Source organism: Cupressus sempervirens, chromosome 9 (genome assembly GCF_028749045.1).
Source record: "Cupressus sempervirens isolate cs-2001-9-10 chromosome 9, ASM2874904v1, whole genome shotgun sequence".
Taxonomy (NCBI): Eukaryota; Viridiplantae; Streptophyta; class Pinopsida; order Cupressales; family Cupressaceae; genus Cupressus; species Cupressus sempervirens.
Window position 1 is genome coordinate 126,631,410 of NC_143126.1, and position 72,089 is coordinate 126,703,498.

The window sequence follows — 72,089 nt, forward strand, 5'->3', positions numbered from 1 at the left end:
TCCAATACTAATATGTAAAATGACATCTTACAACAAGATGATCAACTGACTCATACTCTTCATCATATAAAACACATTTGAAAGGAGGAGCAATACTTAACCTATCCAACTGATCACTTGTTAGAATCCTATGTTTAATTGTTAGCCATGCAAAACAACTAGCCTTAGGTAACACTACCTTGTTCCAACAGAACATGTAGGCTTGAGAAGGGGATTTTTCCAAATCAACTTGTTGAAGAAGATTCTATCCTTCCTTAATTGAATAATTACCATTCTTAGCTAGAATCCACAATAGTCGATCCTTATTCTTCAATACAAAGCTTGTCTTTATGAAAGAATAGATTGAAGCCGTTATGTACACTAAATATCTAAAGGAAGATGATCTGGATCTTTCCATAATACTTTCCTTGAAAAAATACATACTGCATCCATAAAATGAATAACAAGATTACCCCACTCTGCTTCTGTAACTGACACAATTTTTTGAATATTTGGCATTGCAATTAAAGGATGTTGCCCATTCCAAGAATCTCCCCAAAAATTGATCTTGTCACCACAGTTTAATTCCTAGGAAATGTATTTAAGGACAATGTCTCTAGATACAATCATAAAATCCCAAATAACGAAACCCTTGGGAGGATCGAACATGGAGAATACTCTGTGTGGGTCGTTACTATCTAAATATTTTTGTTGCATTATTTGACACCATGCTGATTGTGTTTTAGTGTACATTTGCCAAACCAATTTACCCCCAAGCGCTTTATTCCTTGTTGTCAAATCATGAATTCCAACTCCTCCTAAAGTAGGAATATGTGCCATGTCTTGGAGGGAAATAAGTGGAAGTTTATTTTCATTTGTCAAATTTCTAACCCATAGAAAGCCCCTAATAAGTTTTTGAATTTTTGAAATGACTAATGACGGAGCTTACATGACAGCCAAGTAGTAGTTTAGGATTGCAGAAAGAACTAACTTAGTAAGCAAGATTCTGCCTGATAGGAACAACCATCTTACTTTCCAGAAAACAATTTTGCTCTTAATTCTTTGGAAGATGCCATCCCAAAAGCTTGTCTTATTGGATCCCATAAAAAAAGGAATCCCAAGATTGGTGGAAGGTAAGAAGTCCTTAGAAAACCCCAAAATATGCACTATCTCGTCTGATATAACTTTATTTGTATTAAATAAGAATTTATTTTTATTTTTGGGGGTTTATTTTTTGCCCTAAAACTTCTAAATATTACTTTACAATTTTCTTTATCTACTTGGCCTTTGAAACTTGTAAAGTACCAAATAGTAGTGTGTCATCAACAAATAAAGAACGCGTGATGGAAATTGATGTGCCCTCAATTTTCGCTCCTTTCCACTTGTCAGATAAATGATGGTGCTTAATAATCCTACTAAGAGCTTCAACCATGATGATAAGTAAAGCTGAAGAAAGTGGATCACCTTGTCGAACACCCTACGTGGAAGAGAAGAAACTTGATGCTGATCCATTAATAATAATTGAAAACCAAGCCCCCAAAATGGATGCTTTAATCCACTTACACCAATGTTTAAGAAGCCCATTTTTTGGAGAACTTGGAAAATAAATTTCCAACAGAATCTGTCATATGCCTTTTGCATGTCTAACTTGATTACAAAATTGGAGGACTGATTACTATTAATGGAGTGAAGGACTTTGTGAGCTACCATTGCACCCTCCATTGTTTCTCTACCAGGAACAAAGCCACCTTGTTCAAGAGAAATTATGAATGGAAGAATTTTTGAAGGTGCAAATAGATAGCTTTAGTGATGATCTTGTATGTCAAATTACAAAGTGAGATTGGGTGGAAGCCTGCAAAAGTTTTGGGCTCCTTAGTTTTTGGAATGATTACATTGTTTGTAGAATTAAAGTACTTTAGCATAGATTTGAATTTTCTAGATTCCTCAATGACTACTAAAAAATCCCAACCAATAAAATCCCAACAACTTTGAAAGAAGAGAGTAGTGAAACCATCTAGCCTTAGAGCTTCATCTAAGGGAAAGGAGAAGATTACCTCTCAGACTTCTTGAATAGTGAATGGGGCCATAAGCTTATTATTCTCAATGGGGGATACCACTGTAGGTATATGTTGAATGAAGTCCTCTACTTGTGATGGCAAGGGTGATGGGTGTTCTGCTGGTGCAAGAAGGTTCTTAAAGAATTTGACACCTTCATCTCTAATTTACTGAGCATTAGTTAAAATAGTACCTGATTGTGAGTCGACAATTTGACAAATTGATTTAGTTGCCTGCTTTTGTTGGGCTGAGGCATGAATTTTTTTTGTGTTTTTATCTCCTTGTTGTAGCCATACTTCCCTAGACTTTTGTCTCCAATATTCTTCCTCCCTACTACATAGTTCCTCCCATTCGTGTTAAAGATTATTTTGCTTAACGTAAGTGTCATTATCCATCCCATGCTAAATTATGGAGCTATAAATTTCATCCAATTGCAATTTGACAGCCTATTTCTGCTTAAATACATTCTTAAAAAGTTGTTGGTTCCAAATTTTGATTTTCTCTTTAAAATGTTTCAATTTCTTGGTAAATTGATGCATTTTAGACCCAAGAACAAAAGGAGCACCGATCCACCATTGTTTTAAAAGTGGAAGAAAGTGTGGATGATGTAGCCACATACTTTCAAATTTAAAGGATGACTTGTGTTGAATATGATCTAGAGACACAAATTGGTTAATATTTAGGGAAACTGGAAAATGATCAGAGTCTGGCAATGACAAGATCTCTGATTGAATGCAAAAATTATCTAGTTTCCATTCATGTGAGAGGAGGAACTTGTCCAACCTCACTGCAATTTGTGTTACAATACAACTCATCAAGTATATCTCGTGGAAATCTTTCCATGTCGCACATCCATCTAGATACTGCTAAGTGCAACATTACATAATAAAATAAAACAATACAATATAACAATATTATGCAATGTGTGCAACACCCATTATCTCAAAATAAACATCTTTTTATTTTCCACACATTCTCACTTATTCAATCTTCAACTTGACCTTATACTTATATCATATACATTGTCAAGTCAGCCTGAATACAACTTATAATAATAAATTTTCATCTCTTTAGTCGGCTAGAACCAACAAACAAATCCATTAGACTCAATATGCCAAAATAAGAAAATCCTTTGTTAGTCGATCCAGCTCAGTAAACACTAACATTGAAATGATTTTCCCATGTTAACCAAGTGAACTCGGTTAACACTGTATCTTCACAAGCTTCCTTTGGTAACTGAATGAGCTTGGATAACATTGGTTCCATCTAACTTTTCCTTTGTTAACCGAGTGAGCTTGGCTAACATTGAACTTTTGTGAACTTCTCTTAGGTGCCTAAGTGAACTCAATAGACATTTTCTTCTAAACTTGGTAAACACTAGAATGCTCAACAGACACAGGAAACTGTCTTCATCACTTGAGTGAGCTCGTCATACATTGACTGTAAAAGATATGACATTTTGTGTAACATCAAAGATAATATATAATTGATCAATTGTTTTTAACAATAAAAACTCTTTTTTTCATTCCCACTTTCGTTGCAACCTTCCATGTTCGATTGATCAACTCTTCACACTTTGGTGTTTATGCCATTTGTATCTTTGAGTTCAGTTGTTTACGTTGTTTTCCTCATCATTCAAGTAGTGTCTTCTAAGAGACCTCATGTAGATTGTAGTCTTCTCTACCTAGTTAGGTTCTATTCTAGTGGAAATTTTTCATATCAATAGTTACTTTTGACAGAGCTTTGCAACTTTTATATGCTTAAGTGGTGTTCTACATGATCATCTTTTGTTCCTATCTTTTGGGACATTCCATAGTTTGGAGGCTTCTTCCATCCTTTACTAGTTCTTTTCAACATTTTTTCCATCTTTTTTTGGAGTAGGGTTTTTCCCATGTGGTTTTCTCTATTTCTTCTATTTGTAGATATTTGGTTGTGCTCGGGTACCTCATTAGGTTTTGTTGCTGGGACTCAAATTTACTTTTAGTAGTAGCTTCTAGTTTTTTAGCTACTTCCAAAGTCTATCTTAAGGGGAGTGTAAGAGTAATAAAATTTTTTCTTATTAATTAAACCATATTGATTTGATTATTAAGTCACTTATTATCTATAGTTTACTTAAGGTAAACTTTGGGCATATAATAATTAATTCTTTTATTAATTATTACAATGCAAGCTAGGTTAGTTACATGTTAGGGTTTTGATCTCCTTTATAAGGATGATCTCTCTTTATAATTAAACATTTGATTCACTTTTGATAATATCAATCTCTTTTTTGCTCATCGAGAATGTTTCATCCATGGATCTAGGAATTCTAGCCTCCATAGCTTTTGCTTATCTTTTTTTGTGATAGGTGTTTGCATGTAGGTAATTCTTGGGAGTTGTGGGGTTGAGCTTTCATCAACTTCAACAATTAATAATGTACATATCTATAATTTGTAATCGATTAACTCTATATTGTTATGGAACTCTTAAATGATGAATCAATCAATAGATTAAAATGAGTTCCATAGTCACAATCACATGAAATTATTGAGCAACACATCTTTAAGTCTACAATATATTGAAATCAAGAATATTTTCCTTTTCCTTTTTCTTTTTCAATGGCCAAGTGACTTTTAAAGGGTTCTAACGATTTTGACGATTTAATTTAACTTGTTATGGTTATATGAATCTACAATGACCTTATTTGCATTTTCCCATTCCCTTATATTTATTTTCAAATTTGGACATGATTTAATATTTAGACAATAAACTCATTTTAATAACGAAGGAGAAAATGGTTCATTTTTACTTGTAGTAATATCTTTTGGCTCATTATCAATGTGCATGCTTGCTTCTTATCGTTATATGCATCACATTTCTTCTCATCAATGAATGGACTTGTTGGAAACTACAATTGAAACAATTGTTAAGTTGTCATTGATGTTAAACCTACTAGTGAGACATTGTCAAACCTACTAGAGAGACATTTACTAATAGTGTAGATGCCATATTAGTTGATTGATGAAGATGATTTAAAAAGAGGAGATAACAAGGTGAGCTAGTCAAGTTGTTGAGTGATGAGAAGTTGAGTATCATGCAATCATAATGGTGACTTGATAAGTTAGTCATTGTAAAGATAACGTGTTGTTTAATTACTACATGAAGTAAAGAAGACAAGTGAATTGACGTATGAAAGAGATAATAAGAAGTTGAGTAAAACTCTAAGCTTGACTGAGTGCCAGTGTTGGTCGGTCAACAAAGGAGTTGGAATAGAAGAAGCCGAACAAACAAGTGTTGGCTAAGTGCTAATCATTACCAACCAAGTTGGAAAAGTAAGTTGTAGTAGTGACTGAGTGATACTAATGACTGAGTGAGTTAGTAGATGTTGAGTGAGATAGAATAGTGTATGTCAAGCTATATAACGATGACCGAGCATAAGAACTTGTTGATTGCCGAGTGACAACAAAGGTTACAGTTTGTGAAAGAATCAAGTTTGAGGCCAAAATAATTGAATTTTTGTATTAGTCAAAACACGTGGATGAATTTTTTTTTTAAAGAGGGGTAAACGCTTTTGACTTGGAGCTATGAACCAGTGAGGCCACAAATGGGGGACCTCATCACCATTAGTTTTGAACCTTGATGGCAAGGATAACAACTCAACAACTTAACCATCATAACATGCCAGTATTGGCAAAACACGTGGATGATAAGGATTGATGAGCTGGCATATTAAATGCAAGAAGAGAGTTTTTTGTGTGATCAAATGCAAGGATTTGATCAGAAGTTTACAGAAGTTTCAATAAAGGAGAAGGAGAACAAAGTGATGGAAGGATTCGAGGAATATGACCTAACTCTAAGATCCACAGTGGTGTTTAACTGGAAAAAGATCATAATTACCTATTTAAGGAGGCATAAGAGATATTTTCTAAGGTTTGTTGTTGATTGCCGATCTTAAGGAGAACTTGTGAAGAACAGAGTAACAGAGGTGAAGTGAAGATATTAGTGAAGTGTGATTGCTTGAAGGGATGCCAAACACAACAATGATAGAGATGATAATGGAGTCTAGTCAATGAACCAACATATGAGAGAGCATAGATCTGAATTTGCAAAGTGAGTTGTGTTTTACATATCAATCCTAGCTGTTACATTCTAACCATTGTGGCAGTAAAATCCTTTAATCAAGGTTGACCTAACATTGTTTTTGTAAATCCTTTAATCAAAGTGACATTTTAATGGAATAATCCAAAGTCCTCTAACAAGGCCACTCCTAATAGGGTGATTAAATCCTCTAACCGGGTCACATTTAATAGTGTGTTTTGTAACCTTTAACAGGGTTGACACGTAACCGAGCTCACTTTAGGAGAGTGAAAAAGCGGTAGCATGTTACCTGGTGGGTTTTCCCAAATTGGATTTCCATGTTAAATCCTAGTGTTATTTACTTATGTGAATGTTACTTTATGCATGCTAGTTTTGCAGTTGTTTATTTTACTGTTAGTCGACACACATACACATAACATAGAGTTAAACAATGTTAAATCAGTGATATATTGCTATATGGACCGAGCTGTTTAATGAGATTGTTTGAAGTTGTTAAAAGTTGAATCGATACATCTCGACTTGAAGATAACCGATTCACCCTCCTCTCAGTTATTCTAATCATTCTAAAAAAACTCACATATAAAGACGGGTATTACAAACATTTGGATCAAAGTGATAATCACCGATGTACCACAACATAAAATCTAGTAGACTTCAATAATCATCTTCCAAACGAGATTAAAATAGGAGGTCTCAATACACAAAATTTATATTTCATAAATAATTTTGTACAATGAAATTATTGGAGCTATCTATTGGTCTACATATGCTATATAATTATGAATAAATAGATATGGTATAAATCTTTTCCCATGCCTTGAATTTACACAACTATGTAAAATGAGTAATACTAGCATATAGTCATGGATACTCAAAAAGAACATTAGCCACAAGTCCATCATCAACTACATAAAAATGATTCAAAAATACATCATCAAAAGACTAAATATGTTTACAATTATTAAAATGCGTATCATACTCTTAACTAATAAAAACACTATGCATTAACATTCTCAACATTATCAAATCCTCTAATAGTAAAAGCTGAATTTATTATAACTTTTTACATAGAGATTTAGTGACCTTGATAATTGATATATGAAAAAAATTAAACAATATGAGGTACAATAACCTTGGGTTGAAGAATTTAATTGTAGAAATCTTTTGACGTACGGAATGTCGTAAAATAGAAAGGGCTGATGGACTGCTCTTAGGGTTCCTTTCGCAGTCTTAAAAATAACAATAACAATAATAATAATAATAACAAATAAAAATTACAAGATAAATTATTCTTCTTTCAACATATTATCTGCCCAAATATAAAACATGTATAAATACCGAAGGCTCGAGGTCAGACAGAGGAAGTGTGAATTATACATATTCTCTGCATATTGCGGAATATAAATACTCTGTATATCTTCTTCCACAGCAGAATCAGAAGGATGACAGATGACGACGAGGAGATAAATTTTAACATCTTTAGATAAAACAGTCCAGTAAGTTTACACATGGCCATTTGCATTTCCATTGGAAAGAAAAATCGGAAGAAAACATTGAATAGCTTGTCAGATTAAGCTTCATCTCGAAACACAATCGATTTGACGAGATTCTACCTGGAATTGCAAGAATTAGGGTTTTAGTCGTGTAAGACTTTGATTTTCTTGGTTTTAAAGAATTTCTGCGAATGTGTAATTTGTCAGATTAAGTGTCAACGAGGTAGTTTTAAACATTTTGGTAAATTGAATTTTTGCAGAATAGATTCTAAGTTATATTTCCAAAATAGGACCTCTTGGTATTTTCCTATTTCTGCCGTTACGAAATAAGCTGAAAACTAGGCACAGCTTCTTAGATAAAATTCCATTGTAGAGCCTGAGGAATGGGCTCTTCTCAAAGGGGAAATAATAACCGTGAAGGTGACTGCCCGTACTAGGTTTTTGAATTAGTGGGCGGTTGTTCTGTATCGAGGTGTGGTTTTATGACGGCAATAAAGGAGGCTGCCGAGGAGGCTGCTGCGGCTTCGTCATCGTTTGGGATGGGAGGTTTAATGGATCAGTCGTTTATGGGGCAGGTTCGTATCGAGAAGAGCGTTGCCAGAGGCGGGGAAAACAATGCGGAGGAGCCACGGGAAGGGGGGCAAGAATCAGTGGTAGTGGAACGTAGGGGTGAGCATGCGGCCATTTGTCGCTGGAGCATTGCGCAGTTTGGGAAGGTTAAGGCCAGGGCCCTGTGGAGCCGTTATTTTGAGGTAGGTGGCTACGATTGCCGGTTGCTGGTTTATCCTAAGGGGGATTCACAGGCTCTTCCAGGATATCTTTCAATATATTTACAGGTCATGGACCCTAGAGGGTCTTCGTCTTCAAAATGGGATTGCTTTGCAAGTTACAGGCTGTGTGTTGTTAACCAGAGGGATGAAGCAAAGTCTATACAGAGAGATTCCTGGCATAGATTCACTGGAAAGAAGAAGTCTCACGGTTGGTGTGATTTTACGCCAAGTTCAACAATTTTAGATCCTAAATCAGGGTTTCTCACTAGTGATACGGTGCTTATTGCAGCAGAGATTTTGGTGCTGCATGAATCGGTATCATTTTCGAGGGATAATGAATTGCAACCGATGGTTGTTGCACCACTGCCTGATGTTCTGAGTGGAAAGTTTACTTGGAAAGTGCACAATTTGTCTCTGTTTAAAGAGATGATCAAGACACAGAAGATAATGAGTCCCGTGTTCCCTGCAGGTAAGAGGAAATTTAATGGAAGCGTACATGGTTTTTGAAGTTTATAAAGTAGGGATAGATTTTAAGAATCCATGTACTTTCAGAGGTTCTAAAATTACAGTTTATTGAGATTTTCTGCGGTCAAAACTTTAGTGTCTGAGGATAAAATTTCATAAACATCACTCAGAGCTCTTTAGGTTAACTACATAAATCTTCAGCATTCTTATCCGCTTGTTAGAAAAAATTGTCAGAAAATTTGGGAAACATGAAATGCAGCACTTACTCATTGCCTGAAAAGAAATAAAGAGGGGATTGTTAAGACTTACTGAGAACATCAGATAAAGTATTTGAGATGTCTGCAATGCTTGATTTTTCAAGTTTTTTGGATAAAATGTTGCAGATAGAACTGGGTCAGGATTAGGAGATATATTGATGCAGCTGTGTTGAGAAGTTGTATATAAAATTAAAAAACTTATTAATCAATGTTTTCTCTATATCAAACTCAGTGATTGTATGTTTTTGGCAACAAGTTGTCTAGACTCTAGATAAATCTTCTTTATTGTTTGAAGAAATTGAGACATAAGAAACCCAACTAATTTGGATATATAGATATCAATTTGAGGGAACCATGAAATTTAATCTCTTTTTGCAATATAGAAACCAGCAACCTTTAACATTTGACAAGCAAAAATCTAGATGAGTCTTTTTGATTGGAACTTGGAAGACTCACACCCACACAACTCAGCATTCACAGACATGTATGGATATTAAATATGAAGAACCCATACATTTGTTAGAAGTTTAGAAATTAAGGACACAAGATATCTGCTGTGCATAGTTGTTTCGTAAAAGCTTCTGGATGGAACCGGGTGAGTGTTTTATTAATAATATTGACACATTAAAATGTTTGATACAAGTTAGTGTTGTGAAAGAATTGCGAATCAGCTAAGCATTTTTAAAATAGTACACAAGTGGTAGAAACTAATCTTTGTTTATGTTTGTAAAAAAATTGGGAGCTAAGAAACTCTTTGTTTAATGCATAGGAAAGGAACAGCAATATGAATTCTTTATTGTCAGAAACCATTGAAAATATGACCCAACAATTTTTTTTCTGTTAAAATAGTACAGGGTCCTTCATTACCATTGGAAACAAGTGAAAAAATGAAAATGATTTTCTGTATGTCAAAATAACTGCAGGTAGATCATTTAATATTTAGAAAATAACTGTGTAAAAGGAACTTGGTAATCTTATTGTTTCTTGATGCGATTTTTTTTTTCTATTAGCCACTAAAATTTTCGCTACTCTTGATACAGGGGAATGCAATTTACGGCTTAGTGTTTACCAATCGTCAGTCAATAGCACTGATTACCTATCTATGTGCTTGGAGAGCAAGGACACAGAGAAGTCCATGCTGCCAGACCGGAGCTGCTGGTGCCTTTTTCGGATGTCTGTTTTGAATCAACGTCCTGGCATGAATCACATGCACAGGGATTCCTATGGCCGATTTGCAGCTGACAACAAAAATGGCGACAATACAAGTCTTGGATGGAATGACTACATGAAAATGTCTGACTTTGTGGCACCTGAAACTGGTTATCTCGTGGATGATACAGCAGTTTTCAGTGCATCCTTCCATGTGATTAAGGAGTCCAGCAGTTTTACTAAGAACTTGGGTGGACTTATTGGAGGAAGAGCAAATGCCAGGAAATCAGATGGGTATTTGGGGAAGTTCACATGGAGAATAGAGAATTTTACAAGGTTGAAAGACCTCTTAAAGAAGAGAAAGATTACAGGGTTATGTGTCAAGAGTAGGCGATTTCAGGTTGGAAACCGAGACTGCCGCCTCATTGTCTATCCGAGGGGTAGGTTATCTTCAAACCAGTGTTATCTTTTCTCAATTGCAAGATTAAGTAATGTAGAAACGATATTTTTAATTATGTTAATGTTTTCTGTTAACCAATGTAACTCAGTGAGACTCAATTATACAATAACTTGTTAGCTTGAAAACTAAATCAATGATAGTATGAAGAAGTGCTTGGATATATTGAATTGTTGCTTATTGTTTCTAATTGATTGTGAGAATTTGCCATAAAAGACGTTATCTCTAGTTCTTTTTTCTTGCTGCAGTTTTATTTAACACTATTGAAGGTTTTGTGTGCTTATTTTTATATCAATTGTCACTCTTGTATTAGCACTCAATTTATATGCCCATGTTTAGGAATTCAATTATTATTTCATCAACAGAGAGGAACTCATCAAAAACTAACTCATTAAGCTTTGGACTGCAGAAGCCTTGACGGTCCATTACCATAATATTAATACACATTTGCTATAAAACTATTATTGATATGGGGCTTGTCATTTAGAGATGCTACAACTCCTTTGATTTTGGCTAGGTGTTCACTAGCTATTCCTGGTTTTCAGTATTCATTGAATCTATGGATGCCAATATGAAGTTGAACACATTCTTGGTTTTAGTGTTTCTAATTAAATGCTTGAACTTTACCATGATGGATTCAAGCATGATTGGCAAATCTATGGACATCATTATGAACATAATGTTTGGTTATTTTTTATATTTTTGATTGGTAAATTTCTTTTCATGGTTTCCCTCAACTTAGATGCCAGTACTCAGGGGTATCGCTTTTGTTAAACTTACTCCAGATTGGAATCTGGACTTGTCTTTTGGGGTTATGCCACACCAAGAATTCTATGTGTTGATTTACTTAATTCTACATTCCGTATGTTGTACGTTTAATCATCTGACATGTCTTGTATAGATTTAAACATAGCTGTCTTTCATGAAAGCTCTGACAATTATCACTTCGCTCAACTTATTTGACAAATGTTTGGTTCTATTGTTGGCAATCAGCTGTGTGATTATGCTTTGTTTTTAATTTAAATTTGGTTGTTTTATGATTTATCCACATTTCTAGTTTTTTGTTTTTTCTCTTGACATATAACTTGATACTTTTTGCATTGAGTTTCGAGAGTTTGTATCTATGATTGTAATTGGTGTTTAATATAGATTTTTTTTTTATAGAATCATTTTTTTTTTCTTCCCCAAGGGTGTCTTTTTGCCTATTTCTGCAATGGTCTAGGTTTATCAGTAAGTGTAGGTTTGTTGCCAAGCTTTGTAACAAGGACAAAACTGAAAGAGGCATAAATTTGAAATAATTTATACTTTAGGTGAAATGCAAAACCCATTTTTCCTATCATGGATACTTATATACCAAGATGGTGTGCTATATTTAAATTAACTGTGTTATAAGCAAGTTAAGTTTTTTGAATAATTTGCAGTTTTTACACTGACAGACAAGCCACTGATCAAATTAGAATAAAGTGATGCTTATAGTGAAGAGCACTGGCAGCAAATTTTTTGTTTTGATTCTTACTACAGCTGGCCACAGAAATTTATAAACTAAGACAATTAACCAAAATATCTGGATGTATATTGAGCAGACACAGAGACTTCAAAAACTTATTACTTTACTGATAGACAGGTCAAATTTAAACTTATCATGGACAATGATGCTTATAGTCAACAGAGAATCAAATTAAAGAAGCTGAGAAATTCCCAGCCTTTCTCATTGTCTGTGTAATATTATTCCGTGAGTATTTCTTGTTTATTTCCCTGCTTATTGAATGTGTATGTTATTTCTGATTTTCGTAATTGTCTTCTAAGATTTAATTGGACTGATATGCAATTTTCACTGTTTTTTGGTATATCCTAGCAAAGCCATGCCAAGGGTCTTGGGTTTACTTTCTTCTCTTTAGTTATCATTATTGTTTTCCACTGCATTGGATCGAGGTCATGTCTTTTGAGTGTTGTGTCATTTACAAACGGGTAGGACTGAAACGTAGTTTGTTTTACTTTTGTTTGCTTATTGAATTTTGATTTCTGATTTAACCATAGGTATGAGTGAAATGTAACTTATATTCATCTTTGATGGCTAATTGCTGTGGTAGATGAGATAGACTTACAAGAATGTTGTGGATTTATCAGGACAATCACAGCCACCTTGCCACCTTTCTGTGTTTCTTGAAGTTACAGATCCCCGTAATAGTTCTGCAGATTGGAGTTGCTTTGTTAGTCATCGATTATCTGTTGTCAATCAGAAATATGAAGATAGATCAGTTACAAAGGAGTCACAGAATCGGTATTCAAAAGCTGCCAAAGATTGGGGCTGGCGTGAATTTGTGACTCTGACTAGTCTTTTTGATCAAGATTCAGGATTTCTTGTACAAGATACTGTGGTGTTTTCTGCGGAGGTTCTGATCTTAAAGGAAACCTCTGCAATGCAAGGCTATGCAGAATATGATGCGGATTCACATTCATTGGGATCTGATAAGACTGTCAACAGAGGCACCTTTACCTGGAAAGTGGAAAATTTTCTTGCTTTTAAGGAGATCATGGAAACAAGGAAGATATTTAGCAAGTTTTTTCATGCGGGGGGCTGTGAACTTCGTATAGGTGTGTCACATGCCTAATTTTAGAGTATGCATATGTTGCAGTTGCTGATGTTTGTTTGTAAATTTATCTTTTCAATTTGCTAATTGACTTCTTTTATGGTGGGTGTCACCGCTTCTCTAATAATGCAGGTGTGTACGAATCCTTTGACACTCTCTGCATATACTTGGAAAGCGATCAATCTGCAGGAACTGATCCTGATAAGAATTTTTGGGTGAGATATAGAATGGCAGTGGTAAATCAAAAGTACCCAGGTCGAACTGTATGGAAGGAATCTTCTATCTGTACAAAAACTTGGAACAATTCTGTCCTCCAATTCATGAAGGTCTCTGATATGTTGGAGGCAGATGCAGGATTCCTTGCGCGAGACACAGTTGTGTTTGCTTGTGAAATTTTGGATTGTTGCCCTTGGTTCGAGTTTTCTGATCTGGAGGTATGTTTATTTTTGGTAGGCCTGGTTTGCTTTGCATTGATCATTGCTAGAAAAAGCTTTTTCTGAAAACAAAATCAACATAAATTTGATTACATTATGTTTTTGGTTATATACAAGAAGGTTTTCATGAATGAATTGCCATTCACTCAAAATTTTATTCTCAAAATTACACTCAACATACAGTTGTAAACTTAGCACTTGTGGCATGGTCAGATTCCTAAATAGCTAATTTTAAATATTTCTCCAAGTTTGTTATGATTTACATATTGCTGAGGAACCTTATTTTTGATAGAATGCATGATTTATGGTCTATTTACAGGTTATAAATGCCTTTGATTTTCCTTTTCAGTTTTTCTTTTAAAGTGAATTTGTATAATTTTTTATGGTACTATTGCCATTATCTTGTAGTGATATAGTACTGTCATCTAAAGATTAGTGCCGAGTTGTAACTTTGGGTGCCTGTGAAGTAGCTTCTCCATCTCGACACACCCTTGAATAATCTCATTTAATGCAGGAATATGCCATTAGAGGATGCTTAAAGGCCTATAAATATGATAAACCTCATTTTATTGCAGGAATTGGCTCGTAAGAGTATGCTATTGTGAGGGCCTAAAAATATGATAAATCTCATTTTAATGCAGGATTTTGCCCTCAAGAGGATGCCACTGAAGGCTTAGAAATATCTCCAAGTCCAATGTCTAATTGCTTTAGGCTATTAGGTAAAGCAATTCAGGGAGGGTGTATTATTATCAACAGTATTTTTTGCACCCCAGAAGAAATGCAAATTTATGTTTGTAGTTTAAAATTAACTAGGGAAGTGCTGTTCCTAGGGCAAAGCAAGTCAAGGAGCAAGCACCATCGTAGATCGTAATGTTTCCACCCAAGAAGAATTAAAACATTATAAAATAAGGACTGTTGTTCCATAACTGTTGAATTGAGATACACAAACTTATTTTTGATCTGTAAGCTAGGCATAAGGGAGCTGTACCCTATAATTATTGAGTTGAGACAGATGTATACTTAGTCCAAAATGCGGGGGAAAGTTTCTGGGATAATTGTTGCTTAATTTATATTTTTTCTATTAATCTGATAGTAATACTAGTAAGTGTGGTACTGTAATTTGCTTCTATAAAAAATATATCAGACTGCAGTTTGCCGAGTTGACAGTTAATATTTTCAAGGTACAAAACTTCATTCAATACTGAAATTTGTTCACATTATTGAAAAAATAACATTAACTGCCTAGCCTACATAATGTAGACAAGTATCTCACTTTTGGATATGTCATATCCCTCTTATTAGTTTTAAAACTATACACATTATAAACATTAATATTCTTAGATTATGTGTTTAGAAATTTGACGATTCAGTTCTACATTAGTGTTGCTATTTTTAGGTGTGGCCAAAATGTTGGGATGATCCATTTTGTTTTTTGAAATGAACAATCTCACAACCTCATCATTGGTAGTTCTGTTGTATGTTCCATGCCAGTCTGTTTTCCAAGTTGAAGTAATTTGCATATTCTTATAAATAAATAGTTTAACCTCGTTCCAAATTTGATATGTAGGTCTTAGCTTCAGATGATGATCAGGATGCGTTGTCTACTGATCCAGATGAAATTATTGATTCTGATGACAGTGAGGGAATAAGTGGTGATGAAGAGGATAGGTTTAGGAATCTTCTTGCAAGGGCAGGTTTTCACCTAACATATGGCGATAATCCCCCACTATTACTTGATCCATCTCAGTTACAAGTAAAATTAAGAGAAGATCTATTGATGGACGCGGGGGCGATAGCAGCATTTTTGACTGGTTTGCGTGTTTACTTGGATGATCCAGCTAAAGTGAAGAGACTTCTTCTTCCAACTAAGTTATCTACTTCTAACAGTGGGAAGAAAGGCGGAAATAAAGGCGAGGCAACATCACCTAGTCTTATGAATCTTCTAATGGGTGTTAAGGTATTGCAGCAGGCCATTGTGGATCTACTCTTAGATATAATGGTTGAGTGTTGTCAGCCATCTGAAGGAAAGAAATGCAATGATGCTCCAGAAGCAAGGTCAAAAACTTTTTTGGATTGCAATGAAGCTACAACTAATAGGACTCCAAATGGAATGGCTGAGGCTGTAAATAATCCTGTTGATCTGCGCCTTGATGTTGGAATTGATGGAGCTGTAGGAACTCGGGCAGTACAAAGTGGTGACTTGTCAACAACAGAGCTGGTTGGAAAGGTGGCAGGCTTGCCTGCTTTGTCACCTCCAGACTCAACGGCACATGAACCCTCAGGATTGAAAAATTGCAATCAAATACAAAAGGTGGTATGCTTGCTTTACCATTGAAGTGGCAAAAGTTGTATTAATAGTTTTTCCTTTATCCAGTCTGAAATTTCAGCTATATTTTTTATATGCTTGTAGGTTGCTGTACATTGATGGTATGGATTCTGGAAGCTCATTAAGTTTTGTTATTGGATGTTTTATCAGACGAAATGGCCAGAGCAGTCCGATGAGCTGTTGGGATTGATTGTCAATTCTCTCAGGGCACTAGATGGAGCAGTTCCTCAAGGTTGTCTAGAACCTAGACGGAGGCCCCAGTCAGCACAGAAGATTGCTTTGGTCTTGGAAAGAGCTCCAAAACATTTGCAGTTGGATCTTATTTCACTGGTGCCAAAGCTGGTGGATTATTCTGAGCACTCTTTGGCTGCATATGCATTGTTGGATTGCCTTCAGAAACCAGATACAGAACTTGAATTACGTCTACCTGTATGAGTTGTTCCAACCTTCAACATTGGCAATGTTTGCAATCTGCTTTGAATGTTTAACTTCTTTTATTGCTTTTAATAACATTGGACCATGCATAATTAGTCCTGTGACTGATGACTTTGTTGTAGATAATGCGAGGTAAAACGTGCGTTCTTTTGCAGGTTTTGGGGGCATTAGGTCAACTGGAAGTTGGGAGTGATGTCTGGAAACACATTCTATTTCAAGCTATTGAGTTGTTGATGGACTCAAATGATGAGCCTCTTGCAGTTGTGATGAGTTTCATCTTCAAAGCTGCATCTCAATGCCAGCAACTACCTCAAGCCGTATGTTTTTGTAGAGCCATTTATGCCCTAAGCTTATGTATATTATAGCAATGCTACCAATAATTTATATAGTTATCAATACGGATGATTACGGTTTCTTCATAGTATTCTGTTTATGTTTTTCAATACAGGCGAGGGCTGTTCGTAGCAGATTAAAGAGTTTAGGAGTGGCAGTATCTCCATGTGTTTTAGATGTTCTAAGAAATACAGTTGTCAGTTGGGCAGATGTCGCTGAAGCTATGTTGAGAGATATTGATTCAGATTGTGAAATTAGTGAGAATGATTTTGCTGCATCAAGTGCAATGTTTGTTGATAGGGAATGTGGACTTGCTGCAGAGCAGGTTGCAGCAGCATGTGGGAGAGTGGCTGATGTCGACATCCTTATAGAATTGCTATCTGAACATCGGGAACATCATCTTATGATAGAGGCTCAGCATGTCTTTGAGAGAGCTATTGCTCGAGGGGCTTTTGGGGAACAGTCAGTAGTTATGGTTCTGGAAAGACGACGTGCTCAGAGATTGGCAATGGGTTCTAGATGTTGTACTAGTTCTATTCAAAATCAAGAGTCCTTTGTATCGGGGACAGCCAGGCAGTCATTATCGAAAGAGGACAATGATTTTGCTGCAGTGCTTGGTCTTGCAGAAGCTTTGTCTGTTTCTAGGGACTCAAGAGTTAGAGAATTTGTAAGTACACTGTATGCTGTAATGTTCAAAGTGTATGGAGATGAAGGTTATCGTGAGAGAATGTTGAGGGGGCTTGTTGAGCATGCAACCAGTAGCACAAATAGCTGTCATGAAATAGATCTAGGAATGGACATTTTGACATTTCTTGTGCGAGAAGAGGAGGGAACAGCAAGACCAGTTTTAAGCATGATGCGTGAAGTGGCTGAAATTGCCAATGTTGATCGTACTGCACTGTGGCAGCAGTTGTGTGCAAATGAAGAGGAAATAATTCGAGTTCGTGAGGCCAGACAAAATGAAATTTTAAGTCTTACTAGAGAAAAAGCTTTGCTATCACAAAGATTAGGTGAATTTGAAGCTACAACATCACGTCTAAAGGTATGCAAGCTATCATACAACTGTATTTTTTTCATATAGGGAGTCTCAGTTTTGTGATATAAATTACTATGTCACTTACTTCTGGACTATCTCACATTACAGTCTGATATGAAGGCTGAATTGGATCGTTTCTCACGGGAGAAAAAGGATCTCTTTGATCAAATACAGGAAGCAGAAAATCAGCTTGAGTGGATTCGTTCCGAGTGTGATGAAGAAATTGCCAAGCTTGCCAGTGAAAAGAAAGTTCTTCAGGATCGTCTGTACGATGCAGACACACAGCTTGCTCAGCTAAAATCTCGTAAACGTGACGAACTGAAGGTATTTTTGAGCAGTAATAAGTCTCAGTTATTTCTAGTATATCCACTTTCTTAGGCTTTATCTTAGTCAGTAGGTTAACTATAATGTTCTTATTATGCCTAAAATATTCTGAAACAAAAATCTGTCTAAGCTAATTATTCAGGTGAAGTCATCATACATAATTCAATAATATGATAAGTAGGTTACCAAAATATAAGTATATTTTAAACACAATGGGAAACATGTATTCTTCATTTTGTATGTGATGTGTAAACGGAATCGATTCTGAGAGGTGATATTTCAGCTATCATGAGATTCCATCCAATGCTCACTTCTTTTTATGTCTTCCAACAACTTTCATAGGCTTTTTATGTTCTGTAAATATTGTTTTGTGTTCAACATGTATTGGTCATCTAAATTATAAATTTCATTAAGAAATCTTGTAATTTTTTTCTTTATCCGAAGAACAAAATTGTATGATTTTTTAGTTGTCTAATTTTGGCTTTTCCCATTGTCCCTTGATCCCGCTTTTGACCATCTGTTGATCCCATGTTGGTCCTAATGTTTCCAAGTGATTGATAGTGAATACTATTTACATGCGATATTCATTTATGTTTATTGATATGCTAAGTCACAAGGTTCAAATTCGAATCCGAGTTCGTCGATCATAAAATTCGAATGAAATCTGGCAAGGGTAAAAGTTCGGAAATAAAATTTGACATTAAATTTTAGTTATATATATTTATATATCTTAAAATATTACTAATATATCCACAAAATTGTTAAAATAGTCTAACATTGTTAAATAGTTTAACTAAATAACTCAATATCAGTTTAAAATTAAATAATATTATATTAAATTACTGTATTATATTAAAATTCATAAAATTTGAATGACATTCGGAAAGAGTTAAAATTCACTGAAATTTGAATCAAAAGGATGAAATTCAGCGAATCCTGTGACTTAGTTGATATGTGTATACAATTGTGTTCTTTTTCCTTCACACAAGTGTGCTGCCTTCCATATGTTTCTTAGCTCTTGTTTCTTAATATAACTTGTTATAGTGCTTATTTGATTTTATATTAAGCGAGTACAAACAAAACACTACATGTTGCCTGGATAGAAACTCCCTTTAACTTGAAAAGACAAAAGGTTGCCCTAGTGGAGGCCAATGATGAGAACTCATTTTGTCAAAGGTTGACATCATAAAGGAATACACTTTGAGTATGATTACCTAGGATGAAGTGAGTGCTTTTTAAATGTGGCACCTATTCTTGTGGCAAAGCTTATGAGAAATTACCCAGATTAAAGATACATGCCTATATGAAGAATGTCACTGAACTCCACTCTAAGTCACTTTCTAGACCTTCTAAGGGTTTACTCCTTAACCCTACCCTTTGGAGAACTCTCACAACTTTTCTCCTACTCACAAGGGCCTCTCTATCAATGAAAAATCAAACTCTTTCCTTGAACTCACTAGGGGAAGTTCATCACAACCTCCACCATGACCATGTTAATCACCTTGCAGGATTGTTTGGCTTTCAAACTTGCTATTTCAACCATTCTTGATGTCATTTTGCATAATCTTGGTGTACTTTTTCTATCGATTTCAGAATCACTAGTTTAAGCCCTATTAGGTGTCTGAACTTGGTTTTTGGCAAATAACATACTCCTCAACATAGGAGCTCCAAAACAAATCTCTGATCCAGATACCCTTTTGGATGCCCTCCAAGATTTTTAGGGTCTAGGGTTATCAAACTTTCCGTACGGTCCCTTTCCCGAATTGGGCCAATTTACTAAGGGTTTGCTCTATTTACACTGTTACAAAGCGCAAACTTGGTCAAATGGATTTCTGTACGGTCCCTTTCCCGAATTGGGCCAATTTACTAAGGGTTTACTCTATTTACACTTTTACAAAGCACAAACTTGGTCAAATGGATTCACCAACTTTTGCACTCCAAACAACTCCTCTATACCATTAGATCACTTGTGCCAATCCAAACCTGTATACTATCATTGACTGTTACAATCATGCTCCTAGTCAGGTGTTGCCAGACTCGCCTAGGGCAAGCTCTTAAAATCAGCGAACTTCATTATTTCACTTCCAACAAAAGGATTTTGAAAGCTTGTTGAGTCCATTAGCTGTCCTCAAAGGGCCGTGTAATCCCCACATGGAGGATACAAGCTAGACTCGTTTATTCCCTAACTATTTTGTACAAGCCAGTACACCTGCAAGAAGCAAAAGAATTTAATCTACCCTCTCAAAACAACTAAAAAACTCACACCAATGCACAGGAGGCAGGAAGACAAATCACATCAAAAAGAATTTTAGTTTCAATCCATGAAATACAAGTTGCTTCAATTGCAAGTTAGACTGTGAAGGATATGTCAGGAAATGCAATTTTTTTGCTTTTGATCATGTATCAAAACTTCAACCAACCTCCCGGACTGAGTTTCAGAGGGCTTATATAAGTTATCCCTCCTTGTTCACACAGTTGGTTACAATGGGCAACTGATTTTCATCGAAATGCAACTTCTAGGCCAAAAGTTGTCATGACAACTTTTTGACAATGTCAACAACTTTGCAATTTAATGCACCAACTTGACTCCAATCTATTTAGAATGACTCAAAATCATCCTTAAGACTTAATTAACATCAATTCCACCCATTCTAAGCATTTTGTAGCCATTTTGCTCACTAGGCCCTATTTGGCCAACTAGTGGCAACTTTGTTCCCAAGCTCACATTACTTCATACTTTGATCATCAAACCTAACTACAGACACTTATTAGAACCTGAATATATATCAGAACTACAAAGGGAAGTGAACACAATGGGCAATCTTATCATCTAACAAACAAGAGACATAAGACACAAGAGCACTGTCAGCTTTAGAATTGCAGGCATATATCTGAAATAAATGACAGACTACAAGCAGCGAACAAATACAAAGGGGAGGAACCATCAAAGGAAGTAAAAGAACATTTACAAAGTAGATCATAGTCATCAAAGTCAACATACCTAGAATGCAACGCATCCTATAGACTAAGGATAATTTGTTGATATTTTTCCTTGATGTGTGTATGCATGGGCTGGCATCTTTAGTGGCACGCTGCGTGTGCATGCTAAGCGTCAAACTGTGGTTATGCTGATATGTAAACAGTGGTGGCATGTATTTCCTCCCACTGAGGCGTGTTGCCTTTGTTGATCACAAGTGTTGCCACTTAGACAACATGATGTTGCATGTGCTAGGCAATGTCCAAATATCCAAATTGATTTGTGTAAAGCACCTGAAGGTTACCATCAGGGCTGGAGCTACTGTGAATACCTGACTGGGCTGTTACTCTTCTCCTCAACTTGGTGTCGAGCATCTTGCCAGAGGCTCTTTACAGCAGGCAGTTTCTGGAGTATCTTGTCAGTGTCTGGTGTTTGTGACATCTTCTGCATAACTGTTTCTGCATGAAATAATGGGCAGATATTATCTCAAGTTTTCTGTGCATGAAATGTTCTTCCTAGCTGTATTGATTTTAAAAGTGATGGGCTTTGCTAAGATATGCATTTTTTTAAGGAGACAATCATGTAATCTGGACCTGTTGATGCACAATTTTATTTGGAATAACAGTGTGTGACAGATGGTGTAGAATATCCGGAAAAGAATTGCATGCGTTCTATGAACAGCAGCATTGCCTGCAAAAAGAGGAGATGCATGTGTGAATGTAGTGTGTCTGGAGTTCTTTCTTGCGGAGCATGCTTTTGCCTACTAATGGAAGTGTAAAAAACGACCTGTGATGAATTTTTCTAAAAGGCAGAGAAGTTAGATTATTCGTGGAGAACAGTTTTTGTTGGGTCAAGCTAGATATTGGAGGATCGTGCTAGATTTTGTTGGGTCTATCTAGAATAGTTTTTGGTCGAGCTAGATATTGGCAGGTGAGATGTTTCAAATGAATCAAAATTAAAAAGTATTGAGCCATTCTGGAAGTATGCCGAATTGAAACGATTTGAACAGGAGCATACATTTTATATCAATATACATATATATTGCTTTGAGAAATGAATGAAGTGCGTGCAAGTGTTTGAATCTGAACATAGAGAATGAAGAAATCAAATGATGGGATTAAAATGGTGTTTTAAAATGTGAAGACGATGAACATAAGTGCAGATAGAGTTTTCTTCTGTGATAGATAGTGGAAAGGCAGACAAGGATGTTCTGAATGAGCAACTAATGTGACATTAACAATGTCATGAACTGAACAAAGGCTGCTATTCTGAGATTCTGATGAAGTTTGAAAAGGAGAAGTTCTGAGAAAAACGTGTGTAGCAGGTTTTACCATATACTGTCAAAGTCTCTGCTGATACAGAGTTCTTTGAAGAGGCAGTCAATGCCATGGCCACTGTTAGTTGTAATTAAAAGTCATTTTCTTATTGTAGCAGCGAGTTGCATATGTATTGGTTGATGCCATACAATTAGTAAGAGTTGCAGCTCTTGAAAGGTTGGAGCCTAAAATTGCTTTGTGAAGGTTGAAGCCTAGATGTACTGGGTTGAAGCCCATTTTTGGAGATTAGTGATACTGTTGTTTTTTACCCTTGGGATTTCCACGAGACAACTTTGGTGTCCTTGTTTTTGCTGCGTGAGATTTCTGTTTTCACTTGGGTTACCTTTGCTTTAAAATTTCAAAATACCGATTGACCTCCTCCCCCTCTCAGTATTTTTTGTTTTTCAGAATTTAGTTGGAGGTTCGAGCAAGGAACCAAGTCTAAAGGTGCTCGACTTCGCAAATGCTTCAACAGGTTGAGTATTTGCGAAGAAGTTGCCTTTTCTCAATTTACCAGCCTTTTGGAATGACTCCTTGTTGTGCAAGAGTTTGAATTCAAGAATGGGCATATTGCAGAAGGCTAGATAACAGCAAAAGTAGATTCAAATATTATATAGAAGCTGAAGGTTGAGCAATGGTGGAATGAAAGCTAGAAGGCCATACAGTAGAATTAGGTAATCAATGCATTCATCAGAATTTTAAATCAGCAACCAAGCAATCTCATCTATAATTGTTTGAAAATCTTCTCATAACATTATACTTCATTTTTGTTGGAGCTTGCTCAAGTGGACCAGTAAACTCATTGCTATAGACATACAAGTGCAGAGTGCCCCAAATCAGAAGCAACACCGTCTTACTATAATCTTTAGACATAAAAGCAGTCATTCAGATCTGAATAACTCAAAGGATATCATTCACATACATTGAATATATTGTGGGTAGGCACATTGATATTGATCTTGGATAATCTAATATTCATAAGGAAATTTAGATTATACAGGTCTGTATAAAATATAATTCTTACACAGACTTAAGGCAACTAACTTGTATTCGCTAGTGCTTAGAGGAAGGAATCTCGAAGGACTAGAAAGGGTGAATTACATCGACATTAATGCAAACTTAATTTTCAGATCTGCATGTAATTTTAATTTTTCATGGTATGATTGTCCAAGCATTGCACCTCATCCTGCTATTGGTTTGTTCTATAGACATTGGATCTCACAACATCTGGTATTTAACCCGTCCCCTTTCCAACAATATCTTCAATTCACACCTTCTCTTCTGCTAACATTTTGGTTACATTGCCATGACCTTGATGAGAGGCAGTTAGAAATGATTTAAAATCAAAATTATATATAGAAAAGAAACAAGCTTGATGTTTTATCGTAAAATACATTTTTCTTATCCCATGAGAGGGTCTAGGTTCCTGGGGGATGCTAAATGGATGAGGGGGTCTTGAAAATGGCCAGGGACATATAAATGAATAATGAAAGTCCAAATAAAAAGCATCAATGGAAAATTGAGATATTTAGAAATATAGAGATTTTGGAAGCGATTAAGATGGCTATAGAAATGAACATGGAGGAAAAGGGATTGAAATAAGTTCTGGAAGAAGGAGAAAGATACGGTGAAAGAGAGAGTAAAAAAGGGCAGGGAAATCAATTTAGAATGCTATGCTACGCGGGTTGTTGCGTAGAGCATGGAGGGTAATAACAATTGTAAGAACCGGCCACTACCAGGACAATTGATTATAGTTGAGTTTGCTAAGAGGGTTTCTTTTGAGAATGAGAATTTTGTGAATGTGGAGAATAATGAGATTCCACAAATACAGAGATTGATGATAATTAAGTTGCTCAAAGATACTTTTGAGCAATCAAACAACCATCTTGATGTAGCAAATGATGATCTTATTAGATTAACAACACAAATTATTGAATAAAAGGTCATTCAAGTATTCTACTTCGTCAAGATATGGAAGTACATGTGATCCATGCTATGAAATATTGACTAACCAATCATTTTGTGGACCTAAATCGCCAAACACTAAGGCTGTAATTAATGATGATTTTTTGGGAATTAAAAGAAAAAAGAAAGGATGTGGAAAAAGAACTAAAATCATGTCTACCAATCTAGCCAGTGACATAATTAAGACATTTGAGGAAGGATAAGAGAATCCTCTATTATTGGATAAAATGATTTTATCTAGTGAAATTTTATCTCCTAAATTTAAATTACACCATAAAAAGGTGAATGTCTTGGACCACGATCCTCTCCTTGTATTTCATAAGGAAATATATGTTTCCAAGGATAAATGCACTGAATATATCTAAATAGAAGACAAAGTGAAAAGAGAAGAATTTATTGTCAAGTGAAGAGGTATTAGGTTGATATCTTTCAGAGATATGGCTCTCAAATGGTACATAAAGGCATGTCCAAATTGTGATAGCGAATTGGATGAACATGAAGAGCAATTCTTGATCAACATTTTGTTGCTGAAAATCCCTTTAGAGAGTGTGAGGAAGATGAGGGAAATGTTGTAGAAAGATAGAGTCAATAAATGGCTTTGTTTAGTGGTTCTTAGGGAATGTAAAGAAATTGGAGGAGCTTTTTATAGAGATACAAAAGGTATTATCGTTTTTGTTTGGATTGCTACCAATAATTACAATATCACCATACAAAAGATTTCTTGAGAAATGTAAAAGAGTTCTTGAGCAGCACAAGCTTCGAGGGAGAATGAGAAAGAATAAAATTATCGAAAAGGTACAGCGTGATTTGGAGAGCAATTGAAGATTAAGCAAGGGATTTTTGCTGGAGGAGAAAACAAGCAAGACATAACCTTTGGCAAAAGAAAGAAGATTTGTTGTCCTTATTGTTTAGATGAACACTTGAGAGCTAATTTCTCAATTGAAGAAGGGAGAAGATGTGTTGTGGTAGTAAGGCAGAGTGTCCAAGGAGGTTAATGAATGGAATACTTGTGAGACTGATGGATGCTATTCAATATTGTTCTAGTCAAGAGATGAAGATGAGGGTAAACCTAGGTGGAATTAAAGATTTGAAAAAATGAATATTTCCACTATAACTTCGATCTCCTCATTTGTAGTAGCTCTCCACTTGGTGGCACATTCAGCTTTACAAGCCTTCTAAAACAAATTGGGTTCACCAACATTAGTTATTTATGCTTAAGTAGATTACAAGTAGGAGAGTATGTTATAGGTTGTGGATCTTCTTACAAGGGATGATATTTCACCTTGTAGCTCATTCGGTTGTCAATCTTGTTGTCTATTTAGCACATCTAGATAACCTTCTCATTTTCCCACCTCTATAGGAATAACCACTGTATCTTGTTATTCACCTTTTTGCATTGGTTTTTCTTTAAAACACATATCTCGGCTAAGTATAACTTTGTGGGCAGTGGTATCCCACAACTTGTGGCTACTTGTACGTAGCCAAAGAAATTACATTTCATGGTCTTGTTCAACTTTTTCTATTTTTTCTAGGAATATGGGTTTAAGTATCATAATAAACAACATAGAGAAATGAATAATCAATAGGTTATCTTTCCATACTTTTGCAGAGATTTTATCATCAAGAGCTGTGGTGGGTGACCTATTGATCAAGAAACAAGCCATAGCAACAACCTCACCCCATAATTTCAGCTCCAAACCAGTAGTGCTCAACAAGCATCCATTTTTGTACAGATCACGTGTTCGATAATAACATTATGTTGTGGAGTCCTAGCAATCATCAATTGCCTTGCTATTCCATGCTCATTAAGAATTGGTTGAATTCTCATGAACAAAGTTCACCTCCATTATCTCTGTTCATAGACATTTTATAGTCTTACGGTTACCCATCTGATTCTCTACCAGAGCCTTGAACTTTTTAAAATAAGAGACCTCTTCAGGGTTTTTGTTGAGAAGTTAAATCGACACCATACAGGAACAATCATCTATAAAAGAGACAAAATATGATGAACTCCCAATAAATATTGCAGGAGCTTCCCAAGTGGCTGAATGAATCAAATCTAAAACTTTTTACTTCTGGTAGTACATCTAGAAAAAGTTAGCCTATTCTGCTTTCCAAGCAAACAATGTTCGTATAAACTTAAATCTTTAGATTTTGCACCTCGGAGAAGATTTCTATCTAGTAGTATCTTGAGTGCATGTTCACCCATGTTCACCCCAGTGGCCTAGCCTTTGATGCTAGGATGATAATGAGTCCATTTGTGCATCAGATACCATTGCAGCCTCTCTAATATTACTTTCTCTAACCAACTTATAGAGCTTGGCAACGTTTTCTCCCTTTAGAACAATTTTGTCTCGAATGGTTTTTCAACTTTTTTAGTGCTTCTTTGCTTGCTTTGGGCAGCCTGCAATCCTTTATGAAATGTCCATTTTTGCCAAAGTTCTAGAATAATAACTTTTTCTGTCCCTCGGATTTGGACCTGGTTTGTCCATGCTTGACTCTTTCCTAAGTTTTGTCTCTTGCAACTAAGACTTCATTTGAAGAGGATCCTTGAGATGTCTTACACCTTTAGTCTTCATATAGATTTGTGAGCTTATTCTCCAAGTCATGAGCTGATTTCTCCTTTTGCAACATTGAACAAAACCTACATTGCGTGAGTATGTGTTCCCACACCCCTGGGGCACATACCTATGTACCCAAGTATTAGGTACTTAGTGGAGAGCATAATATAAGGATCTTGATTAAGATTTCTGATTTTAGTTTCGGTTTTTTCATTTTGTTTGCATATAAGCTTCTTGTTTATTAACCTTAATTCAATATGTAATCAGGTTGAACTTTGATACAATACTGATTAAGAGTAAACTTTATCATGTTTCGAGTCAGAAGGTTATCATTTGCAATATGTCTTGTTATATGATTTATGATCTTCTTGTTTGTGTTTAAAAGTTTTCCTTCTCTGTTATGCATCTAAACATTTTAGCATATGTTATTGATATATTATTACAGAATATTGCAAATCTGTAATTGAAAACAATAAATTACATCTGCAAATGTTAACAGTGTTCTCGTTTTGAAAAACCATTATCATGGTTCATATCTTCAGATTATGTATAAGTATTAAATGTATTAAAAAACATTGTTGTACCCAAGTACCCCATCCCCGAGTTTGAAAAATAGCTGTACTCGTACCTGTACACTTAGTACTCAAATACCTCTGTCCCTGTGCAACCTTGAACAGAACTAAATCTGGTAGAGATAATTGGATTGACGCTCTAGGTCGATGCTGTTCTCTTCATTCTATTTTGCTAGTGTCATGGCTGTAGGTTTCGATGCAACTTCTTTGATAGCTTGGTCAAATCCATCTTTCACCAGCAAAGCTTGAATCTTTAGTTTCCTTGGAGCAAAATTGGAGCCACCAAACTTATGCACCTCATATTTGGCAACAATTCTAAATTTTCTTTAAAAAAAGCTCACTTTGATACCGGATGTCGAGAAAATTAATAGTGTTGAACCATGTAGAGAAGAACATTAAAACATTATGTAATGCCCCACCAAGGAACCCTTGGTACAAAGGGATTAAATATGTACTAAATGATTTTTTTTGAAACATGGAATAAACACCATGTAACAATGTGCATCACATAACCCAAAAATAAGCAAGATACAATAGGCAAGTGAACCGAGACAACCAAGTATTCACAATCATTGCATGGTCATACACAAGCGAAATACTTCACAAGCACTTCCAAAGGTGCCAAGACAACCAAGTTACATACTTGGAGAGGTTGAGTTGATGAAAACCCACAAAATAAACAAAGAGGAGAGTAATCCATTCTCAAAATCCTTTTAATTGAGGTTCATTTTAACCTCAAAGTAAATGTTCCTAACATGGTTAGACATATATGTTTTTTTTCTAACCAACCACAAGTATAAACAAACAGACAAACAAAGATACTCAAACGATTGTGCAGCAGTGAAAGACTTAAGATTACAATCAAATCGCCACGTGAGAATCATGCCGATTCAATATATTTGGCTAAGTCTGGAATTTCTTAAAAAGTTTCAAAATCCAGAATCTTTATTTTAACTCTTATGAAGTTTGAAACCACTCTTCAACATTGTGAAAGTATTATATAAAATCCAACTTAAAGTATACAAAAATTATACTTAAATGTTACATTTTATTACCATTGTAGTTTAAAAATGGGATTGAGAACACTTGAAAGGCATCGAAGAACCAACATAGAGATATCCCAAGAGCATAAACATATGTGCAACTTCAAAAGTTAATTGAGAAGCCAATCTAGGCACAAATGCTAAAAGCAGGTGGAAAATATCATAAGCATCCACAAGCTAGAAAAGCATGAATTGAGTATCCATTCTATTTTGCTACCGCCATGGTTGTAGGTTTCGTTGCTTCCTCTTTGAGAGTTTGGTTAATCCATCCTTTACCAACAAAGCTTAAATTTTTAGTTTCCTTTATATTTTGCTGACTTGGTTATACCAGGGAATATCAGATAGCATATATCGAGGCCATAATCACTCAATTGCATCAATAGTAACATAATATTCAATAGTATAAAGGAAACTGAGTTACAAATCAAAACATTAGAGCTTAACCATATACATAAATCAAAGTTTGAGATGATGAATTGAGCCCTCTTTGCTTAGAATCTTTGTATCTGGAAGAGTCTACCATATGTATACCATTTCCCAATAATGGTAAAATGCAACAACACCCTACTATTTGGAACCCTCTGGCCCACCCCACCATACTTGTGGAGCTAGTTACTTGACCACTAACAGAAGGCAACACTCAAGCCAAGAGTGGCTAAGATACACACCAAACAAATATATAATCTCGGGGATGAGACAAAGGTCCAATGCAATCCTTAAAGTCGCAAAACAAAAAGATACATAGAGAACACTCAACATGAGAACTAACATCCAAGTACAACGAATATGGCATGCAACTACAATACACTAGGGTACTACTTACTACTATAGGATCTAGTCGCAAGAGTACCGACCATAGGGAGTATCCATACTCAAATGGGCCATGTGTGACTTCTAGGGACTCCATACTTGCATGGGTCAAGTTTGACATCCGGGGACTCAAGTACCATCTAGCACCCACACAAGTCACTCAGACATCCAGGGATTTAATGGTTTCCACTTTTGACATGAGTCAATTTTGACATCGAGGGATTTAAATTATCTTGAGTAGTGTTTAAACCCAATTTGTTTTTATTAATGTTTTCACTTGTTAAGCAAACTCCTTGATGCATCCACTACAACCACTTCTAGGTCAAGGTCTATGTAAGGAGCTACTCCTCATGCCTACTCAACATATCTAGTCCTATGGCTTAACATCACATGACAAAGACCAACAAGAAACTTGTCCATAAGAAATAGGGACTCTGTCCACTTGGTCTACATGAGGGTATGGACCAAGGATTCTTCATTTGGGTACTTGAGGACACACAAAGTGCATCTTCAACATGGTCTAAACTAAGGAGGAAAAATATCAAAAGTATCCACAAGCAAGAAAAGCATGAATAGTGTATTAAACCAAGAGTATGGGTCACTCGGGCCTCTGCATAGGAGCATAGCGGAACTATATGTGTGGATGTTGTCTCAACTCTTGCATCCGCATGACATGGTAGCGCCCCTCAAGCATGTAAGTTGCTACTATGAAATGAAAAACAACAATAATTAAGGCAATAATGAGAGGTTAGATCAACTCCCAGAAAATTGAAGGCAAGAAGTCGAGCAAACACAAGAATAAGCCAAATAACAAGTTGCTCTATTGATCACTTTGCCAAGAGCATGGATTCCCATGGAATCCATCAATTATCTTGTTAGAACATAAGAAAGGCTCAAAATGCCCAAAAGCAACAAAATACCCGAATTTCAACAAAATCTGACAAAGTGTAGAAAACATTATTTTAACATAAAATGAGTAAGTTTGGATTGGGATATCTAATATCCAGAATGTCCTCAATACATTCCGATTCCATAATCCCAATCCATCACACCAAACACAATGGCATATAAGTTCTAGACAACATGCTCGAAAATCAAACAAGTTCTAGACAACATGCAATACAAGATAGTCTAGAAATGCTCGAAAATCAAACATCTTATAGACTCATGATATTAAAACCCATTTGCGTGTAAGCACCCAACATCACATTTCTACAATAAAATCTCAACTCTAGGCATACACGAAAATTTGAACAGTATAACACTTCAAAAATCCCATTTCACCAAATCGAAAATGTACAAATGCTCAGACATACCCAATCGGGTAACGAAGTCAAGAAACATTGTGAGGGAATACTAATTCTCAACTCAACTATTGCAACCATTTCAGCCATTTAAACAAAGTAAAACAAGACAACAAGATGCCCTACCTCACCCAAAGTCAAGAAAGGCTAAAAAGATGAGCAAAATCCAAGACTTGAGAAAAATGAATTAAGATCTTCCACAAAGCAAAACAATCTTGAAATGAATCCAACAAGCCGCACCTTGTGAAGATTTGATGCTCGAGTCCCAACACAACTAGCGAAAGACTGGTTTTCTCCCATCAAGTGTGGAGCAAAATTTAAATTCTATAAAAACCAACAATGAGAAGTGAGGGAAAAACACTCCCTTTTTCAACATATAGGCATTGTCAAAAATCATTTTAAATTAAGTTACTTAGATTTTTTAAGTGAACAATTAAATTTTCCCCCAAAATTAAATAAATCAATTCTAATAAAATGGAATCCATCTATGACAGATTAGCCACTAAATAAAATATTAAATTCCCCAAACACTAAAAATCAACATTTATTTAATCCTTATCTGCGATAGCTGTGGAGCTCTAAATCTACATACACGCTCATGGTTCTAACACAATGCATATGAAATTCGGATTTGCCAACATACATTGGAGGGAATAATATTATCATTAAGGATATTGACAAAATAACAAAAGGCCGTTGAAACTATCTCCTCTTCACACTCATGGTTCTAACACAATGCATATGAAATTCGGATTTGCCAACATAAATTGAAGGGAATAATATATCATTAAGGATATTGACAAAATAACGAAAGGCCGTTGAAACTATCTCCTATTACATTGTCGGGTATCTAGACACTCAAATCTTGCAACTCAAGTGGAATGTGTTTAGTACCTGTTTACTGAAACATAAGCATTAAGTGCAGCCACTCACAATATAAATTGTGGAAGCACATAAAAAAATATGATAGCAAACAACAAAGGAGAACAATACATGAAGTATATCTCACGAATGAGTGATTGCGACTTTGACTCACTCGTACAAACACAGCAGGCACAATACACAACAATTCTGTGAACATAGCAGTGAACATTGACTCATTTAAATAACATTGCATTGACATTCACCATTTCATTTAAACATGAAAACATCAAATAATCTTTTCTAGCAATATGAGCATATATTAGTGCAGATCCCCAACAAAGTACCCAACAACATATAAGGCACATTATATCAGGGAATCCAATAAAATCATCTTGACATATTAGTACAATATTCTTGAATTCAAAATACACCAAATATTATCATAAAACATCATCACACATGTATGATCAGAATAGTATTCACAGCATAATCTAACATTCAAATCAGCAATGATACAATAACCAAAAGAAAGTATAATAATCAAATGCATCACACAGTGCAACCACTGAGCACATCACATGGATAACATCATGATACAATCATAATCTAATAACCACTGGCACACACATCATTGGAACTATCAATCTCATCATAAGCCACATACCATCATGACCATGATACTAATATTAAAGTGGGGTTGCCATTGCACCAAAAGACCGACCAATCTCTCAATGCCCGATACAACCACTCAACTTATAGTACGCAAGAGGCGGTTAAGCCCTTGTCATGAATCCCGAGGGGAGCGCTGAATAAATTTCTAACAATCTCCCCCTTAGCGTTACCCGAGGGTTTGAGGATTCAAACCTAGCTTTGATACCTCTTTTTAGAGTGGGGTTGCCATTGCACCAGAAGACTGATCTTTCAATGCCTGATACACCCACTCAGCTTATGGTACATAGGAGGCGGTTAAGCCTTTGTCACAAATCCCAAGGGGAGCACTGAACAAATTTCTAACAACTAATCTTGGAATGAGCATAAGAATAAATTAGATTGGGTGCATCTCATAATGCTTGTATAAAATCATAACACAGGACTAGTCACTGAATGATAAGATCAGCTCAACTAGTCACATAGGAGCAACAATAAGCATCTAGAGCCAAAGCAAGGCATTGCTAGATGTCTCATTGAACTACACATAAGCACACATAAAGTCGAAGGCACATCCAAGATGTCATGCAAAAATACAGACAGGAGAGGCATTATAGATTGACACACAAATTTACATGGAAAAACGTGATAAAAGTATTCCGGGGAAAACCACAGGAAAATATATTTTGTAATATTGTTCAATAATTTTTCATAATTACAATATTTTTAAAGTATACAAAGTACAAAGTTCTAATCGAAGAAATTTTTTCTGAAAATATAAAGTGTGACTTGTATAACTACATGTTTAACATATGCTAATTATTTAAAAAATTTATAGTCTTTGGTAATTTTTCTGCTTCTAGTGGACACCTAATGTCTAATGCCTTTTGTTTGGCAAGTGGGCAACAACCAGCTCCCCTGCAACCTTGGCCATCAGCCTTCGGTTTGAAGCTGCATCTCAAGGACAACTTTGCCAGGCACAAACCTAGTGCTACTTGATTGGGCCAAGAATTTCTTAATCATTTGCCTTGCCAATGACCATCATGTGGTTAAGTTCCCAATTTTATCTCTTCGTTATTGTTTATTTTCTCCAACTTCCTGTATCTGTTTCTCATCTTGTATCTTCTCTAAATTTTTTATTGGTTTTATTTGTAGTACTTAAGTCTCCTTGTTGCCATAGTTGTGGCATTTCTTCTTTCATGCATCGTAGCCTCCTTGTGTAGCCTTTAGTCTATTTTTAGCTTAGTATTGTAGCATGCCTTTGCACCTTAGCTTTATATCATACCTTTACCTTTAGCTTTTCTGTTTGTGTGAGAGATAATTTCTAGCTTGCATTTGGACCAGTTTTTCTTTTATTATTTTGCCCATCACATGAGAAATTCTTTGGTGATGTCTAACATGCATTCTGAAATGACTTTTTTCTTTTTCTTATATGAAGCCATTGCACACATTTATGATATCTATAACAGCATTGTAAGTAAAAATAATGATATATACAATAACATTGTCAGTTCTAGTGCTATGAATAGTCATCAAAAGGGTTGTAATTATGGAAGGTTGTCACCCTTCCAAGGGGTAGAAAAGATGAAGGTGATGGGAATTAGTGTTTATAGGTGACACAAATAAGAGTAAATCTGGGTGGTGATTAATAAGTGTCATAATAATATTAAGCTCTTAAACAACTTATTTATTATTAGTCATATATTTTGTTTAATAGGTTATTTTATTAGTGGTCGTATGTAAACAACTCAGTCTATTTAGAAATGTTGTTTCCTATAAAATAGGATTTAAGAATCCTATAATATTTAAGTGTACTGAATGAAAAATGTGAAGCACAACATTATTTTATACAAAATTATTCTGTTTCTTCTGTCCTATTTTTTCTCATGGTATTAGAGAGAAGTTGTTCTCTGCGTCTGTAGTACGAATTCATGAAATTTTTGTTAGCTGATACAGATTGGGCGTATAGCAGTGACTACAATCTAATAAAAGGTGGATATAATATTCATTGACGGCTTTATTATCTTCATTGTTGACAGTTGCATTTCTTCACTTAATGTAGTTGGTTTCCTTGGACTAAAGCGGACTTGTGTTGGAAGAGTTCTCCATTTCTTCAGCTCATATTGAGCAGCACATTGTCTTTTTCATTTATATGTGCTCTTTGCATCACAGATGGTCAAAACAAAGTTGAAAATAACTATTATTGTCACCATTGGTTGGCATTTGTTTATGATGCGCTCTGTTTTAACTTGTATTGATCTTCATTTCTCCTTGCTCAGCATGCATTTTGAATTTAGTGAATGACAAAGTAAGCTGATATTCTTGATTTGGCAAATTTGCTTGCTGTCCACTACAACCCTCATATTTCAGCTCAAATAGTGCATGCTTATGAATGTCTCTGTATACGTTAGCAACATCCAAGTCTTGGCATACAAGAGAGTTTTGTTCCTAAGAGTTATCAAGTGGGAGATTGGAGAGGGTTCGTATATAATATTGCAAGAGGAAGTTGATACAATATTGAAGATGCATCATTCATTTTTTAGCATCTAACAAGTTGCGAGTATCGGAGGTGGTGTCTAGCGATCTCAATGAAGGAAATCTCGGATTGCTCACGTATGATATGATCCCACAAGTCCAGACCATGCTCATTGCTACAACCTTCCTAGGAGTCTTTGTCTTTGTTATCTTCTTGAATTGTGAGAAAATCAATTTATTGCCTGGTCAATATAGGGAGTGTGGATTCATCATGAACTCAAGTTTTTGAGATTGTGTGGTTAAAAATTGCTGAGGTTTAGGAATTGATTATTATTTAGGTAATTTTATAGTTAATTATTGTATTAGTCTTTTTCTATTTAGTTGTTTTATTATTTTAGAATTTAATGTTAAGTTGCCTAATATTGAGTCACGTTATTCAATTTACTTTTCAAAATCTACCTTCATAGATTGGAATTCAAATTGATATTATTATTGGTTTCGAGACATCATTTTTAAAATCTCCTTTGTGAAGGTTCTCTTGAAACAGTTTTCTGACCTACGAATCATGACTTGGATGCATTTTCAGATCATAGTTGTCCATTGGGGAGGGTTTTAGTCCCCTGAAACTCAGTAACTTAAAAGGTGTGGGGGTTTCTTCCTTCCGTCCTCTTTACGATAATATTTACCCCTTAATGCCAACAATCCCTTCTAGTTTTGGAGAACCACATCATGCTTGAGTTCTTCTGGAACTCCTTGAGTGAGATTATAAATTGACGGTGCTTCGAATTTAGAGTTGTCAAACTAATGTAGGTATTCAACATTAATGACCAAACATAATCTTGCCATAGTGTACTTTTACTGACCTGCTCCAGAATGACAAAGCTTCCATATCCCGGAGGTTTCAACTTGTGTGCTTGCCCTTGGAGCTTATGCTTTCTCAAGTACAACCAATCTTTGCCTTCCACGTTGAACTTGTGTCTTGTGTGGTGCCGATAATAGCTTTTGATTTTTCTTTTCTCTCTTTCAATTTGTCTTGTACCTATAGATGTATTTGGTGGATATAATCAATGAACTTTCCAGTCTTTGCAGCCTTTGATTCAATGCTTTCTTTACTCCTCCTTAATGTGCTGGAACAACATCAAATGGGTTTGGAGGCAAGTTACTGAAGCATGTCTTGAAAGAAGAAAAAATTGTTGAGGGCATATACAATGTGATTAAAGTACTGTTGGAGATATGTATGTTGTTCTATCATTCTAATTATATCCAGGTGACAACTGGAACAAAGTCCTAATAATCTTGGTTTGCCCATCCGTTTGCTAATGAAATGCATTGGACCTTTTCAATTAAATATCTATTTTTCTCTCAAAAGGTACTCCAAAATTTAACAATTTGGAAACCTGATCTGACACATTAATCTTAGGCAAACCAAAATATATGTAAATATTTGAGAAGAATAAATGAACTGCGTCCTTATCAGTGGGCATTTTCTTGCATAGGATTTTGGACGACATCTTGCCAAATCTGTTAGCTGCTACAAAGAGATTGGCATGTTTTACATTGATGAGATGTCACCATTAGTGGATTGTTACAATCCTAACTTATGACTCAGTAGATATAGAGTCAACAGTTGTTGGAAAGAAAGCACGAGCAAACAACTGAAATCTTATAAAAAACAATGTGTAATAATAATTTTTTCTTGAAAGGCATTGTGGGCAAAAAATACCTAAAACCATGAAATTGATTGCTTCCCGTCTTTCTTTCAAGTACAATCACAAAGATCTCAATTGAAGCGCGCTTACAACATCAACCACAAATATGCAAATCAATTCACTGTCTTTTCATCCTTAATACCTTGTTTACAATGATCTACAACTTCTCTTAGCAAATGAAGCTGGTTACATCCTTTCATGCACTATAGGGTCTCCGATTGTCAGGGGTTTAGGAAAGACTACTGCTGTTCAGGACATAGTTGTTGCTACTATATATGGAATGACTGTGAAAGCCACCACTGTCCCAAGTGTAGCTGCCACTGTCATAAGTAGGAATTTTGGTCTGACGATTGTGAATACTTGACTAATACCTATTTCACGATACATGCATGATCTATGAAGTTTATAGAGGATAGCATATTGGTTTTAAGAATGATGCTATGTTATCTCTGAAACTATTAAGGTCCTCAATCTCATTGGTCTCAGATATTAGTCAGGGTCCATTGAGTGGTTCTGTATCACTCTTCTGTCTCCCATTTGGTTAAGAGTTGAGCCCCTGTATTCTCAACCTCTTCCAGCCATTGACTGCTCTCTGCATAAGTCGAGCCTTGATGTTAGATAAGGGCTGTCATGCTCCCCATACCATACTGCGTTGAATGGATCTTAGTTGGGTGTTGAATGGTGGATCTTAGTTTTGTTGTTGTAGAGAGATGTTTTCTTGATTATTACCAATAAATTGGATCCTTCTAGATAGCTTTTACAAAGTGAGTTTCAACTAGACAGCTAAGAAAAATGCAAGGAGTGCTGGAAATGGAGGAATCTCTAGGAATCACCGAGACCAGTTTGATCATCTAGTGGTTGTGTCGGGCATTGATAGGTCGATCATTTCATGCAATGACAACCACACTTGTGACAATAGCTGCAGGTTGTTAGGTAAGGTAGTTTATGTAAACACGACGTCTGTACGTTCTCCATGTCGTGACCTTTGACCTCCCAATATAAACGAGGATGTATCTCTTCCAGAGTAGCATTATGTTTTCAGGATAGTGGCACTCTTTACATGAGAGACTATTTAATGGAAATGTATCTTAACAAGTGCGGGAGTAACAAATGTCACCTCTATTTGTATGCGGTGAAAAATCATAGCAGCTTTAATAATAATCTCTGAAAGAAGATGCCAATTAGCTGCCAAGCCACTACTCATTTGTCCAGTTAACCATCTGGAATCATAAAACCTTGAAGCAAGTGTCTGGAATCATAAAACCTTGAAGCAAGTGTTTTGTCAGTAGGGAAATGAGATGTATTGACTGTAAAGATCTTCCATATATGAAAAGGGTTTTAAGAATTGAAATTCTATACAGACAAAATGTTTACACCTCAAATTTCGTGCCAGATCTGCAAAGGGAGTAATTATTGTTCTTAGATCATTTTGATTGGAAAAATTGTGCACCTCTAACTTTAATTTGTAGAAGTTGCAGTACAAGGAAACAAAGTGTGCTTACAAGGAATTATCTGGCATTTGGAACCAAACAAGGTCAAGAACTTTTATAATCATTAAAGAAGTGCATTAAGGGGCACAATTACATATGAGGGAAGCTGAAATACTTAATCCATATAAGAGCTGAAGGAAGATGTGAAGAAAATATTGGAGACAATTTTGAGCCGAAGTCCACAAAGTTTGAGGCATATGGGCATCCACATCACCTTGAGAGGAAAGAATTGTTGGATAAAGAATTGTTGCACTATTGTCTGTAGCAGTGATGTGGTTTTCGTATACATGAATATAAATGAGTACTAGATAACAAATTTATTAAAGTTCATGGTTATAATATCTGGTTTTATCTAGCACCTCAATTGAATAATTAGTGCTTTGATATTTCCTTGGGTTGACCTCTTAAGATGTATCTAGGTTGACCTTGAAGAACCTGCTTTAGGGATGTTTGGATTGAATAGCCTTGAAAAGGATAGTGGAAGATACAGAAAGAAAAGGGATAGAAAACATCGCTATGTCCTGATATGTTTTGAAATATAGTAAACTGTACCCAATATTATTATATCATACATGTTGGGGCTATGAAAATGACTGACTTTTGTCTTTGACATATCATTAAGTCAAGGCTATTTACATGGAATATAAAAATAGTGTTGGCATAGTGTGATACTTCATTTTATTGTATTTTAATGGTGTAGTTTCCCATGAACTATGCTTTCTGGATTAACCCTTCCTTAGGGATGATGTGTGCCATTGAATATATGGGTTTATCAGTACCCTTTCACATCTCACACCACTGTAATAGTAGAGCTTTTGTGTTCGATTAGCTTTCTTCTTTACATGTTTTGAAGATTCAACAGCTTTTCATCTGACCATTACAGGTTGCAGGTTGCTTTGCAACCACAAGCAACCGGTGAGGATGTCGAGATATGCATATAGAAGCTTTTGTTGATTGTGCATATAGAAGCTTTTGTTGATTGTTAAGAATGACTCCATGTTGCTAACAACAAATTCAAGCTCAGTTCTAGAGGATGCTCTTTATCTTGATTATGCAAAGCTTACTGTGTGATGCTGGATGTAATGCAAAAATAGGATAAACGTGTACTTATTTTGAATCTGATGAGGCATAGAAGTACGTGTGATTTTAGTTTCATCCTCTAGGATGTGACTACTTGGTATTCTCATATATGCACATCTATTATAGAAGCTTTTATAGATATTGTTGACTCCTTGTTGGATATACATTCCTGTATCTGATATTTCATAATAGTTTACAACATAGTTGATGATTATTCAATTCTGCCATTGTAATTTTCATTTTTGCATTTTTAAATGATATTTTGGCACAAATATAAAGAGCAACTGTGTACTTGTTAATTGATTTTTTTAAAGTTTCTCATCCATAACTCTTATTTCTGTTAGAAAGAGCAATTCCGTGCTTGTTTCTTTTCAAGTTTCCTATCTATACCTCTCATTGCCATTTTCTATTGGCAGATCCTCAAGCACTGTCTAGAACTCATTCTCGTGCTTAGCTCCCTTTATCCTAATCTTGCCGTAACTGAAGTTATGCAACATATCAAGGAATAAGCCTATCACAAAGTGTGTAAAACACTTACAAAAACAACTGTCAATACACATCTAGTACTAACATTAGGTTATAATATATATACTTTTTCTCTTAGAGAGAGAGTTGGGCTGTCCTATTCTTACCATTCTGCTGCTTGACTTGCATTTATAACAAAGTGTATTAAATAACCTTGTCATTCCTGTGACTCAAATTGTTTCATAGATACTATTATGGTAAGTCCACATGCTTAGGGCTTTATTGTACTATGCTCAGTGATTTTTGTTTCTGTCCTTGAATAACTTTGTGGATGCTCTTTTAAAATATGTTTCATGAATTAGTTTGTATGGTATTAGTTATGCCATTTTTGATTGTGAAGCCTGTTTTTAAGGTCTCAGCCTTTTGTAATAGCATGGTTACATTCAGAGGCACTTGTTATGCCAGTATCATGGACTGTGGAAATATTATGTCTTAGGCTCTTACTTTTCTAAAGATGCTTTTGCGGTGTATCCTGTGACTGATCAATGTCTTAGTTGAAAAATATTGCAGAGAGTAATGAAAGAGAAGAATACATTGGCAGAGAGGCTTAAGAATGCTGAGGTTGCACGTAAAAGATTTGATGAAGAGCTCAAGCGTTTTGCTACAGAAACAACTACTCGAGAAGAAGTCCGACAGTCACTAGAAGATGAAGTTCGACGGCTTCAACAAACAGTTGGACAAACTGAAGGAGGCCTCAGAGAAAAAGAAGAGCAAGTTGTTCGATGCGAAGCATATATAGATGGGATGGAGGCAAAGCTACAGGCCTGCCAGGTATCTAATCCTTGTTTCATGTTCTAAATTTTGCTTAAAATGGGAGTTTGTGAAATTAAAGACTTTATTGTCTGTTTCTGAAGCCTGTGCAAATATGTAGTTTTATGGTTTTGTCATTCTGTATTCTTTATTTATTTTTGCCACACTCCCATTGTTAATGTTGTAGCTTCAGTCGGATTGAATGGACCTAGAGATAATCCTTCTAAGGTGATTGATTAATCATCAATTATACAAACTCACCTACATCTACTTATATGTATATATATATATGTATGTATATATATAGTTATGTTTATATATATTATTATTAATATTGTCTAAACGGTTATTAACTTATAAATTGCCATAGGGACATGTCTCTTCATGAGGCATGTCTACTCCACTTGTATTGATATGCATTCCAATCTGCACTCGGAACACAAATAAATGGCAGTGTTATTACATTTGCAGAAAACAATCCCACTAAAAATAACATTGTATCAGAACAGGCTGTAAATGTATGAGAACATGCTTTTGAGTTAGTAGCAACTTCTTCTGCTGTAAAAAGAAATAAATAAGGACACCAAATCAAATACATGTAAGAAGAACGGGTGAACATATATGAAGCAGATCCATTGAACAAGATTGGAAGGATTACCATTGAAAACGAAAGGCACTCCAAAAAAAAGAATTATAAAAGATATATTACCATCAGATATATAAAAAAAAGAAAGAAAAGAAAGAAAACAAAGAAAAGCACAAATCATAAGAATGCCCAAACAAGAAAACATAAGCCAGTCAAGCAAGAAAACGACGCATCAGAAACATGGTTTTACATTGCTGGAGATTGGTCAAACAATACACGTAATCATTGAGCGAACCCATGCAATCACATGGTGTGTAATAGTGTTGACAAGGTGGAACTATTCATTGAATATGATAGTTTTGAACATCATAAAGGAGGGAATAATCGTGTCGTCGTTGAAAGTATAAGAGTGAACAAGCAGATAAGACAAAGAGACCGAATCCCAGTCATCACCCATGTGTAACAACAACAAAAATGTGGAACACAAACACAGTTCAAGGACAATAGAATAATATTCTGCATACATGATTGAGGGTTGGTGATAAACCTTGGAGACCATGTGTATATACACAACATTCGCTTGTGATATAGGAAGAACTTCGTTCTTATAACACCTGTAACTTAGTTGTGAAGGAAGAATTACGCGGGGATTATAAGTACTCCACCATGTCACCCTCCACAATAAGTGTGTGACAAGACCTGCAGCCTTGTGTATGATGTGGAGATACCCAGTTCGATTGAAAGGCTGAAGATCAATGATGACAAAAACTAGAGGAGAACAGAAGGAATACATCCTAGCGGGAAATAAAAATAAGAAGGGAGATTTTAAGGAAGATATGGAATAACATATACTCAAGGAGGGTTCGATAGTTGAGAAGGGAACCATAGCTATTGGGGGAGATACAGTCAGTGAGCAATAAGACAAAAAGAAAAGAGAATAAAAACAGTGACTCATCAATCATCATCTGTTGGCCTATACCTTCAAAGGAAATCGATAACTACTATCCATTCAGCCCTTTTATATTACAGTCAGCGGTAAGAGTTTAGAGAGCTTGGGAAACATAGCCACAGGGAATAAACTATTAATTAGTCGAGCAACAGGAGTATTCGGACTTTCTTGCAATAGTCAAAGGAGGAACAAAATACAAATAACACATCTGTTGGAGAATACAATCCAGGTCTGCCCTAATTAGCTAATTGGCCTTCAGTATAGCTTCATGAATTTGTTGTGTTAATAACACATACATAAAGGAATAGCTTTCACAAGAGACTAATATCGTTAACACTTTGGAACAAAATTCCATTCTCTGGAGAATTTTCATAGCTGGCCATTAGCAATGCTTCAAACATTGGCCCTACGACTATGACTAGGAGATGCTTATCAACATTTAAAATTGCAGACCAATCACACCAATGATGGAAGGGCTACAACAATATCATGGAGAGGCTACAACCATTCACTGCAATACTTTTATCATGTGTGGAGACTGTGTTGGAGTTGGTGATATTTGATATCAATCTTGAATTGTAGTTACACATTTGATTTTCAAACTGATCAATGTAAAATGGCTGAAACCCCTCATAGTGTTGCTGGGAGTAATTTACTTACACCTGCATGGAGTTCCGATGACAAGTACGAGTTCAAAATATTTCTTAGATCTGTAGGACAATAGTGCACTAACAGGCAGTTTCAATTTTTTAAGAATACAATCAGATTCAGAGAAAGAGTTTTGAAAAGGAAGTCACTAGCTTAAGCCATAAACACGACTCTCATAGATCTCCTGTTGGGCTTAGAAAGTAAATTGATAAGTGTTTTAATTGTTTTCAGGGTTGTCAATTTTCCACATGCATGATGCACATGGGCAAGAACTAAACGAAACAACTTATGAAGCCTTGGAAAAAGAATTGATTAATGAAATACCAATATCATCTCTGAATTGTATTCGTCTCTCATTTAGCCAAGCCTGGGCATAAATCTACAAGTTCATTACATTCACACATATTACTGTGGAATCAGACACATAAGTGTGAACAAGAAACTGCTCCCATGAACAATGTTGTGATCATTGAACGAATAATCATGTGCCTATGATGAGGAGACCTATTACAATGGATTCCACTCTAATACATTTTGAAATACATTTATGCATCCAAATTGAAGAGTAGTTGCAGAAGGAATCAAGAGAGTATGCTCAATTCTACACACAATTTGGAACATGATGGACTAGACCTCAGTCCAATACTTTGATTAAGTATCTACAGGATGAATCAAGTGATTTGGAATAAGATCAAGAAGGATGATTCGCTCATCTTTGGAGTCATAATTCAAACATATCATTACAAGCTAAGCATGTATTTGACCTTGGGCACCATCATATAAAGGTTGATGACTAATAGAGTTAGAGGTTGGCATCATTCATACATGATTGTCTCTTGTTTGGGCTTGACTGAAAACTGTATAAACAATGGAATAAGTGAGGATTTACATAATAACAAATGTTGCATTTCCACTTGTACCATCTTTAGAAAGGACATGTTTCATTCGCAAATAATCTAAGGAGGCAATTTTTGATTTAATGTCCATGGACCTTCATGTGTGATCAGTATTTCTTATCATTGAGTGTTACCCATTTATCTTCCCATTGAAGTCCCTCTCTTATTTGTATTTCTATTTCTACTATAAAGAGCTATTTGCCTTGATCTTTTCCTTTGTGTCGAGGGATGTTCTTGCAGGAAAAGAAGGTTGGTACTTTACACATGCTACCAAATATTGTGCAGAACTTAAAGAAGTTTTGATAATAGATTCATTAGTCATGTGATAATCAGGCTAGATAAAATGAGGCTCTTGAAGCGAATATCCTTGATGATTGAGATTATGAGTATCCTTCTATATAAAGAGGGAGTCTGACATATCATTAGAGGCAACCTTGTATGAGGAGTTTAGAAGGTTGATATCAGATTCAGAGGGCATTTGACATTCCAATCAGAAGCAACCTTGAACGAAAAAGTCAACAGATTGAGAGGGAGAAGTTCGAGGTGAAATTCCTTATAATTCATTCTTTGTGAGACAAGCTTGAGGTGTAAGCTCTTCTTCCACCCTCTAGGAGCAGCTATGGTGGATCCTGACTTGGTTCATGGTGGTAATCATGAGAGTTACCATTTGCATATGTGGATTATGTCACAAAAGGTGACGCTCTTTCATTGATGTATTTGTGAGGTCGCTATTGTAAGGTGACAATCGTAACAATGGTTTGACTTGTTATCATGATTGACTACATTAAGTTGCTGTCCTAGAGTGCGGAAATAAGATAATTCATATATTTCTAGGATAAAACATATTCTTTTGGTAGGCATCATGAACATCATGCTAGTGCACATACCAAGAGAATATAAGTATGATTGATATTTCTCGTTGAATCATACATCGGATGATATCAAAAGATAACATTTAAGTTGATGGATATATGTTGATATCCTTAAATATGCCATTCCAAAAATATTATATTGAGATTATATCTCTCTATTTGCTTGATAGCATTATGTGTTCTATAACAATCCTCCCTAGCTAAGAGGGATTGTTAATGTTGTAGCTTCAGTTGGATTGAATGGACCTAGAGATAATCATTCTATGGTTATTGGTTAATCATCAATTAGAGAAACTCACCTATATATAATGTATATATAGTTTTGTTTATATATATATATAAAATTGTCTAAATGGTTATTAACTTATAAATTGCCATAGAGACATTTCTCTTAATGAGGCATGTCTACTCCACTCATATTTATATGCATTCTAATCTGCAGTTGGAACACATAAATAAATGACTGTTATTGCATTTGTAGAAAATGATACTATTAAAATTAACACCCATTACGTTATAATAGAAAATTATAAAAGCCCCATATACATAGAGAGAGAAAACAAAGATTCTAGTTCCTTTCAATAACTTCTTGGAGTCTTTGAGAGGCCATCATGCATTAAAGTGATTGCTAGTTTGCTTTGTTTGCACTTAAGAGCAATGACAATGCCGGAGGTGTTGTGAACTAGTTCTTCAGATGAATTAGGACTCAAGCATTCTAAAGTAAGGGAGGCAGAGTTTTAGTACACAAGATTCACCAATCTGTTACTAGAAGACATGACCAAATCAAAGTTAGCGAAGTGTAAACAATGTCAGACACAATCTCCTCCTAGAGCTTGGCAATGTGGATGTGGGTATTGGCTTATGTGAAGTTCCCCAATGATCTTTTTCAAATGTTGCATTCCTTTACATCATTTTTGAGCAAAAAGAGTTCCTTAGATCAGCAATAAAAAATTGATCACAATTGTATATTCAAACTTGGATTTTGAGGAAGTCCTCATTCAACACATTGGAAACAACACCATATCAAGAGCCACCTTGGAGAAATCAAGAAGGTTAATTGCCATGAACATTTGTTTATCTCAGGTCAAGCCTAGTCATCAAGAGGTTTTTAGACAAGCAACCAGCAACTAGATGGCCTGATCAAGGTAATCGGGATTAGTGAATTTGATCCTCATAATTTAGATCCGTTGGCAGACTCATAGAAGATCCGTTAGTTTAGATTTCATCCTATTCATAGGACCATATCACAACTGCAGGCTATGCCTATCAAAAAGCAGTTCTGAAAATGTCATTTCACCAAGTAAATTCTTCTCATTTTCTTGAATCAGTCACATGGAGAGGCAGTCCTTGAGGAGTTTCCAACTCTGCTAGGCTGACACTCTCTTTCAATGATTTCAAGAAGAGAGCTCTGCGGCTTAAAAGTTATTGCACACTTTTTCCAACTTTTGGATCTATTTCACAAACTAATAGGTAATAGGCAGCTCCGTTTGCCTCCCAGTTTGAGACTTTATACAAGTAGTTTGAGAGTCCATACGACATGGGGGTGACTGACATTGGAAAACAAGACTATGATGCATTCGTGTGTGCTTGAGATGATATATAGTGGAGAGGATGTCCGCGCTCGTAGAAGTTGTAGGAAATCTTGTATGCTTTGTTCAGGCTGTATTTGATGGAGTACCCAATATATGAAGTAGGTGATATGGTTTGGTTTTACTTGGTGAAACTACCATACAACATTGACTACTTGGATCTTTAGATTTTGCAGTGGTCCTACAAAGCAATGCACAAGGGGTTGTACATAAAACACTAGTCTTCCAAGGTGCCATATGGACAAATGCAAGTGCTGTACAAAAGTGTTCTATGGGTATGATATATGTTGTACTAGAAGGAAAACTCCTGAATGGCATATAGACAATGTCGTATAATGTACCAAGTGTTGGAGATGTACATTGTGCAATATTAGCTTTTGTCATATGGGGGTTTCAAAATTCATGCTGGGTAGCTTCTCCAACCTTTAATTGGTGCAAGAATGATTATTTTCTATCTGCTTCATAATGCGAAATTCACGATGAAGGGAAATCTTGCCAAGATTGCCTTCTACTGCTTTTGCCAAAAACAAAACTCCTGTTAAAAGTCTTGAGTGAAACAATGGTCTCTGTGTAGTCTTCCTTTCCATTCTCCACCCTCACAATTCCTTTCTCTTGCTTTGAATTGCTAGTAAAGTGGAGTTCTGTTTATAATCCCTTATAAACTCCATATTACAATCTCTCCTTGGTACTGTCAACACATTGAATGACATCTCTTGACAAAGTGTTGTGGCTTCAAGGAATTTACACATTGACGAGAATACGTTACAATCGCTCCATTTGCTAGTGAAACAATCCATTTAAAGAACTCATCTCATCTGTGGAACTATCTTCCAGCTTAAGCACGCCTTCGTCATTTGGTTGCATGTTTTCCCTTCTTTTGTCCATTCCTAGCACTTAAACTTCCGATTTTGTTTTAGAGGATGACAACTCTTCACACACTACCTATTCTCAGATTGAAGATGTACTTCCTCCCTTTATTCTCGATTGAGAGTGTATTTTGCTTCCAATTGTGAAATGCCCTGGCAATAATCAACCAACCTCTACCAAGAAGCATTCCTTACACCTATTCCAATGAAAACTACAAAATCCAGTGAAAAGCATTGTGTGCCAATTGTTACCCTTTGTGCCATCAATGTCCTCAATGAGTTAATTCTATTGTGGTTGGCACCCACCAAGTGGAAGGTTGGTGGCCAAAGTGTTGGCTTTCCCAAGCACTTCCATGTTTCCTTTGCCAACTTTTTGATCTATTGCCTAATTTGATAGGTAAAATGCATCTCCTCTTGCATCCTTGTGGATGTGTCTTACGAGTAAAATTGTTTTTCCCATCTGTTAACTACTATACATGGTCAATAGAATACATGTAATAATAATAAAGATGGTAGTGTGTACCAGATTGTAGAGATGGTGACAAAAAGTTACTTCCAATGAGTAACTACAAAATCCAGTGAAAAGCATTCAGTACCAATTATTTCCCTTTGTGACATCAATGCCCCCAACGACTTAATTCTATTGTGATTGGCTCCCACCAAGTGTAAGGTTAGTGGCCAAAGTGTTGGCTTCCCTAAAATTCCATGTTTCCTTTGCTAACTTTTTGATCTAAAGCCTAATTTGATAGCTAATATGCAACTCCCTTTGCGTCCTTGTAGACATTTCTTAGAGTAAAATTAAAATTGTTAATCCCTTCCATTTACTGCTATACATGGTCAATTAAATACCTGAAATAATAATAAAGATGACAGTGTGTACCAAATGCCAGAGATGGTTGACAAGAATTACAATTTATTTGACTATACCACACTACCTTTCTTGGTGGTATACAACATATTTAAAGTACCCAATGATTTTCAAGAGGAACACAATCATCAATCGATTGACATAACTACTTGAGAGAGACAACTAACTAAAACAATTGATATATTGTCTGATAACCAATTTTAAACATAGCAATAAGCATTGTTCATTAATTATCCCCCCCGCCAAAAATTATGTTAAGTCATCTTTTAGGTGACAAGTATACATTAAGTAATATTTGGGAAGTCTATTGACAAGAGTGTACACAATTGCTTGTATTCTGCAAGCTCAACGTTATAGTGTACTTCAAAAAGCAAATGTGGCTCTTGGCACAACATCCCTAGTAGGATCAAGGGCCAAGTGTAATGTCTGACATGATGAGTTGTTGCTCTTGTACGAGGGAGTGGTACTAATGTGACTGCATGATGTCTGACAGATGAATTGTTTTTGTTGTACGAGAGAGTGACATATGCCACTGAAAAAACTGTCATATAGAGGAGAGATAATGAGCTCATTGTATGGTGTATGAGGAGACAACATTTCCCCACACTGAGTAATGTTGATTCCATATAGCTGGTTTAAAGTCTTGTGTAACATAGGGTGTGAAAGCCCATACAGCTAGTTTGAGGGTCTATTCGATATGTGGGGTGAACAACATTGGAAAACAAGATTGTATGATGCATTCATGTGTGCTTGAGACAATACACGGTGGAAAGGATGTGTGTTGCCCGCACAAGATGTAGGAACTCTTGTATGCTTTGCTCAGGCTATGTTGGATTCCTTGTTTTTTGCTTTTCCTCTCCATTTTCCACCCTCCTGATTCCTTTCTCTTGCTTTGAATTTCTAGTAAATTGGGTTTCTGGTGACAATCCCTTATACGCTCCATACTACAGTTTCTCCTTGGTGCTATCAAATGTATTTTTCATAACGTTACACACATTAATCAAGTTCTTTTGACAAAGTATTGTGTATCCAAGGAAATTACACATTGACAAGAATACCTCACAGTCCTTCATTTGCTAGTGAAGTAGTCCATTCAAGGAACTCATTTCATATTTAGAACAATTTTCCATTTCAAGCATCCATTTGTTATTTGGTTGCATGTTTTTTCTTCTTTTGTCCATTCCCAGCTCTACATCTTCCAATTTTGTTTTAAAAGATGACAACTCTTCACTCAATCAGTCTTTACCAAGAAACATGCCATACACCTATTCCGATGAGAACTACAAAATAAAGTGGAAAACATTGTGTGCCAATTATTTCCTTTTGTGCCAAATATCCTCAACGAATTAATTCCATTGCTGTTGGCACCCACCAAGTGGAAGGTTGGTGGCCAAAGTGTTGGCTTTCCTAGGCAATTCCATGTTTCCTTTAGCAATACATTGACTTCCGAGCCTTTGTCGATGATGTTGTTTGTTAGCTTTCTCCTCATTATTTCCATCTACACAACAGTTGGCTTCCTTTTGGTGCTCATTAACAACATAGGGTCAGTGGCTTGGTTGTCTTTGGGTGGCGCTTTTGTTGTTGGTTCATCTTGTGGTGTTGTAGCAGGTTAAACTCAGCCTCAAACACCCTCTTGAGCACGTCCCAAGAGGTTGTGAATGAAGTATCCAATTTTGTGAACTAGTCAATGACTGTACCTCACAATGTTGCTGGAAATGCTCTCAGCCATTAGTCATTGGCAACTTGATTGCTTGTTACTTAAATAGTCTTGCACATCTTCCACTGCCTCATAGTATCTTTTGATGCATTCTCTATTAACCTTGGGAGTTCTTGCCAATCCACATTTTGACTTGTCAGGCCTAGGTGGACTGTTTTGACTTACATTCCAATGCTTTTCCTCCGCATGTCCACCTTCAATGTTCCTACCACCTTGGGCACTTAAAAGATTTGATTCGTTCTTGTACTTCCTTTTTTTGGGAGCTCTTCAGTTGTGATCCTCTAGTTCTGTGTTCTCCTAAGATGGATAGATTTTCATTGTGTTGCAATACAATTATTATTTCAAAATTTCCTTTTCATTCCTTGTTTGACATTGATTGTTCAGAAGGGCTCCAACTTGGGAATCATTCAACTAAATTTTCCTCAAATGTTTCTTGTAATCTTCTCCTTTGTTCTCTTTGTTCTACAATCTTTAATGATAGTCTGATGATTGATCACTTGGTCTTGACCACCTTTTGGCCTCTTTTTGCCTTTGTTGGGATTTAAGGGTAAGAATCATGCAATGCTGACCTGATTTCTTTACAACCACAACAGATGTTTACCACTATACTTGGTAAATTACGTACAAGAAATAATGATAAAGATGACATTGCATGCCAAATACATGAGTAAAATATATCTTATTTGCTCATAGACTCATTATAGAGAATAAGTGTAGAGATGGTCTGCCAAGGATAACAATTCCTTCGACTACATTGCAGTACCTTCTTTGGCATTACACCATATCTAAGGACCTGACGGTTGCTAAGAAGATCACAACCTATAACCAGTTGTTAATTACAATTACCCGAGAGTGACAAAGGACAATTAACTAATTGACAGATAGCTAATATTGAAAACAACATAAGCATTGTCTGCTGACTACATCGTCTAGGAATGAGAAATTAACTTTGATCCACATTTTGGCCTTCTAGTTAGGAGCTCTACATGTGGAGATGGCTGGAATGACCATGGCAGATTTTCCCTCATTGTTTGTATGATTCATTTTATTATTATTATTACAAAGCTTTAGTCTTTCAAAGATGTAAACATTTTTTCGAAAGTGGTAATTTCTTTCAATGCAGAGCCACGAACCAGTGAGGTCATATGTGATGTCCCCTCCCATTTTTTCCTAAAATCACAATAGCAACAAATTAGTGATAGGGTTACATCTTATCGAATAAATCTATCCTTAATAATACGATCCTAGTTTTGGATCATAACATTAAAGCATTGTCAAACTATAGTATATTCATAGATCATTAATAATACTTCATAAATATGCTTGGGTTTGGAAGAAGAGACATGATGGGTCTGTCAGAAGCCTTTTCTAGATCAAAGTCCATGATTGATGTGTACCACGACCCTCTATTTGGTGGCTTGTACTTGCTTTCCCCATCTTACCTCATCTTCCGGAAAGCACATACCATCTTGTGGAGTTGGGCAAAGATCCTATGTGGGTTCCTTAACTCTTCAACGTAAGGGCCCTTTGGTCCATTTTAGGATGACCTACTTATGTAGCATTTGCAAATTGCCTTTGCTTACATCTTATCGAAATAAATCTTTCCTTAATAATATGATCCTAGATTTAGATCTTGGAATCACAACATGAAAGCATTGTCAAACTATAGTATATTTATAGATCATCAATAATACTTCATAAATATATTAGGGGTTGGAAGAAGAGACACGGTGGGTCTGTCAGAAGCCATTTCTAGATCAAAGTCCATTATTGATGTCTACCACGACCCTCTACTTGGTGCCTTGTACTTGCTTTCACCATCCTACTTCATCTTCCGAAAAGCACATACCATCTTGTGGAGTTGGGCGAAGATCCTATGTGGGTTCCTTGACTCTTTGATGTAAGGGCCCTTTGGTCCATTCTAGGATGGCCTACTTATGTAGCATTTGCAAACCGCCTTTGCTTACACCTCAGGCCCTTTCTACAAGGAGTGTCATCTATTATTCATTTGCACACATACACACAACACAACACACACATACACACATAATTATACCACAATTACTCGTAAGAAAGGATGCCGAATACGGCCAGTTTGATATAATTATTACGATAATAGATAAACGTCTATTATTAGTTAATGGTAATCTATTTGTAATCTATTGTAAATATTATAATGTTTCTAATATTTAGTTAGCTGTAGTTATCTGTTAGCTTTTTTAGCTAGAATAGAATATTTCTGTTCTTTATCATCGTTTGTATATATAGACGTCTCAGTTTTTGTTAATAACAAACAAATATTTTCCAGTTACTTCGTAATATGGTGTCAAAGCCAACACAATCTTTTTTTTGAAAATAATTATAGTTTCTTGGTTGAAATTATTTGCCTTTTATTTTCGAAATTATTACATGCATATATGCTTCCGACTCTCTCTATAATCCGACTAGAGTTCCCGTTTTGAGAGATGTGAATCCATTGACTTCTGATTTGGTTCTGCAATCCATTTCTGCCATTTGTTGTGGTTTTTTTGCAGCAGGTCGTTTTTGTTCAAAACCCTAATTTTCGGGTTCAGAATTTTTTTCAGATTCTAAATTCTTGGTGGGTATTTCAAGAGCTCAATTGGGTTGTCAAATTTTTCTGGGTGCCTCGATTTTGGTGCCTCAATTTTCGAGCCAACGGATCCAGAAATCGACAACATATTCTTTTTTGGGTTTTTCGAGTTCTCTTCTGGGTCACCCTTCAATTTTTTTGGGTCTCTACTTTTTGAAGGTTGCATGTACTTGCATGTTGTTTGCATGTGCTGCTTTATCATGCAAAGTCTCATATTTTGCCTCCCTTTAAAATTTTGGTAGGTTCTCATAATTTTTTTCCTCAGAAAAGAATTTTTGATGGGTTTTCATTTTTTTATGGGTTTCTATAAATTTTCCTTTAAAAATTTCTGATTTTGTAATTTGCTAAGTTGTGTGGGATTCCTTTGTGGGTTTGCAGTTTTTTCCTCAAAATTTGTCTATTGGGTTTTACCGTTTTTCCTAAAAAATAGTGAAGCTTTGTAATGTTGGGTTTTAATTGATTTTTCACCACAAAAATCATGTTGGGTTTTGATTGATTTTTCACCTTACAAATTATGGCTTTTTGCGGTTTGTTTTGGAGCATTACGCTCATCTACAAAGTTTTGGAGCATTGTCCAAGGTACCATCAGTAGTCTTCTCAGCAGACATCCTTTGCTCCAAATTCAGAAGGCTTTCTTAAGAACATTAATGCAACTATTGCCACAAGTTTGGGCACATGAAGGTTGAATGTTGGACGTGCTTAGCTGCCCTATCTAAGTAATCTGGTTCGCAGCCCATAGTGAACAGTGTGGAGCACCTTGAGCAGACAGAATCTGCCTTTTACGCTTTTTGACAGTTTCGTGCTCTGGATAGATTAACCATTAAGGGATGGTATTGCGATAATAGACAAACGTCTATTATTAGTTAATGTTATTCTATTTGTAATCTATTGTAAATGTTAGAATGTTTCTAATATTTAGTTACTTGTAGTTACCTGTTAGCTTTTTTAGTTTTCTTTTAGTTAGAATAAAATATTTCTATTCTTTATGACCATTTCCTAAGGAAACATTGGTTTGTTCATTTGTATATATAGACCTCTTGGTCTCTGTTAATAACAAACACAATTATTCCAATTACTTCGTAATAATAATATCAGCCAGCTTATCTGAAGATAATTTCTTGGATGGAAATGCTCATCAATCTCTATGAATCAATCTTAGGCCTTTTGTGTGCTCTTCGTGCTGATTGGTTAGATAATGCTCAATGATTATATTTGCTAATGCAAGGGACTGCCGAATGTATTAATTGTTGGATGATCTGCCCATGCCTCATACTCTGATCTTCCCTTTAAAGAGTACCGATTGCTGATTGAGTAATGATTATTTATCTCTTGATGCACAGCATAATGTATACTTTCCAATGCATGGAATGAGTCCTCCTTTATACTTTATCGGTGGAAGGGTTAACACCTTTCATAAGGATTGGTTATCTATTTCAGAAATGGGACATCACATCACAATTGAAAATGCATATCATATATGGGTCCAGTTGAATCGCATCGCATATTCTGAGTGTAAGAAAGAGCCGCTTAAACAAGATTCATGCATCAGGGCCTCTAAAGGTAAAGTTAAAGTGTTTTTTAAAGGCCAGGGTCAAGCCAGGTTCATAGTCGTTGTGGATGTCCATATGAACATATGTGAGATCCTGTTTATTGCATCTCCCTCTTCATAAGTTATTTCTTTATTTCTATTATTAAATTAATAAGTATCCTGCACTTTTAGTCCTTGCTGCTGTGATCTTTATACTGTTTTTCATTAAAAGCAACTCTGATTTCAAAATTATTTTGTATAAAATTTCTTAACTGTTGTCATTTAAAGTTATTTTTATCACTTTTTGACTACTTGAATAAATTGCAACTCTGTTAATAACGAGCAAATATTTTCCAATTACTCTGTAATAATAATATCAGCCAGCTTATCTGAAGATAATATCTTGGATGGAAATGCTCATCAATCTCTATGAATTAATCTTAGGCCTTTTGTATGCTCTTCGTGGTGATTGCTTAGATAATGCTCAATGATTATATTTGCTAATGCAAGGGACTGCTGAATGTATTAATTGTTGGATGATCTGCCCATGCCTTATACTCTGATCTGCGCTTTAATGAGTACAGAATGCTGATCGAGTAATGATTATTTATCCCTTGATTCACGGCATAATGTATACTTTCCAATGCTTGGAATGAGTCCTCCTTTATACTTTATCGGTGGAAGGGTTAACACCTTTCATAAGGATTGGTTATCTATTTCAGAAATAGGACATCACATCACAAATGAAAATGCATATCATATATGGGTCCAGTTGAATCGCATTGCATATTCTGAGTGTAAGAAAGAGTCACATAAACAAGATTCATGCATCATGGCCTCTAAAGGTAAAGTTAAATGTTTTTTAAGGCTGGGGTCAAGCCAGGTTCATTATGGCTGAATAGTCGTTGTGGATGTCCATATGAACATATGTGAGATCCTGTTTATTGCATCTCCCTCTTCAGAAGTTTTTCTTTATTTCTATTTTAAATTAATAAGTATCCTGCACTTTTAGTCCATGCTGCTGTGATCTTTATACTGTGATTCATTTAAAGCAACTCTGAACACAAAATTACATTGTATAACATCCATCAACTGTTGTCATTTAATGTTTTTTATATCACTTTTTTGACTACTTGAATAAATTGGAACTAGGATCGTTGCCTTGGTACTAGTATTTATTTTCCCCGTGTTGGTTTGGTAAACATAAAATATTCTTTTTGTGCTGCCACAGGAATATATACAAACGCTGGAAGCATCCCTACAAGAGGAGATGTCCCGTCATGCTCCCTTATATGGAGCTGGTCTGGAAGCTCTCTCCATGAGTGAACTTGAGACCCTTGCACGTATTCATGAAGATGGGCTTCGGCAAGTCCTGTCCTTGCAACAACAACGCAAAGGGAACTGCAGTGAGGTCTTGGTAATGAACATTGATCCTTTAGCGAATAATGCATCACTTCATCCTCCACTAAGCATGTATGGTACACCACCTCAAATAGCTTTGGGAATGCCTTCAGTAATCCCCAATGGTGTTGGAATCCATAGCAATGGCCATCTAAATGGTGCTGTAGGCCCCTGGTTCCCTCCAACCTGAGGGCTGTATATTGATGCATTTTTCAAAATATGATTCAATTGAATGTTTGGCAGCATACGCTTGCAATTTCATCCAGCTTGGTTTTGTATTTTATCCACATGAAATTGTTCAGTGTATTCTGATGATATTTTTGGAGAACGAACAAATCATCTGTATACTGGCTTTTAATTGTAAATTGGCAGGACGGGTATATTCTATTGTTAGATTTCTCTTTCATGTTCCACTGTAAATTCAATCGGGGAAGCCCCAGGGTCAGCAATTAAGCTTCTGTAGCATCTGTGAAGACAATACATATTATGAAAATCAAGAATCCATTTTTCATCAAATGAATACAAAAGATTATAATGCCAATCTTTTACAATGAGAGTATCAATGAGTTCCAATTGGGACAAAAGCATAAGAAAAAATAAGAATGCTAATACATTTACAAATTGGTCTCTTCTAAATTGAAAACTGAATATCTACAGTAAACCCATAAGAGGTGTTGAACACAAAGATACTGCACATTCTAAGTGTAATGGTTTGCAACTGCCCAGATATCTGTGGTTGTATATTGCAGAAATTATCTACTAAAGCAAGGTAACAACTCTGGTGGTATAACCCCAAATTTTTTGAAGAGAGTAGACATCATAGTAATAGGCATGCTGACTAAAGCACTTCCATGTGAATCCACTAGAGTAGAAAGAACCCAAGATATTGATGAATAAAACTAAAAATAATGTAAGCGTAGTGGGACATTACAATAGGATTCAATTGTGTAGTTTTTGAGTCAAAGTCATTGACTCATGTTTTTTAAGTATTGGTTCACAAGAATACAACTCTCACAAGAACACTTAGCACTCATTGTATTAGGTGAAGCTCAAAGGTATTAATCATTCGATGAGTGCGAAGTGTTCCATTCATTATGTCGAGATATTGCTAAATGTTTTATTATTGCGACATTGCTATCAGAATTCAACCATGTAATTTTCAAGTCAATTTCATTGACCCATGTTTCATGAATAGTGGTTCACAATAGCTCATCTTTCATGAGAATGGATGGAACACTCAACAATCATTACATTTAGGTGATACTCAATAGGGCGAGATATTAGTTCTCTCCAAGAGCTCACCCATTCATGTGAGCATCACCTAAATGCAACAGATGTTATGTGTTCCATTCATTTTCATGAGGTAGTTTTTTCGAATTACTACTAATGAAACAATTGAATCCTTATAGTAATCACAAATTCAATGACTTGATGTGAAAAATGACGATATATCAAGTTTCCCCAAGAGCTCACCCATTAATGTGAGCATCACTTAAATGCAATGAGTGCTAAGTGTTCCAAATGAGAGATAAATTCTTTTAAATCACTACTAATGAAACAATTGAATCTCAATAGTAATAATGAATTTGATGCGGAAAATAGCTAATGTAAGTACATTTGAACTTAAATATTTGAAAAATTCAATCATTTGGTCAAACTGACTATATTTTTCCTTTTAACTTCACGTCCTTTCTTCTTTGACGTTTCAAATTTTGTATTTTAAATATTGAAATAAATAACTAGTCCGTGAATTGAAAGTGGGAGTATGGCAGATCTGATATAAAGCTGTAAAAGGAATTGAAATTAGCTAATAAACGGTAAATGGAGGAAAATTAGAAACATTAACGCAGATAAAAACTCGTTTTTGAGAAAAGGATGCTTGAGATATCAATGTAGAACATTCAGTTAAAACTTATGTTGGCCCAATTGGGAAAAATAAATGTTAATAAACAAAAAGATTTCATAGGGAACTAAACATTAAAAATATGCCACGTAAGGACTGAAAAAAATGCCACTTTCTTAAAGAAATATCTTTGAAAACGGAGGCTGCGAATAGGATTTTAAATTGATAGAAACAGCGATAGGATTTTAAATCGAGAACATATTTTGTCAACATCTTGAAGAGGGAGTATTGACTGTCCGTTTGGTTGATGGAATAGGGATAGAAAATTAGGAATAGGTTTTTTATTTTCTATTTGGTACGTCATTTGGAATAAAGAATAGGAATACATGTTTCTATTTTGCTTCTAAAAAAAGTTTACATGCATTCCAAAAAATAACTGTTATTGGAATAGTCATTCCTATTCCCAATATGCATTCGTATACTCCATTCCTATGCGTGCAACGAAACAGGCAACCGAACAGATTTGGTTCCTGATACTTATGTAATGGTTCAATTTTGCATTCCAAAAAATAACTGTTATTGGAATAGTCATTCCTATTCCCAACATGCATTCGTATACTCCATTCCTATGCGTGCAACGATTTGGTTCCTGATACTTATGTAATGGTTCAATTTAATATATTGTAATATTTCTACTAATCAATAGAATTAAAGTATTTTTTAATGCATAAAATAAATTATAGTTTTAACGTTTTTATGTATTTTTTAATAGTACTAAATACTAATTATTTGAAATACTATTGGATGTAATTAAAAAGTTACAAAAAATAAGAATTCTACATTAAAAATTATATAATTTCCACACTTCCAATGTATTAAATTTAATTTATTAAATGAATGCTGAAATTGTCCCACCTATCAAAATATATTAATTTTAAATTTGACTACAAGCTTACATAATAAAAAGTAATTTGTATACATTTGAAACCCATGATAAAGGCACTTCTTACAATAATAATAAACAATTAAATAAATTATTATTTAAATAAAACAAGCTCAGTTACAATTTGACATGCTATTTAGAAGACTCGGCTTGATATTTACATTGTAAAAGATTACTATTAAAATAATAATTTCAAAAGAAGAATATTGCTAAAAAATAATTGTGCATAGGCCTATTAATGGGCTTGCAAGGGTTGATCCTAATCGAAGAAGAGAGGAGTGTTGTTCGCAACCACCAGAGGAGGGATGGATCAAAATAAATTTTGATGGGGCTACTCGAGGAAACTAGGGTAAATTTGGATGTGGATGTATAACACGAGACCATAAGGAAAATTCCGTAGCATTTGTGACAAAGTGTCTAAGGGATGGGACAATTAATGTGGCAGAATAAGAACCAAGGAGGCTTTAGTTTTAGGAGTAAAGCTTGGTATTCGTAGAGTGCATCTAGAAGGAGATTTAGAGATTATTATCAATGAATCAAGAAAGGGAAAATGGAGTCATGACACATCGATAAACACATTTGCCAGATTAAGTGCCTGTTGATAGAATTTGAAGATTTCAGGATAACCCACGTCTATTGGGAGGCAAATAAGGTGGCAAATAAGTTGGCCAACTTGGGAGCAAATGGTTCCTTGGGGAACTAGGATGATATTTTTGAAGACCTTAGGCATCTCAATTTGGAATGAGAACTATGGGTGGAGTGGCCTTTTTGTGTGTTTATCTTTCCCCATTACGTGCATACCTCTCTCGATTACGAGTTTGAGCTCTCGGATGAAGGACACTCATGAAGGATTAATCCGTTGCACATGACACATGATATGTAATTATTAAACAACACCTCTTGAAGTTTGGGCTTCTAGACCCTTTGAGGGCGAGATTAAAGTAAGGAGGGGATTGTTTTCAGTAGGGAACTTTGCTTGGAAACTTGGGATGGAGGCCAATTTTGCGCTGGAATCCGACAACTAGACCTAGTCATATGAAGGGAGGACAACAACGAGGAGATTGAAGAATATTTTCTTGTTTGATGATAAGGAATTTATGAGTGGCGTCCATGAGATTTATGGACCGGAATATCTGGACACATATTGGAGGAGAAGGTCCAATCTGAACATTGTATCTCTCTTCGTGGCATTGGGTTTGTTAGTTGGTGAAACAACTGAGGAAGTTTGCAGGGTTGTGGCAGCTTGTATGGAGCTGCAATGGCTACTAGGGATTGATGATGTAATTGATAAAACAATGCTAGGTGTTGGCTTGGAAATGGGGCATGAATAGTGGAAGATTATTTTGTCGGGGGGGGGGGGGGGAGGGGGGGGAGGGAGATTCTTAGGTTCAACCTCTGGTTATTTGGTCTTCTGCATCTCCACAAGGGGTACATTTGTCAAAAGCTGTGAAAGGATGGAGGAAGGTGGTTTCTTTCTTGGAGGAAACAATTTGGTATAAGGACGAGGAGAGGAGGGGTTTTATGAAGTCAACCCCATGGAAGAGCGTGAGGATGCCAAGGGACCCGTTGAGATATCAATTGACAAGAGAAGGACAGGGAGCCTCAAGGAAGACCACGACGACAGGAGCATGGATGGACGTGTTGCTGGAAGCAGAGGCAGGCACAACTTCAATTGGCTGGAAGCAACTCAAGGACCAGAGTGCAAGGGCATGCCACAGATAGTGAAGGATGATCGGGCAATTCCAAGTTTTACCAAGGAGGATGCAACTAAGTGGTTTGTAATGTCCCCATTTTAGCAGTTGACCAAGTGTGTGTGCGTTAGCCTTGTTCTACATGGTCCCGAGGGCTAACGAAGGGTTTAATGGGATCTTGGAGTGTTTTGGCCTAGTCATTTCCAGTTTGGGCCAAAACGAAGTTGATTTACTCAGTTTCAGGCATACTTACTATTTTTAGTAAGTCGGCAGGACACAGTGTAGGTCAATTTTGGTGATTGGATTCGATACTCCTCGGTGAGAGCTTTTCGATGAGCTATCACTTGCATTATTCGGAGTCCGATTGCTAATACATTTTAATGCCTGAAGTTTTATTAAAGTAACGTCTAATTTAATTGTAAAATATTAAAGTGTTACTTTAATATTTATTTTTATGGTGATGTGTACCCAAGGGAGACATAAGGGGTATTTTAATATATGTTTTATATATTACACATCTTTTATCCCACATTGCCCATATGAGTTGAGCGGACCCTTGGAAATAGAATAAAAGGAAGCATTTGTGGCTTCATTAGGCAGGTTGAATATGAGAAGAAATTGGTGTGTGAGTTGCAGCTCCATTCTTGGCATTTGAGGACGTTTATCCTCTCTTGTAACATTCTAGACGTCATTCCCTTGGGGTTTGACCTTTGGAATTCTCTGTTATCGGCTTCATTATCAGGCAGTTTAGTTGCATTTTCGGCTATAGGCGGATTTGACATTTTGCTCATATCTTCTTCACTACTTGTCCGACGCTTATGCCGCTTTGAGAGAATGATATTATGAAGGTAGTGGACTGATTGAAGGACAAAGTACTGTAGCAGCAAGTTCGAAAGCATGTGCTGGAGTATTATGTCAATAATGCTGAAGTAATTAGTGAGTTGATAAATCTGCCATGTATTTGGTTTTATGAATTTTGAAAATAACATTTATTTGGCTGTAGTTCATTTCCACTTTTGCATATTATTGTAGTTTCTTTCTTGTTTATGTTGTATGATACCAATTCCATGCACAAACACAACAAACAAATAAATGTTTGATTTCTAGAGTTATAAGGGGTTTAAAACATTAAACGAAGAAATAAGAGGTTGAATGCAAACTGTTTGACATTATTCCTTTCAGCAATTTGGTTTAGTTTTTGGGACATTCAGGGGTGCCCATTGCAGTGGTATCAGAGCTATAAGTCCTGCCATCCTGTGGAGGTCTTATAGGGAATTTGGAACAACCGGATAGAGGGAAAAAGTGTTTGACGAAATGTCAAAACACTAAAATCAGAAATAAGTAAAAAACCGCAGGCTAAGCATTTATGTTTGAGCATGCGACAGGGGTCTTATAATTTTCGTGATACCAGAGCAAGACAAAATAGGATTTCAGACTTGCAAAGCAAACAGTCTAGTACATCCGTGTAGGTGGACATTGAATCCAACCATACAGACACAGAGGAGATATTCTTTGATCAGGACAATAATATGGGTGATCGAGATGACAGGAATACAAGATTAGGCGGAGGTGGAAATGCTGGTCCAGATCAGGGGGAGGTACTGTTCAGATAGTTACTGGATACATTAGAGCAGGGGCATCGTATGCAGCAGGAGCAGAATAGGCGAATGGACATGATGTTGCAGCTCATGGCTAGACAGATGGGTGTCAATATTAATCCAGGTGATGCCAACAACAGAAACAATAACAATGAGGGAAACAATAACAACAGGGGAAACAATAACCATGGAGGCCAAGGCAACAACAATGGTCCTGAGAATAACATTAATGGTAATAATGGACATGACAACAATGGGAATGAGGCTGATAACTTTAGACACATTGCACACCCAGCGCGAACTGCGAGCTCGAGACCTCTTCTACCCACTTTCCCACCTAGAGATTCGGTTCAACTAGTAAACGAACCGCAGATTACCGAGTTACAAGATCAGTTCAGGAGGGACTAGGAGGCTAGTGGACCGGAGTTTCAGGCGGATATTTCCCTCAAAGATTATATGGACTTGAGGATGAGACACATGCCTAGAGCAGGAGGGAGGAATCAAAACTTTGAGCTGAGGAAGAAAGTTGGAAAACTTTCTTTACCTTATTATGATGCTTCAGGGAAGATGACTGCACGAGCTTGGGTGCAGAAGGTAGATACATACTTGCAGCTAAATCCTATGCCTGAGGAGGAGGCTATCAAATATGCGGCTATACACTTGGGTGGCGTTGCACATGAATGGTGGCATCATGGCATGGTGACTTTGGGGCATAATCAGATTACATCCTATGAGGAATTCACCGAAACATTGATTGAGAGATTTGACACTAGGGATCTCGAGTTACATTTCAAGGAGCTAGCACAATTAAAACAGTCAGGTTCTATGGATGCTTACATTGTCGAGTTTCAGCGCTTGTCTGTACTTGTTACTGATATCTCTCCTAGGAGATTGGTGGTGTTATTTTGTGATGGTCTTGCTGATCCATTACGAGGTTGGGTGAAGGGACATGATCCACTCACCTTAGCTGAAGCAACTAAAAAGGCATGAGATTTAGCCCCTTCGGTATACAAAGGAAAAAAACCATTCAACAGATTCTTCCTACCGCAAGGACAAAGACAAAAAACCATTTTAGAAAGAGTATAGCAAACCCAAAGAAGGATCAAAAGGACTAGACAATGAAACCTTGAATGAACTTCGAAAGAAGAAGCTGTGCTTCCATTATAGAGAGCCTTGGGACTTATCTCATAAATGTTCTCTCAAGGCTAAGGCAATCAAATGGATTATTTTTCAGCAGAAGAGTTAGAGTCAGAAGGGGAGGATCAACACTCTGATTCAAATGAGGGTAACACTATAGAGGAGAGCAACATTCCTAACGATGATAGATCGTTGGCATGCTTGACAGGGGCCCAAAAGGCAATCACATTTAAGGTCAGGGGTACTATCCAGGGGCAGAAAGTGATATCTCTTATTGACACTGGGGCTACACATAACTTTATAGATGCACAGTTGGTAGCCAGGAGAGGGTTACAGACAGAGGAGCATGATGGGTTTAGAGTCATGGTGGCTAACGGTGATAAGTTATTATGCACTCGAAAGATATCTAATCTTCGCATCAGGTTTGGAGATGGCTACGAGTTGGAGGATGAGTTCTATGTTGTGGACATGGGAGATTATAATGTCATCCTCGGCATGACATGGATGGCTTCACTAGTGGAGTTCACACTCAATCTAGCAAAATTGGAGATGAGATTCCAGCATGAGGGCAGAACTGTGGTACTTAGAGGACTTTCAGATGGAGGTTGTAGAGTAGTGTCCTTGAGGAGAATGCAGAGACTTTTTCGTCATGTTGACATAGAGTAGGCGGCAGAGTGCTACATTATGCCAACTTCACTAGAGCCACAAGAAAAGAGTCATCCACCAGATATCCAGAAGATACTTGATAGACACGCTAAAGTATTTAGCGATATTCCTCATGGGGTTCCTCCTGACAGAGGGATGGAACATGTCATTGAGCTCGAGGAGGGAGCCAAACTAGTTATGATTACTCCCTATCGTCATCCTAAGAAACACAAGGATGAGATAGAGAAGGCGATTAAGGATTTGTTGGAGATGGGGCATATTAGGCCCAGTAAGAGCCCCTTTGCTTCAACAGTAGTATTGGTAAAGAAGAAGGATGGGACGATGCGCATGTGCATCGATTACAGGGCACTGAATAAGAAAACAATTAAAAACAGGTATCCCATTCCTAGGATTGATGAGTTGATTGATGAGTTGCATGGGGCATGCTTCTTCACCAAAATTGATTTGCGATTTGGATACCATCAAATCAGGATGAGAGCAAAGGACATTGAGAAAACAGCCTTCCGATGTCACTATGGCCACTTTGAGTTCAAGGTTATGCCATTTGGTCTAACCAATGCACCTGCTACATTTCAAAGTTGTATGAACCAGGTATTCAGGAAGCAGCTGAGGAGATTTGTCTTGATCTTCTTTGATGACATCTTGGTCTTCAGTAATACATTGGAGGAGCACTTACATCATCTGGAGGAGGTGTTATCTATTCTGGAGAGAGAGTCATTGTATGCCAAGGAATCTAAATGTGAGTTTGGCATGACTGAGCTCCTTTACCTTGGGCATATCATTAGTGCAGATGGTGTTCGGGTTGATCCCGAAAAGATTAGAGCTATTGTAGAGTGGCCTACTCCCACAAACCTTACACAGCTTAAGGGATTCTTTGGTTTATGTGGTTTTTATAGGAGGTTTATTAAGGGATTCTCACAGATTGCTACACCCTTGACAGATCTTACCAGGAAAGGAGCCTTCATGTGGACAGGGGCAGCACAAAGGTGTTTTGAGCATTTCAAGCAGGTAATGTCTTCATGTCCAGTTCTAGCTCTATCGAATTTCACGAAGCCTTTTGAGCTTCATTGTGATGCATCAGGTGATGGGATTGGAGTAGTATTGATGCAGGAGAAGCATCCCATTGCATTCGAAAGTAGGAAGCTCCGGGGAGTTGAGAAAAGTTATTGTGTCTATGACCGGGAGATGTTGGCCATAATGCATGCATTGGCCAAATTTTGATCATATTTGGTAGGTGGACGTTTTGTGATCAAGACTGATCACAACAGTATTAAATACTTCATGAGCCAGCATGATCTTAATGACCGGCAACAAAAATGGGTGACTAAATTGCAGGCTTATGACTTTGACATAGAGTTTGTCAAAGGTAAGAAAAATGTGGTGGCTGATGCCTTATCTCGGAGACCTCACTTATGTGCTCTGGCAAAGATTTCAGGAGATTGGAGAGATCGGATTATAGCAAAGTATGTCAGAGATGCTTGGGCTTCTGGATTGATTACAGGTACCATACATGATGATCGCTATGAGGTGATAGATGGATTGATCAGAGTTCAGGACAGGGTTTATTTGATTCCGTCATCACATTTGAGAGAGGCGATACTGAAGGCATTTCATGATGCACCCATAGTTGGACATCTGGGGGTCTTCAAGACCTACAGGCAGATCCGAGAGTGGTTTTCATGGAAAGGGCTCAAGGATGATGTTCAGAGGTATGTTAGGGAGTGTGTGGTTTGTCAATAGAATAAGGGAGAGCAAATATTTCCTACAGGTTTATTACAGCCCTTTCCCATTCCTGATAGAAAATGGGAAAGTATTTCAATGGACTTCATCACTGGTTTACCACGAGTGCAGGGAAGGGATTACATCTATGTGGTGGTGGACCGCTTGACGAAGTTTGCTCACTTCTTTGCTATTCCGTCCACTTACACAGCAACACAGGTGGTAGATCTTTTCTTTAGAGAGATATTCAGGTTACATGGGCTACCTAGATTCATTGTCAGCGACCGGGATAGTAAGTTTATGAGTGTTTTTTGGCAAGAGTTGTTTAGGTTGTGTGGTACAGATCTTACACCTAGCACTAGTTATCATTCGCAAATAGATGGGCAAACAAAGATTGTGAATAAATGGGCGGAAGGATATTTGAGGAACTGTGTAACTAGACAACAAAAGGCTTGGATCAGATGGTTGCATATGAGAGAGTATTGTTATAACACCACTTATCATATGTCCATCAAGATGACTCCTTTCATGGCACTCTATGGTTATGAAGCACCTAGCTTCATGGATTTAGTTTTGGGGGATAGTAGAGTGCCCAAAGCCAAAAACTTATTGCAGGATAGTCAGGACATCCTGAAAGTGCTCAAAGAGAATATACAACAGGCCCAAAATCAACAAAAAGTGTATGCTGATCAGCACCAAATAGAGCATAGCTTTGAGGTAGGGGATATGGTTTACTTGATGCTACAATCATATAGACAGTCATCGCTCAAGAAGAGCGGAGCTGAAAAGTTGAAACCTAGATTTTATGGTCCCTACAGGGTGATTCGCAAAGTGGGCAAAGTCGCCTATGAGCTTGAGCTTCCAGAGGGCAATCGAGTGCACAATGTGTTTCATGTGTCTAGGCTTAAGAAAGCCATTGGTCAAAGTGTAGTGCCTTCTGCAGATTTACCCCCTTTGGATGAGGAGGGGAAGCTTGTGTTAGTACCCGAGGCTATTCTGGACACCAGAGAGAGGAAGCTTAGAAACAAGATAGTGAAGGAGTATTTGGTCAGATGGAAAGACCTACCGGAGGAAGATTCTACATGGGAGAGTGAGCAGGTTATTCAGTAGGCTGGACTGAGATTGCTTGAGGACAAGCAATTTCAAGGGGGCGGACTGTAATGTCCCCATTTTAGCAGTTGACCAAGTGTGTGTGCGTTAGCCTTGTTCTACATGGTCCCGAGGGCTAACGAAGGGTTTAATGGGATCCTGGAGTGTTTTGGCCTAGTCATTTCCAGTTTGGGCCAAAACGAAGTTGATTTACTCAGTTTCAGGTATACTTACTATTTTTAGTAAGTCGGCAGGACACAGTGCAGGTCAATTTTGGTGATTGGATTCGATACTCCTCGGTGAGAGCTTTTCGATGAGCTATCACTCGCATTATTCGGAGTTTGATTGCTAATACATTTTAATGCCCGAAGTTTTATTAAAGTAACGTCTAATTTAATTATAAAACATTAAAGTGTTACTTTAATATTTATTTTTATGGTGATGTGTACCCAAGGGAGACATAAGGGGTATTTTAATATATGTTTTATATATTACACATCTTTTATCCCACATTGCCCATATGAGTTGAGCGGACCCTTGGAAATAGAATAAAAGGAAGCATTTGTGGCTTCATTAGGCAGGTTGAATATGAGAAGAAATTGGTGTGTGAGTTGCAGCTCCGTTCTTGGCATTTGAGGATGTTTATCCTCTCTTGTAACATTCTAGATGTCATTCCCTTGGGGTTTGGCCTTTGGAATTCTTTGTTATCGGCTTCATTATCAGGCAGTTTAGTTGCATTTTCGGCTACAGGCGGATTTGGTATTTTGCTCATATCTTCTTCACTACTTGTCCGACGTTTATGCCACTTTGAGAGAATGATATTACGAAGGTAGTGGACTGATTGAAGGACAAAGTACTATAGCAGCAAGTTCGAAAGCATGTGCTGGAGTAATATGTCAATAATGCTGAAGTAATTAGTGAGTTGATAAATCTGCCATGTATTTGGTTTTATGAATTCTGAAAATAACATTTATTTGGCTGTAGTTCATTTCCAATTTTGCATATGATTGTAGTTTCTTTCTTGTTTATGTTGTATGATACCAATTCCATGCACAAACACAACAAACAAATAAATGTTTGATTTCTGGAGTTATAAGGGGTTTAAAACATTAAACGGAGAAATAAGAGGTTGAATGCAAACTGTTTGACATTATTCCTTTCAACAATTTGGTTTAGTTTTTGGGACATTCAGGGGTGCCCATTACATGGTTCAAGTGAGAATCTAGAGCTTTTGGTTGCTTTTTTGGTGTCCTGTTTTGTTCAGTTGTGTACGTCCTCCATGGAAATTGAAAATCACTATGTATGGGTCTGGCTTTTTGATGTGTGTTTATGCCCTTTTTGTATATATTGACTATGCAATGTCAATGGGGAAGGGAGGTTAGGCGGGTATGTGTGTTAATGGCCACTTAGTACTATGGCATATATCTTTGTAAGCTTTATCTTTACTTAATAAAAAAACTTGCTATCTATTAAAAAAATAAATTTTTTTTGTGTATATATATACTACGCAAATTTTAGTAGGGTACACAATTGAATTTTCTATAAGGAAAAATATAGATATTTGGGCATAAAATCTTAATAAAAAAAAAGATAATCCAACATAAAATAATTATTACATAAAATAATTATGTAATAAATTATTGATATTGTTATTTTAAAATTACATATTTGATGATTCTTTTCTTCTAATTTATTAATAGTACTATTATTTTTAAAAAGAAATACATATTTATTTTAAAAGTAAATATTATTATTTTAGTTAATATTTTTTCTTATCAATAAGAGGCAAGTGCCCATTTTATTAATTCAAAAATATTTAAAATGTACACTGTTCAAGTGGCACTGGGGGAAAAAGAATGGATTTAAGAAAACCACCGGTGTAGCCTAGGATTGAAGTCCTCTACAAAATACACTTGAATAGGGCATACCCCATTTTACATTTTATAAAGAAATAAATTAATTTGTAATTAGATTTAGATACATTCAGAAGCCATATTACATAGATATCTTAGTAGAGAAATTACATAATTTCTATGTTCAACAAAGACATTAACCCCTGCATGATATCCTTTATATACTCTTTTGAGATCTCTGAAGCCTTGTAGAGAAAAACCAACAGTTAATCCTGAGAAATATCCTGTGTGGAAGAACCTGCCAAGCAATAACCACAACAATCTTTTGTTCAAACTATTGAGATTACTAGAGCATCAATTTAAATCCTAACTTAGAGAAATTGCAAAATTTAGCCAAGCATAAAAAATTAAGAGTTTTAAGATTTTGTGGTTAAACCTTAAAGTTTAATTTGATTCAAAATTTAGAGCTAAGTCAGTATACCACAGTCTTTAATTGCTTAGGGAATTCAATGACCGAGGAGCTTATCCTTTTAATTAAATCATGCCCCTCAAACAAGAATACCCTCACCTGATGAGCCTTCATTTTATGACTAACATAATAAAATGTCTAGCCACTCAGTCTAAAAGATTTTACTCCATAAAAATATATAGTAAGTAGTCCCAGTAAAAGAAAGAGCTTTGTAATATCAATATTCCTGACACTAAGCAACCAATTTTCTTTTCTTGTGGAAAACAACCAGAGCATTATTTAGAGAAGATGAATTTGAACAAGACTTAGTTGTATGCATAAAATGAGAACTAATCTATATGACCTAAAAATAAATGAGGATTAAAAAAATTATGATTAAGGAAACATTTAAGTTTGAATTGAAACAACCCAAAACTTCTTCAAATATGCTTATCCTTACACACCTGCATAAATAACCTTTTGAAAAAATTATTTTTAAAGCATACCCAAGAGCTTATTTCTACTTATGCTGAAGAGACCTGTCTGACCTTTTAAATAATAAAGAGGACTCATACTGAGGCAACTTTCAAATACTAAAATAAAACATGATAATCTTTCCAAAAAATGAGTCACCTAGATAGTTCAATAAAGCTTTTACTTTGAAGTATTTCCAGTACCTTAAAATATGTTCATGTTGTTATCAAAAATATTTATCAAAAAGTTAAGTATATATATATATATATATATATATATATATATATATATATATATATATATATATATATATATATATATATATATATATATATATATATATATATATATATATATATATATATATATATATATGTGTGTGTGTGTGTTAAACCTTCACATACTTCCTAAATAATGCCTATACTATTCTTCAAAAAATTATGAAAGTAAATGTGAAATTTCCTTTTCAAAATAAGAAACTAGAGATAAAATAGAAAGTTCCCAAAAATAAAATGACGTCATCCACTACTCTGTAAAATTCATACACATGTCCTCAATAACAACATGCAGAGAGCATTCATGCAAAATACCTTCCTCTTCGAAGTACCTTTCAAGCCAATCCTCCTCAATGGATTCTAGTTTGACAAAGAAGAAGAGGAGGAATCAAAGGTTCCTTTCATAATAGGATAGTAGGAAAAGTTGGAAGTGGCTCCTCTCCCAATGTATAGAAAGTTATAGTTAGCTGCCAATTGAATTGTGAGATCCTCTCTAATGTTCATTAGGATTGTGTCCAAACCACCCAATAACTCATTCTCGAATAGTTCTCGACCTAGGCTCACAATGAGGACATTGTCCACATAGAAATGCCTTGCTATTGGTATGAACATGGCGACTATGTCCCTATTGGAGAAGAATTAGTTAGGGAAGCTAACATATTGAGTGCCCAAGCAATGGAGTATTGCTCTCCAAATAATCTTATTTCTTACAGGGACAACTTGCCTTATCCTATCAAGCATAATTGGGTTATCAAAAGCCATAAGTTGGGACGAGGTAGTGACCATAATGAGAGTTTCCATGCCTTTCGAAGTGCAGAACAAAACCAAACATTCTCCTTTTAATAGGGAATGAAAAGAAGAAATAAATACAAACGCTGGCCAAGACATAATGAGCACTTAAGACTTGCACATGGAAAGGAGAGAATAGTGAATGACAAGGACACACCAAGTATGTTAGGATTAAACCACAGATAGAAAATAACAATTACATGCAAATATAACCAATAAAAAAAAAAAATAGATCACATAGAAAAGAACACAAGGCACCAAGATTTAATGTGGTTCATCCAATCCTTGGGCTACGTCCACCAAAAAGTAAGTCCGATATTATTACAATCTAGTGATTATAACTTGATTATAATCCGTAATCCCTTACAGCTCAATACCATCACAAGAACCTATTTCGCATCACCACTATAAAACAACCCTAACCCTAAGCCCTTTTATACCAGTATTAAACTGCTTTAGGGTTACTACATGTCGACCATAAATTGGCGAATATTAGCCATTACTTTAGTGGCGAATCTATGAATGGTGAATCTATGAATAGTACCAATTTTTTTTTTGTTGGGGAAATTCCCCGAGCGCCAAAGAATTTATGAAGTATGTATAGTACTTTCCTAATTAGTCACCACAAACTAACAATCTCCCACTTGAGGACTGATTAGGCTCCACACTAAACAATAATCTCCCACTTGGAGATTGATCTTGTAGCGATGAGGCTTCCACTGGATCAAAGCACCCTAGACTCTGCTGTTCTGTTATTCATGTTTAGTCTAGAAGACCAACCAAAGCTGAAGAGGAGTTCAAATTCTCCCTTGTTACTACCTTTGTCAACATATCTGCTAGATTATCATTTGTATGTATCTTCTCCAACTTTAACTGTCCATCCTCCAAAATTGACCGAATGAAATGGTACCGCAACTGTATGTGTTTGGTCTTTGAATGCAGAGCTAAATTCTTTGCAAGATGAATGGCACTCTGACTGTCCGTGAACAAATAGTTATCCTTTTGAGGATCTCCTAATTATTCCAAGAAGAACTAAAGCCATATCATCTCCTTGGCTACCTCTGTAGCAGCTACATACTTTGCCTCTGTAGTGGATAAAGCATTAAACTTTTGTAACCTAGAAACCTAGCTCACGACTACCCCACCAATAGTAAAGACATAACCTGTAGTACTCCGCCTGGTATTAATATCCCTTGCCAAATCTAAGTCAACATAGCCCTGTAAATCAGTAGTAGAGCCCCCAAAGTGTAAACACTTATTGGATGTTCCTCTCAAATATCTAAGAATCCATTTGACTGGATTCTAATGCTCAATCCTTGGATGACTCATATACCTGCTAACAACTCCCACTGCATGTGCAATATTTGGCCTGGTACATACCATAGCATACATCAAGCTTCCTATAGCTGAAGCATAGAGTACCTTGGACATCTTATCCTCCTCTTCTTGTGTCTTGGGACACGTCTCCTTAGTCAACTTCAAATGATTAGGTAAAGGTGTGCTGACAACTTTAGCATTCTCCATAGAGAAACGTTACAACACCTTCTCAACATAATCAGCTTGAGATAGCGTCAATGTTCTGTTCTTCCTATCTCTGCAAATCTTCATATCAAGGATTTGTTTTTCTGCCCCCAAATCCTTCATAGAAAATGCATGTGCTAATTGGCGTTTCAGCCCCTTAATGTGATCCATGTTAGACCCAGCTACAAGCATATTATCAACATATAAACATAAAATAATGTAGCTATCATCATCCAACCTCTTAAAGTAAACACAATGATCTAAATGAAACCTATTGTAACCATGCTCATGCATAAAATTGTCAAATTTTAGATACCATTGCCGAGGTGCTTGCTTCAAGCAATATAAACTTTTTTTCAATTTGCACACTAAGTTCTCCTTACCTTTGACTGCAAATCCCTGTGGCTAAGCCATATATATCTCTTCATCCAAATCACCATGAAGGAAGGTTGTTTTAACATCAAGCTGCTCCAAATGCAAATCTTCAATAGCCACAAGAATTAAAATAGTATGGATAGAAGTCATCTTAAAAACAAGAGAAAATATCTCATCAAAATCAATGCCCTTTTTCTGTGCAAATCCTTTCACAACTAACCTGGCTTTAAATCTTTTCTTACCTCCTTCCTCTTCTTTCAACCTGTAAACCCACTTATTCTGTAAAGCTCTTTTACCTGCAAGCAACTTGCACAAATCCCATGTCTTATTCTTTAGCACCTGCATAGCTTCATCATAACTTTCAGGTTCACCAACATCTGTTAATAAAATAGAATACAAAGATGGAGAAAATCTTTCTGGAGGTCTAATTTGTCTGGTTGACTATCTAACATTCACCAATGTGTGTGGTATTTATTGTTGCGGTTGTTGCACATCATGAGGAATGGCTAGAACATCAGCTTTTGGAGTATCATCCAGCACCACATAATCATCATCTTTCTTCTCATGTTGCTACAATAGATCTTTCTACAATAATTTCTCATTGAATATAACATCCCTGCTTTTACAATTTTTTGATTTTCAAAATTCCAAAGCCTATAACTAAATTCATTAATGCCATATCTAAAAAATACACATTTCTTTGACTTAGCTTCTAGCTTGGTTCTATTTTCATAATCTATGTGAGCAAATACTTCATAGCTGAAGGTTTTGAGAAAAGAATAAGTCACCTTCTTACCAGTCCATGCTTTCTTTTACCAGTCCATGCTTTCTTTGGAATACCACAACTCAAAGGAGTAGAGGGACCTC

General features: G+C 36.1%; 1 protein-coding gene across 1 annotated transcript; it reads left to right on the top strand.

Moving 5' to 3' along the window:
• Positions 1-7,472: 7,472 nt before the first annotated feature.
• LOC149537850 (TRAF-like family protein) lies at positions 7,473-55,352 on the top strand. Its single transcript, XM_089799258.1, has 11 exons — positions 7,473-8,843; positions 10,137-10,685; positions 12,830-13,297; positions 13,426-13,727; positions 15,295-16,038; positions 16,204-16,482; positions 16,644-16,805; positions 16,937-17,863; positions 17,966-18,181; positions 40,031-40,291; positions 54,632-55,352. The coding sequence occupies exons 1-11, from the start codon at positions 8,087-8,089 to the stop codon at positions 54,989-54,991; spliced, it is 5,025 nt and encodes a 1,674-aa protein (XP_089655384.1). The 5' UTR covers positions 7,473-8,086; the 3' UTR covers positions 54,992-55,352.
• The last annotated feature ends 16,737 nt before the right edge of the window (positions 55,353-72,089 follow it).

Coding starts and splice junctions, on each gene's coding strand:
- LOC149537850 (XM_089799258.1), top strand. CDS start 8,087: ATGACGGCAATAAAGGAGGCTGCCGAGGAGGCTGCTGCGGCTTCGTCA. Junction 13,298..13,425: donor GGGCTGTGAACTTCGTATAG/GTGTGTCACATG, acceptor CTAATAATGCAG/GTGTGTACGAATCCTTTGAC. Junction 40,292..54,631: donor CAAAGCTACAGGCCTGCCAG/GTATCTAATCCT, acceptor GTGCTGCCACAG/GAATATATACAAACGCTGGA.